Source organism: Leucoraja erinacea, chromosome 9 (assembly GCF_028641065.1).
Source record: "Leucoraja erinacea ecotype New England chromosome 9, Leri_hhj_1, whole genome shotgun sequence".
Taxonomy (NCBI): Eukaryota; Metazoa; Chordata; class Chondrichthyes; order Rajiformes; family Rajidae; genus Leucoraja; species Leucoraja erinaceus.
The window spans coordinates 16,058,427-16,130,515 of record NC_073385.1 but is presented as its reverse complement, the minus strand read 5'-3'; the positions used below and the strand labels follow the sequence as shown (position 1 = coordinate 16,130,515).

Genomic DNA, 72,089 nt, shown 5'->3' with positions numbered 1-72,089 from the left:
AAAACCAGTACCCTGTTCCTGCATTTTCCCTTATATCCCTTGATTCCCTTATAGCCCTGTCCCACAGTACGAGTTCATTCCTAGAGCTCTCCCGAATTTGAAACTTGTGGTAAGCACGGAGAATGAACGTCGCGGGTTCGTCGGAGCTCGGAGACGTCTCTTAGCGCTAACGGCAGGTACTCGGGAAGACTCGCTAACGGCAGGTAAGCACGGGAAGACTCGTGAAGATTTTTCAACATGATGAAAAATGTCCCCGAGAGCCCCGAGTACTGACGAGTGGCCATTACCGTAAATCTCTGAGTTCGAATCAGGGTAAACTCGGGAGAGCTCTTGGAATGAACTCGTACCGTGGGACAGGGGTTTTAGCTGTAAGAGCTAAATCTAACTCTCTTGAAAACATCCAGTGAATTGGCCTCCACTGCCCTCTGTGGCAGGGAATTCCACGATTCACAACTCTCTGGGTGAAAAGGTTTTTCCTCATCTCAGTCTTAAATGGCCTACCCCTTATTCTTAAAATGTGACCCTCCTGGTTCTGGATTCCCCCAACATCGGGAACATTTTTCCTGCATCTAACCTGTTCAATCACCTAAGAATGTTTATATTTTTATGTGTTTCTGTAAGAATCTGTTAAATTCAATGCCATAGACAGCTGTTGTGGCCGTCATGGGATATATTTAAAGCAGAGAATGACAGGTTTTTGATTAGTAAGGGTGTCAAGGGTTTTGGGGAGAAGGCAGGAAAATGGTGTTGACAGGGAAAGATAGATCAGCCATGAATGAATGGCTGACTCAATGGGATGAATGGCCTAATTTACTCCTATGCCTTATGAACCTATGAGATGCGATGACAAGCCTGATGTCTTCCTCCATTCTATTTGTGCAATCTGATCATGCTTCCTAACAAGGAAATATTTGTTGGCGGTTATAGTATGATTTGCAGATTTCTTTTTAACTTCCATATATTTCCTCCAGTTTCTTTTGACTCTCCATAGAGTCATAGAGAGTCATAGAGTGATACAGAGTGGAAACAGGCCCTTCGGCCCAACTTGTTCACACCGGCCAACAATGTCCAAGCTACACTAGTCCCACTTTCCTGCGCTTGCTCCATATCCCTCCAAACCTGTCCTACCTGTCTAACTGTTTCTTAAACAATGGGATAGTCCCAGCCTCAACTACCTCCTCTGGCAGCTTGTTCCATACACCCACCACCCTTTGTGTGAAAAAGTTACCTTTCGGACCTCACCTTGAACTCCTCTGGTCCTCGATTTCCCCTCTGGGCACGAGACTCTGTGCATCTACCCGATCTATTCCTCTCATGATTTTGTACACCTCTATAAGATCACCCCTCATTCTCCTGTGCTCCATGGAATAGAGACCCAGTCTATTCAACTTCTCCCTATACCTCACACCTGGCAACATCCTCGTGAATCTTTTCTGAACCCTTTCAAGCTTGACAACATATTTCCTATAACATAGTGCCCAGATCTGAACACAATATTCTAGATGCGGTCTCACCAACGTCTTATACAACTGCAACTGCAACTCCACTTGATATTTTCACCTGCTTTTTACAATTGAACATTTGCGTGATGGGGATCATTCTGCAAATGGCTGATGCATTGAAGTAGTGGATTGATTCTGCAGATGTTTTTCTTCATATGAATAATCAAACGAGTATACGATTAGATAGACACAAAATGCCGGAGTAACTAAGCGGGTCAGGCAGCAGCTCTGGAGAAAAGGAATAGTTGGCATTTCGGGTCCAGACCATTCCTCAGACCTTACGACCAGTAGGCAAGTAGTCCTATCTTTTTGAATTTAATACAGTGCATACAGTTTACTGGGGTTTTGGGGCGCTGTGTTTTGTTTGATTCCTTGTATTTATACTGATTTATTGAATTTATATTAGCACAGGAACGCTTAGAAAAAGAAACTTGCACCAACTAAAACAAACAGAACCATCTGGCAGGTGGCATTCAACTCATCTCAGGACACAGTTTCACTTGCCGAGCGCTAAATAGCAACGGCTTATTCTCAGATTCACAAAGTAAATGGAAACACATCTTGGCTGTCATTGAAGCTACGTTTCAGAACTTGAGAAGGCTTGGTTTATTTTGACTCTGCTGTTCGGTGCTTGTGGAATTTGGAGTTTAGAAATGTTACCCGACTTCTGGGTATTAGCAAAGTTATTCTGTTAATTTGTCAGAGGTTTGCTTTCGAGGGCGAGTACTGTGGTCCAGGCTTTTCTGGAGCCTGTCTCTAATCAGAACTGACTGCATTAAGCTTGCTTGCGGTCTGCTGCTGACTACCTTGTGACTTCTGGCCACGGCCTCTTGCACGTTCAAGCCTGGCATTTGGCTCCCATTTTATTTTAGAAATATAATGGAAGTGGAAAATTAGGTATCTGTTGAACATTTTAAATCTTCTTGCGTGACCAGATTGCTATGATTTCCAAAGAATTGAATGACTGCAAATTTGTGTTTAGTTTATTGTCACGTGTACTGAGGTACAGTGAAAAGCTTTTGTTGTACAGGGCCCCTAGTGAGACCACACCTGGAGTATTGTGTGCAGTTTTGATCACCTAATTTGAAGAAGGACATTGTTGCTATTGAGGGAGTGCAGCGTAGGTTTACAAGGTTAATTCCCGGGATGGAGGGACTGTCATATGCTGAGAGAATGGAGCAGCTGGGCTTGTACACTCTGGAGTTTAAAAGGATGAGAGGGAATCTCATTGAAACATATAAGATTGTTAAGGGCTTGGACACACTAGAGGCAGGAAACATGTTCCCGATGTTGGGGGCGACCAGAACCAGGGGCCACAGTTTAAGAATAAGGAGTAAGCCATTTAGAATGGAGACGAGGAAACACTTTTTCTCACAGAGAGTGGTGAGTCTGTGGAATTCTCTGCCTCAGGTGGAGGCAGGTTCTCTGGATGCTTTCAAGAGAGAGCTAGATAGGGCTCTTAAAAATAGAGGAGTCGGGGGATATGAGGACAAGGCAGGAACGGGGTACTGATTGGGGATGATCAGCCATGATCACGTTGAATGGCGGTACTGGCTTGAATGGCTTACTCCTGCACCTATTGTCTATTGTGAGCTAACCAGCCAGTGGAAAGACAATACATGAATACCATCGAGACATCCACAGTGTACAGATGCATGATCAAGGTAATTACTTGAATAACATTTAGTACAAGTAAAGTCCAGCAAAGTCTGATCAAAGACAATCCAAGGTACTAGCTTAGGACTGCTCTCTCTCTGGTTGTGGTAGGATGGTTCAGTTGCCTGATAACAGTTGGGAAGAAACAGTCCCTGAATCTGGAGGTGTGCATTTTCACACGTCAAATAGGATTTATAATATAAATCATAACATTTTATATGTCATTGAATCGTTGCGTGTCGGACATTTTATTTACAGCTCTTGAAAATCAGGGGCTATTCGGAAAAGACCATTGAGCTCTGCAAATTTGGTTCAGATTATACATTGTATATTTTTGCCTATCTTCTCTAACAACCAATTCAGTGATTTGCTTATAGCTCTGGCCAACACCAGATAAAATTGTGACTTAAACTTAAACTAGGGGAAAATAAGTGTTCGGCATGGACTTGTAGGGACGAGATGGCCTGTTTCCGTGCTGTAATTGTTATATGGTTATATGGTTAAAGGTAGGGGGAATGATAAAGTCATTTGCAGATAAAGGAAAAAAAATGGTTGTGGTTTATAGCGAAGAAAAAAGGTTTAAACGGTAGAAAACTGTAGATAAAGCAGCAGAAAAGTTGGAATAATAGGGGGTGGCACAACGGTAGAGTTGCTGCCATACAACGCCAGTGGCCCTGGTTTGATACTGAACCTTCGGTGCTGTCTGTACGGTGTTTATACATTCTCCTTTTGACCGCGTGTGTTTTCTACGGGTCCTTCGGTTTCCACCCACGCTCCAATGATGTACAGGTTTGTAGGTTAATTGGCTTTGGTAAAAATTGTAAATTGTTCCCTATGTGTCGAATTGTGCTGGTGTACAGGGTGATCGTTGTTCGGTGCGGACTCGGTGTGCCGAAGGGCCTGTTTCCACACAGTATCTGTAAACTAAACTAAGAATTTATTCCAGAGAAGTAAGCGAGGTGATGCATTTGGACAGATGTGAAAAGATAAAGAAATATGCAATAATTGGGAGATTATTTAGTGCCATTGAAAATCAGAGAGATCTTGGGATACATCTTGAAAGTTGGTAGGACAGCTCCAAACCGTGGTTAAATAGGTGTGTGGAAGGTGTTCCCTTTATCGGATGGTACATAGAATATTAGAACAGTGGGAATAGAATTATATACAGCACTGGTTAGACCCGAGCTTGAGGATCTCGTGGTTAAATGGCTAATTTATTTAAAAAAGTAAAATAAAAGTAGGAACACGATCCTACACACTAGGGACAATTTACAATTTTTAGCGAAGCCAATTAACCTACAAACTATCCTCCTTTGCAGTGTTGGAGGAAACCAGAGCACCAGGAGAAAACCTAAGCAGTCACAGGGAGAGCATACAAACTCCGTACAGGCAGCACCCAGTGAGGCAGCAACTCTACTGCTGCACCACTGTCGCCCGCTGTATGACTCTGCGTTTCATATTTGCGATGTAATTCTTAGTCATTTCTACTTTCTATGCTGTCTTATTTCATGAGTGTGTTGATCATTTTGTAGTCAACGAGTTAAGGGCGAGTAATCCAGGATTTATTTTCTTCAAGTGGAGCTGATGTAGGTTGTGCTCAGGAAGGCAAACTTCTACCGACATTGACAGCTACAGTCATGGCAGAGCAGGGTGCCTGTAGGCTCACCAGTCATACTTACCGTAACAAGGGACAAGTCACTGCAGTAGAATTTCTACAACCACAGCAATAAATTCAGTAGCTGCAGTTGCATCTTTTCCTTGCCAGTTTCATTTAGCAAGCCGCTGATTGAGGAGGAGAGAAATGGAACCAAGACGGAAAGGCCAACTCGACATTTGGTCAGTTGGAAGCTGAAACAGACCGCAGGGAAGATCAGTGAGCATCTTTCTGAGTGTTCTCTGGGATGAAGGTTTGTTGGCCACGTATTTATTCCTGTGATTGGAATTTTGATGAAGGCTTCACATTGAGGTATCACTAAACGAAACTGTAGTCTGGAAGGAAAAGATTCGTGTGGATAATAAAATATTTTATTTTCTTTGGCGGATGTGCTGAATGAACAATAACGAATCTTGGCGTGGCGTGGCGTGCCATTCAATGCCTTTATTTATTTTAAGTATTTAAAAAGTGAAAAGAGACATTGTCCCCTTTTTGGCTTCTGAGAGAGATTCCCATTTCTCTGGCAAGAACTTCAACTACCTACACGTTCGACAAATTCTTAATTAGTGTACATTGGAAAATAATTTGTGGCTTGCCCTTTAAATTGTTGCAATTTGAAACCACAAATCCAATTAGTCAGAAAGACACAAGAGACCGCATGTGCTGGAATCTTATGTGGAACACAAAGTGCAGGAATAACTTATTGGGCCAGGTAGCATCTCTGGAGGACATGGACAGGTGACGGTTCCGGTCGGTTCCCTTCTTCTGACTCAGACTTTGTGTTCAATCCAATCAGTCATTTATTTTCAGATGATTCTGTGTCCTTTTTACTAACTCACTTGTCTGATTTGAGCCACAAAGAGGGTTTCTCGTTAACATTCTGATAGATTTAACAGTCCTGAACACATTTCCATTGCTATCAACAATATTTGGTAGGAAAGGACTGCAGATGCTGGTTTAGAATCGAAGATAGATTCAAAATGCTGGAGTAATTCAGAGGGACAGGCAGCATCTTTGGAGAGAAGGAATGGATGACGTTTCAGGTCGAGACCCTTCTTCAGAATGGACCCAAAATGTCACCTGTCCCGCTGAGTTACTGCAGCATTTTGTGTCTATCTTTGGTGTAAACCAGCATCTGCATTTCTTTCCTCCACCAAATGTCAAGTGGTAGATGGGGGACCAACCAACAAGGCATTGGAGTTATCGAGTCCAGGGAAGAGTTTCAGCCACATATGAATGGAGGTGGGACCTTGCCCTTAAGGCAAGAGATAAATAAAGTTCATTGAAGTTGAAGATAGCATTGAGGAAAGCACATGTTACTGATGCTTGAAGAAAGGAGGTGCGGGTTGAGTTTGTTAAATAGATAAAAAGGCTTACCAAGCAACGTAGGACAAGGATAGGCCGCCAGTTCCTTGAGGCTGATCCATTGATTGATTAATCTTGGTCTCAGCTTCGTGGCAATGTGTTTTAAAAGTTTTGTGTCTTCTGCATTCTGGGGGGGGGGGTGGGATGACGAGATATTGACGAGGGGGTATGTGGTCCTTGATTATATTTTGTTGTTGATGAAATGACAATTATAAGTTCATAAATCATGGCAGCAGAATTAGGTCATTCAGCCGAGCGAGTCTACTCCGCCGTTCAATCATGGCTTTCTCTTCTCAAACCCATTCTCCTGCCATCTCCCATAAAACCCTTCACACCCGTACTAATCAAGAATCTGTCAATCTCTGCCTTTAAAATGGCCATTGACGGCCATCACAGCCATGTATGTCAATGAACTCCACAGATTCACCACCTTCTGTCAAAAGAAAATCTTCCTCATCTCCTTTCTAAAGGTACATCCTTTTATTCTGAGGCAAGGCCTCTTGTCCCAGACTCTCCCACTTGTGGAAACATCCTCTCCACATCCACTCTATCCAGGCTTTTCACTATTCGATAAGTTTCTATTCAATAGACAATAGGTGCAGGAGTAGGCCATTCGGCCCTTCGAGCCAGCACCACCATTCAATGTGATCATGGCTGATCATCCCCAATCAGTACCCCGTTCCTGCCTTCTCCCCATATCCCCTGACTCCACTATCTTTAAGAGCCCTATCCAGCTCTCTCTTGAAAGTATCCAGAGAACCGACCTCCACCGCCCTCTGAGGCAGAGAATTCCACAGACTCGCAACTCTCTGTGAGAAAGAGTGTTTCCTCGTCTCCATATTCATTAAACACTCTTGACTCTCTCGGTATTGTTTTCTTATCATTCACACATGGAAGGGAATGTGAGCAAAAGCAAAACCTTTGAATTTGGAAATGGTCGGAAAAACAAACCAATCTGTGTCACCCCTTTGGACCTGTTCACCTTAACAAATCTTGTTGTATCTTTAGATCCACCGGAGTAAGAATAAGTGGAAGTTTCACCTGAAGGACGGGATCATGAACCTTAACGGGAGAGATTATGTTTTTTCCAAAGCTATCGGAGATGCAGAGTGGTAAGAATTCAGAACTTCTTGAGATGAAAGGACAGGCTTATTGGACTGGACAAATGTGCACTTAAACTGGAGAATGAAGCCTGCAAGTGAACAGAACTACTGGAATCCAAGCTACTGAGTTGTACACTACATTACGTGGGGAAAAGCCTTGCCACTGAAATGGCTAACATTTTACAAAGAGACAAAGAACAGTGTGCTTAACTATCAGTCATACCATAATATAGTCACTGCTTGCTGATTGATGAATGCGTCTACAGAGCTAACGAGTTTACAAGCTCCAAGACTCTTCCAAGGAGAAAGCATTTAGAGGACCTGGTCACTGTGCTTTGTGCTAAGTGCTGTCATTTGAACTGCATAGTATATAAAAAATAAGAACATTCTTCTTTTATAGGGGGAGGTTTATAGCTGGGGAGACAAAAAAATCTTGTAAATTCAAATCCCTTCACTGGTATAGTGATTGAATAACTTTCAGAGCCAGGACCAATGTATCATTAAAGTGTAGCAATGGCTGATATATTTTAAAAAGTAAAACAAAGTTGATAGATGACTTTGAATTGCAAACAGTTTGATAAACCTAGACATGTATTCTGTTTACCTTTTTTATGCTGTGATTTTATTACGGTATGCAATATAGTTGAGACAGACTCTTCTAACCTATCGTTTCCACACCATACCTGTGATAATTTTCAAAGTCAGCCCGATCCCTGAGGCTGAACACACCAAATTGTGCTCTTATATCGTGCTGTTATCAAGTGTTCCTTTTGCAGGCATGTTTCATAGTTTAATTTTCTCCACGTGGCACATTAAACTGTAGATCAGTGCGCAGCCTAATCTTAATTGACGATTTTTATTTTGGACTGCCACAATAAGTTTGAATAGAAATCATCATTCCTTATAATTTTCTTTCCTCTTTGTTTTATTCCCTTCCTCACCCCCTGCCCCCCCCCCCCCCCCCCCCCCCCCCCCCCCCCCCTCTCCCCCCGCCCTTTCCCTCCTATCTGTTTTATATAATAGTTTTCTAATCTTGTGAAAGACTTTGGAATTTATGAGAAAAGTGCGGGGATTTACCTTTTTAAAATGACGAGAGCGACATCACTTTTAGCCGTGTTTTCAACAGAGACAGTATTATGTGATTAGTGGGATGATTGTGTGCGGGGAGGAAGGAAGTGGCAATGTTTGCACATGGAGTGGTGGAGCGTGCGACAAAGGTGAGCGCCTTTTTAAAAGAGAAAGATAATTTGCTTTGAGACAAAAACCAGCCATTTACAAGTTTTTGCTTTTTTCTTTAAAAAAAAGTGATAAAACAAAAAGGCCTGTACACACGGCGGGTTGGGGGGAAAGAGAAGGAACAATTTAAAATAGCTGATCTCTTTTCTAACAGCTTCTTAGTCAACTGGTGTTGTACATAAGTGTAAGAGGGAAATCTATTTATTATGTTTGTATAATTCATCTTGTACCATTTAAATCAAGGTTCTTAATAAAATAAAGTCATCTTTGTTTAAGGCCCTGCTTGTAAGACAGAGAACTTAGTATTTTCTTGTTCTAAGATCTATTTTAAGTTACTTAAAAGTATTTTGCCTTTGCAAAAAAAAAAAATTAATAATTAAAAACGCCCTTAAAGTTTGTGTTTATTCCTTTTAATTTACAATATTTTATGTAATTTCTCTGGGGGAAAAAGAAGTTGCATTATTAAAATGTATCTCTCGTTTCCCTGATCATTGTAGGTTTCAAATCAGATTAATGTTCAGAAGTGGAAGGGAGGTAGATGTATATATGTATATGCTTAACCCCAGCTTCAACATTTTAAACTGAGTGAGAATGAATACTTTGTTATAATTTATATTTTTTATTTCAAATATATTGTGAATCTCTCAAATTGGACAATTCATTGTACAAAAATTAAAATTTCACTATTTGTATTGCTTTGAACAGAGTATTTTAACTTTCATTGAGCCAAGCTGGCCATAAATCTCTGCATTCTCCAATGACTAATGTGATCTATCGACTGTTAACCAGGAACCAATCTCAAGGTAGATCGCAGATTCAAGGTGATCGTAATAATTTTGTTTCAAAATGGAGGAAATTGGCGGTGATCCATTCTAATCACTCCCTGGTGAAGTAGGGAAGTCCTGCTAGACTTCACTTTAGACCAGAGATACTGCGCGGAAACAGGGCCTTTTTGGTTCACCGAGTCCGCACTGTACAATACACTAGCCCTATCCTACGCACTAGGGACAATTTACAATTTTACTGAAACCAATTGACCGACAGACTTGTACGTCTTTGGAGTGTGGGAGGAAACGGGAGCACCTAGAGAAAACCCACGTAGGTCACGGGGAGAACGTACAAACAGCGCCCGTAGTCTGGATCGAACCCGGGTGTCTGGCACTGTGAGGCAGCAACTCCACCACTGTGCCGCCCAAAATGAGTAAATCACAAAGGAAGTCATAATTGTTTTCCATTCCTAGTTCTGACATGTACTTACCTGAATAAGGGAAAGTATGAGTAGTTGTGAAGAATGTTTCGGGACATCAAGGATGAAGGAATGCCCGATATGAACAAGTCATATAATCATACAGCACAGAAAGAAAAGCCCTCTTCACAGGTCTCATGCTGACCGTGATGTCCCATCTACGTTAGTCCGATTTGAATAGATGAACCCGAGTTCCAAAGAATGCCATAGATGCCTTTGAACTTTTTGATTTTAAAATTCTTGGCTCTTACCATGTTGAAGTACTGCCTCTCAATTGTAGATGATGTAAATGAATTGAAAATTCATTTGCCCATTATCAAAAACTAGATACGATTACTTTCCTCTAAATTTCAGTTCTCAGAATTGAGGTAAGTATATAACATGAGTGTTATGAACATTTAAGAAACTGATTGAGTGAATTGTGAAGTTGGCCAGTGATAACATGGAACAGTATAAGCACAAGAACAGGCACTTCATCCCAACATATTTGTGTTGAACAAGTTCTTATCTGTCTGCGCATGATTCGTATCCCTCTCTTCCCTGCATATCCGTGTGCCTATCTAAAAGCCTCTTAAACGCCACTGTCATATTTGCCTCCACCAACACACCTGGCACCCATTCCACCCTCCTGTGTTTAAAAAACTTGACTTAAACTTTTAAACTGTGCCCCTCTCACCTTAAGGTTGGAGAATAAATGTTGACTATGATACCAGGTGAAATTCCCTGCTGGTTCAAATAGTGCGGTGGGACCTGGGAGCTAGTACTCCAGGTCTGCTCTAATAATACGCTTCTATTTGGACGGGTGCATGGAAAGAAAATATTTAGAGGGATATGGGCCAAATGGGTCTAACTTAGATGGGGTGCCTTGGTTGAGTTGGGTTAGAGGGGCTGTTCCCGTGCTGTCTGACTCCATGACTACTAAGTCCATAGGCAACTGGGTGCACCAGTGCGGCCGTTATCGTTCCCCCCTATTGCGGAATAAAGTTCAGTGCTGTGCAGAGGATTCCACTGGAAGTGTTTCCTGAGGAACTCTGGGCGGGAGCTAGGTCTTTCACCTGATTGTTTTGGGTGGGATCTAAATCAGACTTGAACGGAGCGTGCGTTGCGTATTCTCACACGAAGGTAGTTTGTGAGAACTACAAACATTCTCTTTGGGATTCTAATTTACATGCAAATAAAACTGGCAACACTTGCATGCAAATCGCATCCCCCAGTCATGCCTGGCTTTAAGTTTAGCTTAGAGATACAGTGTGGTAACAGGCCTTTTGGCTCATCGAGTCTGCGCTGACCAGCGATCACCCGTATACTTGTTCTATCCTACACACGGGATAATGCGCAGAAGCCAATTAACCCACAAATCAGCACGTCTTTGAGATGTGGGAGGAAGCCACGGCTGCCTCGCCAACAGTCTGTCTTGTCCTTTTCTTCCTTTGTTGTTTTTTAGTATGTGTTAAATGTATGTTTTAGTGTGTTTAGTTTTGTATTATGTTGGGGGTGGGGGGGGGTCGAGTTTTTAAAATCTCTTACCTCGACGGAGATGCGACGTTTTCCGTACGGTATCTCCGTCTGCACTGCGGCCTAACATCGTGGAGCCGGCGGCCTCTTGCTGGGGATCTACTTTGGGAGCTCCAACCACGGGAGCCTGCGGACTTTAACATCGTGGAGCTCGTGGTCCCTGGTTGGGGACCGACTTCAGGAGCTCCAAGCCGAAGGATCTTCGACCACCCCGAATGCAGATGGTTCGACTGCCCCAACCACAGGAGAATAAAGAGGAAGGAAGATTAGACTTTATTGCCTTCCATCACAGTGAGGAATGTGGGGAATCCACTGTGGTGGATGTTTATGTTAGCTTCTATGTAGTTGTGTGTCTTGTTGCTTTTTTTTAGTATGACTGTATGGTAAATCAAATTTCACTGTACCTTAATTGGTACACGTGACAATAAAGTACAGACAGCACGACAGACAGCGCCCATGGTCAGAATTGAACCCGGGTCTCTGGCACTATTAGCCACCGTGCAGCCAGAAGGTCTTCAGACTTGCTGGGTGAATATTGTTAAGGGTCTGTCCCACTGTATGAGCTAATTCAAGAGTTCTCCCGAGTTTCCCCTGATTCGAACTCGGAGAATTACGGTAATAGCCGCTCATGGGTACTCGGGGCTCTCGTGGACATTTTTCAACATGTTGAAAAATCTTAACGAGCTTACCCCGTTTCCCGAGTACCTGCCGTTAGCGTTACGAGACGTCCCGAGCTCCGACGTACCCGCTACGTATATTCTACGTGCTTACCACGAGTTTGATTTTTTTTTATAACTCGGGAGAGCTCTTGGGTAAACTCGTATAGTGGGACAGCCCCATTACAGCGCCACAGACCCAGGTTCGATCCTGACTACGGGTGCTGTCTGTACAGAGTTCTCCCCATGTCCTGCACGGGTTTTCTCCGAGAACTTTTGGTTAAACCACTGCCTCACAGTGCCAGAGACCCCGATTCAATCCTGATTTTGGGTACAGTCTGTGTGGAGTTTGCACGTTCTCCCCATGTGGGTTTCCTCCAGGTGCTCTGGTTTCCTCGCACATCCTAAAGACATGCAGGTTTGTAGGTTAATTGGCCCTAGTGGGTAAGGGATTGAATGTGAACTAGTGTGGATGGGCTATCGATGGTTGGAATGGACTCTGGGCCAATGGCCCTGTTTCCAAGCCGTATCACTGAGAACTCCTTGTCCTTCGAGATAATCCTCTGGGATCTTTTGTATTCACTTTTGTTTTAATGTCCAAATTAGGCATCTCCAGCAATTCAGCCAGCACTCCGTCAGTAGGACAGAACTCGTCGCCAAGGGAACTGAAGACAAGATCTTCAGTTGCCCAGTCATCTTTAAAGTAAAATTAAATTCTCAAATCAGCAAGGATATGGAAAGTAAGTAATTATGTATTAATGGCAGTTGAGTTTGGACTGTAGATGATGGCTGCACCATCATATGATGGGGATATCATATTCCAGAGCTCTGCCCATAAACACACCTCACATCCCATTTACAGGCAGCTTGTAGACCTGCTACTTCACAGTGCCAGAGTCCCGGGTTCAATCCAGACCTTGGGTGCTGCTTGTGTGTGTGAAGTTTGCAAGTTCTCCCCTTGACCGCGTGCTTTTCCTCCGGGTGCTCCGGTTTCCTCACACATCCCAAAGACGTGCGAGTTTGTTGGTTATTTGGCCCCTGTAAAACTTCCCCGGGTTCTGTTTTGAGTTCCAGTGTGGAAACAGGCCTTTCAGACCATTGATCAGCCGCATACTAGTTCCATGTTATCCCACTTTCCCAAACTGTGGGCAATTTACAGAAGACGATTAACAGACAAACCTACACGACTTTGGGATGTGGGAGGAAGCTGGAGCACCCGGAGGAGAATTCATGCGGTCACAGGAAGAACGTGCAAACTCTGTAACAGACAGCACACGTAGCCGGGTCTCTGGCGCTGTGAGACAGCAGCTCCACCGCTGAGCCACTGTGCCACACAGGTGTGCAGGGAGTAGATGCAAAAGTAGGAGAACACAGAGAATTTGTGTGCAAGGCTGATCAATGGTGGGTGTGGGGATAAATGGACTGTTTCCATGCTGTATCTGTAACTAAAACTAAATAAAACATGAATCCGTGGCCCAGCCAATTTGTTCAATTGTATTCTAAAACCTATTTATAAATTTACTGCTGCTTATTCCCTATAGTTGAAATATAGGAGGGTGGTGGGGTGGCGCAGTGGTAGAGTTACTGCCTCACAACGCCAGAGACCCGGGTTCAATCCTGCCTACGGGTGCTGTCTGTACAGAGTTTGTACGTTCTTCCTGTGACCTGCGTGGGTTTTCCCCAGGTGCTCTGGTTTCCTCCCACGCTCCAAAGACGTACAGGTTTGTAGGTTAATTGGCTTTGTATAATTGTAAATTGTCATTAGTGTGTGTAGGATAGTATTAGTGTCCGGGCTTGACCACTGGTTGGCGTGGATTCGGTGAGCTGAAGGGCGCTGTAACGCTAAAAGAAATCCATGGAGCCACCAATCTGGTGTGAGGCCAGTGTGCACTGGATCCGACCCAGTTGCAGAGCAATGCCCAGATTCACTGCTGAATAAATGTCTGATGTTTATTTAATCCTTTATTGTAATAACACAAAACTAAAATACACTTTAAAAACAGAATTACTTCTTGATCATGGATTCAGCACTCAAAAACTGCCGTGCAGAGTGACCAATCTAATGTTTAGAATTAGAAATGTAATCTATGTTTAATAAAGTGAACTAGAAAGTACAGTGAATAACAATTTATTGTACAAGTTGCAGGGAGGACAAATTGTGGGATTGATTCTGATAGTTTGGTCTTGAAATAGAAAGCTATGGAACTATTATTGATGAGTCCCATCCTCACCTCAGGTGCTGTCTGTGAGGAGTTTACCCGTTCTCCCTGTGACTGCGTGGGTTTCTTCCGGATGCTCCGGTTTCCTCCCACATCCCAAAGATGTGCGGGTTTGTAAGTTTCTGTGAAATTGCCCCTGGTGTGTCGGGAATGGATGGGAAAGTGGGATAACAGAATTAATGTGAACAGCATGGGCTCGTTGGCCAAAGTGTTACAGATACAGCACAGAAACAAGCCCTGTCCGTGCTGACCAGTGATCCCCGCATATTCACACTATACCACACATACTAGGGTCAATTTTTATATCTGCGGTTTCCTCCCACACTCCAAAGAATTACAGGTTTGTAAGTTAATTGGCTTGGTGTAAATGTGAAATTGTCCCTCTATGTTTCTATGTGTGTAGGGTTGTGTTAATGTGCGGGGATCGCTGGTCGGTGAGGACTTTGGTGGGCTGAAGGGCCTATTTTCACGCTGTATCTTTAAACTAAACCAAAAAGCAGCATGAGGAGGTTAGATAACACCTTTTCCAATGCTTGTGGTCAAAGGAATAAACCGATACAGGTCAGTTGTGACCTGAACAAATGGTGTACGAGTTGTGTGTAGTTTTTAGTTACGTTTAATTTATTATTGTCACGTGTACCGAGGCACAGTGAAAAGCTTTTGTTGCGTGTTAACCAGTCAGCGGAAAAACTATACATGATTACAATCAAGCCGCCCACAGTGTACAGATACAGGATAAAGAGAACAGCTTTTAGTACAAGGTATTAAAGATAGTCTGACGGTCTCCAATGAGGTAGATGGGAGGTCAGGATCGCACTCTAGCTTGTGCAAAGACGGTTCAGTTGCCTGATAACAGCCGGGAAGAAACTGTCCCTGAATCTGAAGGTATGCATTTTCAAACTTCTGTACCCCTTGCCTGATGGGAGAGGGGACAAGAGGGAGTGGCCAGGGTGAGACTGGTCCTTGATTATTCTGCTGTCTTTGCCAAGGCAGCATGAAGTGTAGATGGAGTCAATGGAAGGGAGGTCGGTTCGCGTGATGCACTGTCAAAAATGTATAAAGGCGGCTGAAAAGGCATCCTGTTCAGATACGGGACACATGCTGGAATCTTGCATGGAACACAAGTTGCTGGAGTAACTCAGTGGGTCAGGCAACATCTCTGGAAAGCATGGATGGACGAGGTTTTGAGTTGGGACCCTTCTTCAGTAGTTGGGTGTCTCCTTTCACCATAGAACATACGACAGTACAGGAGCAGGCTCTTCCTCCCACAATGTCCGTGCCGAACATGTTGCTAAGTTAAACTAACTTCCTCTGCCTGCACGTGATCCACACCCCTCCGTATCGAGTTACAGTAAATAATGGGAAAGCAGACACTGTTCTGACCTATCAGTCCAAAAGCAAGGCTTGCTTGCAGCAGGGTGGATGGTCTGTTTGTTTGCATTGGCAGCCAGTTAGTTCAATGTCAGTTGATGCTCCTCAGGATGCCAATAGCAAGCCGCTCAGCAACCGGCGTGAGGGAGGAGCGTAACAGGGATCCGATTCCACCCTGGAAGCGGAAGTGTGCTTCCGATCAAAATTATTATCTGAATGGTATCAGATTAGGAAAAGGGAAGGTGCAACAAGACCTGGATGTTCTTGAACATCAGTCACTGAAAGTAAGCATGCAGGCACAGCAGGTGGTGGAGAAAGCAATAGACAATAGGTGCAGTAGCAGGCCATTCGGCCCTTCGATTCAATGTGATCATGGCTGAAGAACCCCGTTCCTGCCTTCTCCCTATATCCCCTGACTCCGCTATTTTTAAGAGCCCTATCTAGCTCTCACTTGAAAGCATCCAGAGAACCTGCCTCCACCGCCCCCTGAGGCAGAGAATTCCACAGACTCACCACTCTCTGTGAGAAAAAGTGTTTCCTCGTCTCCGTTCTAAATGGCTTACTCGTTATTCTTAAAATGTGGCCCCTGGTTCTGGACTCCACCAACATCGGGAACATGTTTCCTGCCTCTTGTGTGTCCAAGCCGTAACAATCTTATATGTTTCAATGCGATATCCTCTCATCCTTCTAAACTCCAGAGTGTACAAGCCCAGCTGCTCCATTCTCTCAGCATATGACAGTCCCGCCATCCCGGGAATTAACCTTGTAAACCTACGCTGCACTCCCTCAATAGCAAGAATGTCCTTCCTCAAATTGGGGGACCAAAACTGCACACAATACTCCAGGTGTGGTCTCACTAGGGCTCTGTACAACTGCAGAACAACTTCTTTGCTCCTATATTTAATTCCTCTTGTTCTAAAGGCCAACATGCCATTCGCTTTCTTCACTGCCTGCTGTATCTGCATGCTTACTTTTATAGACTGATGTACAAGGACCCCCAGATCCCGTTGTACTTCCCCTTTTCCCAACTTGACGCCATTTAGATAGTAATCTGCCTTCCTGTTTTTGCTACCAAAGCTAATGGCATGTTGACCTTGATAGCGAGAGGATTTGAGTTTAGGAGCAAGGAAGTCCTACTGCACTTGTACAGGGCCCTGGTGTGACCGCACATGGAGTATTGTGTGCAGTTTTGGTCTCCTAGTTTGAGGAGAACATTCTTGCTATTGAGGGAGTGCAGCGTAGGTTCACCAGGTTAATTCCCAGGATGGCGGGACTGTCATGATGAAAGAATGGAATGACTGTGCTTGTATTCACTGGAATTTAGAAGGATGATTGATTATCTTATAGAACCATATAAAACTGGACAGGCGAGATGCAGGAAAAATGTTCCAGATTTTGGGGGAGTCCAGAACCAGGGTCACACAGTTTAAGAATAAAGGGTAGGCCATTTAGGACTGAGAAGAGTAAAAAAGTTTTCACCTAGAGAGTTGTGAATGCAGTGGAAGCCAATTCACTGGATTATTCAAGAGAGAGTTTGATGGAGCTCTTAGAGTTAACGGAATCAAGAGATATGGGGAGAAGGCAGGAACGGGATACTGATTCTGGATGATCAGCCATGATCATATTGAATGGCGGTGCTGTCTCGAAGGGCCGAATGGCCTATTTTTGCACCTATTTTCTATGTTTCTAATTACCTGCCATTGCTAACTTGTGGGTCAAAGGACCAGTGGTTGTGAGTTGTTTGCTCACTGCAGCCTTTCAAAGGGTGGGTGAGTTTTAGGTTTTTGAGATACAGTGTGGAAACAGGCCCTTCGGCCCACCAAGTCCATGCCGACCAACGATCACGTGTACACTAGTTCTATCCAACACACTAGGGACAATTCACAGAAGCCAATTAACATACAAAGCTGCTCATTTTTGGAGCGTGGGGGAAATCCGGAGCACCCGGAGAAAACCCATGCGGTCACAGGGAGAACGTGCAAACTCCATACAGACAGCACCTGCAGTCAGGATCAAACCTAGGTCTTTGCTGCTGTAAGGCAGCAACTCTACCGCTGCGCCACCGTGTCGCCTGAGTTCTGAGCAGTCTTCATGTTTAGTTTAAATTAGAAATAGGGCATGGAAACAGGCCATTCGGCCCATCGAGTCCACACCGACCATCCATCACCTGTTCACACCAGTTCTATGTTATCCCACTTTCTCATCCACTCCCTACACCCTCGGGCCAATGAACCTACAAACCCGCACGTCTTTGGAACATGGAAGGAAACCGGAGCATCTGGAGAAAACGGTTTGGGTTTATTATTGTCACATGTACTGAGCTACAGTGAAGAGTTTTGTTTCGCTTTGTTATCCAAATAAATCAGATCTAACATATAATCAGTTCAAACTCAATAGGTGGAGCAAAGTGGGAGCAGAATATGGTTCTCGGCATTGTAGCACATTAGTACCAGTGACAAAGTCCAATGTCCACAATGGGGCAGAGGTGAATCAAACAGTTCCCTGGCTTAGGAGCCTGATAACAAGCTGTTCCTGAGACCTATAGTATGTGCTTTCAAACTTCTGTACCTTACACGGAACGGTTCCTGGACTTCCAGGGTGATGACAAGGGAAGAATTAGTCTTAGTTGCCAACATCATTTGATAATTTCCCCAAGAATTAAGAGATGAGAAAGAATGTGTCTGTTTGATGCAAATTACGTTGGAATGGAAGATCTTGTAGATCTTTATGCCGGTACAGCTGGTAGTGCAGCTGCCTTACAGCGCCAGAGTTTGATCCTGACCTCAGGTGCTGTGTGTGGAGTTTGCACGTTCACCCTGTGACCGTGTGGGTTTCCTCCAGTTTCTTCCCACGTCCCAAAGACGTGCGAGTTTGTAGGTTGTGTAAAATTGCCCCTCGTGTGTAGTGGATGCGAAAGTGGGATAACATGGGACTCGTGTGACCGGGTGATGGATGGCCTCTCAACCAAAGTCACTGAAATTAATGATGAAAGCAATAGAACACAGTACAGCACAGGAACAGGCCCTTCGGCCCAAAATGTCTGCGCCAAACACGATGCCAAGACTCGGGTTTAGTCACTGATCTCAGCGAATATGATTGAAAGAATCAGTCTTACCTGCCAATTAAACCAATCTCCTCTACCTGCACAATCTCCATTCCCTGCATATCCATGTACATATCTAAAAGTCTCTTAAACACCACTATTGTATCTGCCTCCACCCTCACCCCTGACAGCACGTTCCAGGCACCCACCACTCTCTGTGTAAAGAACTTGCCCCGCACATCTCCTTTAAACTTTTCCCTCTCACCTTAAAGCTGCACCCTCTAGTCCTTGACATATCCACTCTGGGGCAAAAGGTTCTGACTCTCTACCCTATCTGTGCCTCATCCTAGGTTAAAGAGAATCAGTGTTGTGTTGTGGGGTTGTAAAAACAGTCTGGGATTCCTCGATCTACTCGATGAACACACTTTCCCCTTGGGCCAATGTTGATGACCCAAGTCAATAGGTGAACTGGATCAACTCACAGCTCAACAGGTCAGTTGAACCAATGCCAAGTTAGGACAATTGCCCCCTTTGGTAAAAATAAAAACATTAATACTAAGGTAGACAAAAATGCTGGAGAAACTCAGCGGGTGAGGCAGCGTCTATGGAGCGAAGAAAATAGGCGACGTTTTCGCCTATTTCGGGGGGACCTGATAGAGGTCTTTAAATGATGAGAGGGATAGACAGAGTTGATGTGGACAAGCTTTTCCCTTTGAGAATAGGGAAGATTCAAACAAGAGGACATGACTTCAGAATTAAGGGACAGAAGTTTAGGGGTAATATGAGGGGGAACTTCTTTACTCAGAGAGTGGTGGCGGTGTGGAATGAGCTCCCAGTGGAAGTGGTGGAGGCAGGTTCATTGGTATTATTTAAAAATAAATTGGATAGGCATATGGATGAGAAGGGAATGGAGGGTTATGGTACGAGTGCAGGCAGGTGGGACTAAGGGGAAAAAAATTTGTTCGGCATGGACTTGTAGGGCCGAGATGGCCTGTTTCCGTGCTGTAATTGTTATATGGTTATATGGTTTCCTTCGCTCCATAGATGTTGCCTCACCCGTTGAGTTCCTCCAGCTTTTTTATCCTCCTTCGATTTTCCAGCATCTGCAGTTCCTTCTTGAACATTAATACTAATGTTAATAATTCCACTGCAGTTCGCTCAGTGGCTGGTTAAACGACCAGTTCTGACGATAGGGCCTGAGGTGAAAGTTGTGTAGGAAGCAATTGCAGAGTTAGAAGATAGATACAGAATACTGGAGTCACTCAGCGAGTCAGGCAGCATCTCTGGAGGAAAGGAATAGGTGACATCTCAGGTAGAGACCCTTCTTCAGACCCTCTTTGCAAGAGGCAGGGTGGGAAGGAGACTAGTCCAGATAACTGGGAGTCGGTAGGTTTGCAATAGACATTAGTCAATAGTGCATGTCCTGTGATGGAGACGGTGAGATCAAGGGGAGGGTGGTGACTGAGATAGTCCAGGGGAATTTGAGGGGCAGGGTGGAGGTTCAATGAAGTCCATGAGTTCCACATGGGTGCAGGAAGTAGCCCCGATGCAGTCGTCAATGTAGCTGAGATATAGAGTTGGGGGATGGGGCCAGTGTACAGCTGGAACAGCAACATACTGGTTTCTCCAAGATGTGGTACAGAACGCCACAGGCGACCCTTCCCTGTGGTTATCAAACTGTACAACCCCTCCCCCTTCTGTCGTAGGGTAGACACCCCTCCCCCCATCCCAAATCTTTGCACATCCCCAATCCTTTCCACTCATCACTTTTTCATGTATCTTGTGTTTTCATGACTATGGGCAGATCAATTTCCCTCCTGTGATAACTAAAGTTAGATCGTACTGTATCGTATTGGACCAGGGACCATGAAGGAGGGTCCTGGTTCGTAACATCACCTATTCCTTTTCTCCAGAGATGCTGCCTGACCCGCTGAGTTACTCCGGCACTCTGGGTCTAACCGAGGTCAGAGTTCACTCACTCGCCAGTCTCGGGGCAGGGGGGCTGCTGCTGCCGGCCGGCGGTTGCCACGGAGACAGCGGGGGCCGCAGCCGAGGCCGGCGGTGGTGGCGGTGTCGCCGGTGGAGGAGCTGCTCTTCCTCCCGGTGAGCGTCTGTCCCCGGTACAACTGCGCCTGCCGCCGGCACAGCCCCACCTTGCTCAACAGCACCAGAGCGTCACGGCGGAAGGCGGTGGTGAAGAGCCCGTAGAGGAAGGGGTTGGCGCAGGAGTTGAGGGGATAGAAGAGGACCAGCAGGATCTTGGAGTTGGTGACGGTGATCAGGGGTTTGCTCAGGATGGCCGACAGGGCGTAGAAGGAGATGGGGGCCAGGCAGGCGAAGTCGGTGAAGATCAGGACGGCCATCTTCTTGGCCATCTTGGCGTCCTTGCCCCCGGCCTTGGGGCGGGGGCTCCGGATGGCCGCGTAGATCCGGACGTAGCAGCCGCACACGATGAGGAAGGCGGCGACGTTGAGCAGCAGCACGGTCACCACGTAGGAGCGGGCGGGCAGGCTGTCCGTGTCCATGGGCAGGCAGATGCTGACCTTGACGTAGCTGCTGACCCCCAGGACGGGCAGGAGGGCCAGGGCGAAGCAAGCCAGCCAACCGCCGGCCATGACCAGCGCCGCCTGCCGCCGCCGGATCTTGCGGTCCAGGCGCAGGGCGAAGCGGATGGCGTGCCACCTCTCCGCCGTGATCGCGGTCAGCGTGTACACGGACAGCTCGCTGGCGAAGACGCTGAAGAAGCCGGCCGAGCGGCAACCCGGCCCCGTCTGCCAGTCGATAGCGTGGTTGTAGTACTCGCCGCGGGTGTACAGGTCGACCGAGGCGATCTGCAGGAGGTAGACGCCCATGCACAGGTCTGCAAAGGCCAGGTTGCACATCAGGAACCGGGGCACGGTCAGCTTGTAGCGGCTGGTCAGCAGGATGACCAGGACGGCGATGTTCCCCAGGATGGCCAGCGGGCTGACCAACCAAACCATCACCCGCAATGAGTCGTAGCCCATGATGTCCTCGCAAGGGTTGAACTCGTCCGGTTCTGGCCGGCAAACTATCTCCTCGCTCCCCCCGCACACCACGTAATCATAGTGGCTGTCCAAGGCTTGCACTTGGTCCACCTGAGGGTTCTTCAACTCCTGACCAAAGCCAACGTCTCCGTCCCCTTGCTCTTCGAAGAAGACGTAGTAGTGGGAGTTGCTGAGGACATCCCGGCGCTGCAAGGCTTGGTCGGGGACGCGGTCATCCGCAACGTCCTCCGTGTAGTCTTGGTTGTGCAAAGCGCGGGACCTTCTCCCCCTGAGACCACGGGCCAAGGTCTGGTTGCACATCACTGACTCCAGGAACCTGTAGGGAAAACTGGAGACCAGGGATCATAACGTCATAAGTGATAGGAGTAGAATTAGGCCATTCGGCCCATCACACCTACTCTGCCATTCAACCATGGCTGATCTATCTCTCCATCCCAACCCCATTCTGCCTTCTCCCCATAACCTCTGACACCCGTACTAATCAAGAATCTATCTATCTCCGCCTTAAAAATATCCACTGTCATGGCCTCTATACCCTGTTGTGGCAAAGAATTCCACAGATTCACCACCCTCTGACTAAAGAAATATTTCCTCATCTCCTTCCTAAAAGAATGTCCTTTAATTCTGAGGCTTTGACCTCTAGTCCTAGCCTCTCCCACTAATGGACACATCTCCACATCCACTCAATCCAAGCCTATCATTTTTCTGTATGTTTCAATGAGGGCCCCCCCACCCCTAATTCTTCTAAACTCCAGCGAGTACAGGCCCAGTGCCGACAAACGCTCATCGTATGTTAACCCACTTATTCCCGGGATCATTCTTGTAAACCTCCTCTAGACCCTCTCCAGAGCCAGCACATCCTTCCTCAGATATGGTGCCCAAAATTGCTTACAAGAGATCCTTGTTGGTCTGCGATACCCAACCCCCTGGGCAGTGTTGGAAGCAATCAATTGATGGGGCAATTAAACATAGAACAGTACAGCACAAGAACTGGCCCTTCGGCCCGCATTGACTGTGCTGAACATGATATGAAGGCCAAGTATATCTGTTTAGTTTATTGTCACGTGTACAGAGTTACAGTGAAATGAGTTCAGGACTGCTCTCTGGCTGTGGTTCAGTTGCCTGACAACAGCTGGGAAGAAACTGTCCCTGAATCTGGAGCTGTGCGTTTTCACACTTCTGTACTTCTTGCCTGATGGGAGAGGGGAGAAGAGGGAGTGACCGGGGTGGGACTGGTCCTCGATTATGCTGCTGGCCTTGGCAAGGTACAGTGAAGTGTAGCTGGAGTCAATCCCTCCATTCACTGCATATCCATGTGCCTATCGCCCATAGTTTGGTCACGTGTGTGACGAAAAAAGATGAGAAATTGTGGAATTCATCTCTTAATTCTGAAAGCATCGCAGGTATATTGATTTGTACTACATATGTGATTCATTTTTTTCGGTTCATCAAGTGAAAATTTTCTATGTTATGCTGACAATATTTGTTTAGAGTCAGAGGTCAAACATGACTGGTCACGTGTGTGACATTTTGGGTCCACTTTCCAAAGAATGGGCCCTATCCAAAAGTCAGTTAAATGCCAACATTGTATTTGCCTCCACCACCGTCAGTATGTTCCAGGTACAAACCACTCTCTCCTTTAAACTTTGCCCTTCTCACCTTAAAGCTATGCCTTCTAGTTCAAACCGAGTCTGTCCAAGCTTTCCCTGTGGCTAATACTCACTAACCCAGGGTAAGGGCGTGTGTCTGTGCTACGTAATGCTATATAATGTTCCCTATGTTGGTGGAGTCCAGAACAGTATAAGAATAAGGGGTAAGCCATTTAGAACGGAGACGAGGAAACACTTTTTCCACACAGAAAGAGTTGTGAATCTGTCGAATTCTCTGCCCCAGAGGGCGGTGGAGGCAGGTCCTCTGGATACTTTCAAGAGAGAACTTCAAGATTCGAGAGACATTTATAGTCACATGCACCAATTGGTCCAGTGAAATTTGGGCCCACCGTACAGCCATACGAATAAAAACGAACAAAGCACGATAGTATTTTAACATAAACATCCCCTGCACAGCAGAATCAGAGTTTCCTACTGTGAGGGAACGCCCAAAATTCAGAACTTGATACAGCTCTTAAAGATAGCGGAGTCAGGGGATATGGGGAGAAGGCAGGAACGGGGTACTGATTGTGGATGATCAGCCATGATCACATTGAACGGCGGTGCTGGCTCGAAGGGCCGAATGGCCTACTACTGCACCTATTGTCTATTGTCTATTGTCTATCATTTTGGTAAACCTCTTCTGCACTCTTTCCAAAACTTTCTTCCCGTAATGGGGTGACCATAACAGTCTTTTCCAGAGGAAAATTCCAAGAGGGCAAGGCATAATTCGATTAACTTTTAGATAGCAGGGGAATCGAAAGGTTCAGGGATTGGATGGAAAGATGACCACTGAGGTCAAAGGTCACCCAGGACACGCTATGGAGGTCCCTGAACCTTGCAGACGAGTAGAACATGCCAGTTTGAGTCATAAGATCATAAGACATAGGAGCAGAATTAGGCCATTTGACCCATGGAGACTGCTCATGCTGACCTATCGTGCCCTCTCAACCCCCTTCTCCCCGTGACCTTTGATGCCCTTATTATTCAAGAACTGATCAATTTCCACTTTAAAAATACCCATTGACTTGGCCTCCACAGCCGTCTGTGGCAATGAATTCCACAGATTCGTCACACTCTGGCTAAAGAAATTCCTCCTCATCTTTATCCTTTTATCTTGAGGCTGTGCTCTCTGGTCCTAGAATCTCCCACTAGTGGATACATCCTCTCCACATCCACTCCATCTAGGCCATAGAGCCATATGGCACTCACTGGCCCACCTTGTCCATGCCGACCAAGTCGGTATACTGGGCTGGTTCCATTTGCCTATGTTTGCCCCCTGGCCCTCTAAACCTTTTATATCTATCCAAGGTATTCTATCCATCCATATATCGGTCCCGAAACACTGGTGAGGCCACATTTAGAGTATTGTGCCCAGTATTGGGCACCATGTTATAGGAAAGATGTTGTCAAGCTGGAAAAGGTGCTGAGAAGATTTACGAAGATGTTGCCAGGTCTTGAGGGCTTGAGCTATAGGCAGAGGTTGAGCAGGCTAGGACTCTATTCCTTAGAGCGCAGGAGGATGAGGGGAATAGATCGGGTAGTGTACAGTGTACTACGCACAGTGTAGGAAGAAACACATTGACTCTCACCCCTTGTTCTTCTTCCAGTTCTTAAAGGCGCAGCAATGGCTCGGGTAGGTGAGGTCAGCTCTTGTCAGGTGCAGGAAGGTCTTCAGAGGAGGCAGCTTCTTCAAGGTCCAAGTGTTCTTGGCCATTAGTTCCTTCAAGGGTTCCAGGCCTTTGGTCGGGAGGGAGTGCACGCTGGTCTGGGACACATCTCTGGAGAGAGGCCACGGGGGGAAGCGGCAGGAAGAGGAAGAAATAATATTTATAGTCATAGAAAACCCATACTATAAATGATTAGTGTACTATATTATCAATAAATAAGAAATAATTGTCAGTAATAGTATTAATAGACCGCGTGGGTTTTCTCCGGGTGCTCCGGTTTCCTCCCACATTCCAAAGACGTGCAGGTTTGTAGGTTAATTGATTCCTGTAAATTGTCGTTAGTGTGCAGTATGGGTGGAGTGATGGTCGGCGGTGGGCCAAAGAAGCATGTTTCCACATTGGATTTCCAAAGTGTAAACTAAGTCAGCAAACTTCGTCCAAAACTCCCAAACTTGGTAGTTTGGCCCCGATTCTGGCCGGCTGGTCACGTGCCTTGTGCAGGACCTCACTCAGTCTTAAACCACAATGCCCTATCCCACCTTCTGCCCTTGTGGAGGCAGCGAATGGAGGCTACTTACAGCAGTGTGGGACCGCTCAAGACACCAGCGAAGACATCCTCACTGAAGGACGACAGCAGCTTATTCTTGTGCAGGTATCTGTCAAAGACAACAAAGTTCATGCCAATCATCATTTTGACAAATCTAGATTTAGACTCAATAGACAATAGAAAATAGGTGCAGGAGTAGGCCATTTGGCCCTTCGAGCCAGAACCGTCGTTCAATGTGATCATGACTGATCATCCCCAGTCAGTACCCCATTCCTGCCTTCTCCCCATATCCCCTGACTCCACTATCTTTAAGAGCCCTATCTAGCTCTCTCTTGAAAGTATCCAGAGAACCGGCCTCCACCACCCTCTGAGGCAGAGAATTCCACAGACTCACAACTCTCTGTGTGAAAAAGTGTTTCCTCGTCTCCGTTCTAAATGGCTTACTCCTTATTCTTAAACTGTGGCCCTGGTTCTGGACTCCCCCAACATCGGGAACATTATATAGCGTTACATAGCACAGACACACGTCCTTTGGCCCAACATGTTCATTCCTCTTCAAAACTGGCCATTCATCAAGGGCGCCAATACCATTAATTATGAGAGGCGTAGATAGGGTAGACATTCGGAACCTTTTTCCCAGGATGGAATTATCAAAGACTACGGGGCATATTTTTGTTTAGTTTAGAGATTACAGCGTGGAAATGGGCCCTTCTGCCCACCGATTCTGGGCCGACCAGCGGTCACCCGCACACTAATACTATCCTACACACACTAGGGACAATTTCCAACTTTTACCGAAGCCAATTAACCTACAAACCCATACGTCTTTGGTGTGTGGGAGAAAACTAGAGCGCCCAGAGAAAAACCACGCAGGTCACGGGGAGAACGTGCAAACTCCGTACAGTCAGCGCCGTGTTCAGGATGGAACCCGGGTCTCTGGCGCTGTAAGGCAGCACCACCAACGGTTCTGATATACATCAATAAACTGGAAGCAAGGATGCTGGGGAACTCATTCCGTAATCTGCCGATGACACAGAACTCGGAAATGTAGAAAACGGGAGGAAAAACATTCCCAGACATCGAGAGGAAAAATACAGGCTGCAGAACGTGGGAGATTAAATCAGCGCGGAAAAATGTGAGGAGGTAGACGTCGGGTCAGCCAAACTGGTACCATGTTTAACGGGGGAGACAGGAAGATATTGGAGACATCTAACTAGTCAAAATGGCGACTCTGTATACCGTCGCAGTGCGTAGGATAGTGTAAGTGTGCGGGGATCGGTGGTCGGCGTGGACCCGGTGGGCCGAAGGGCCTGTTTCCACACTGTATCTCTAAAGTAAACTAAATTAGCTTCCTTCCCTGATGGACAATCCTGATCCAGATGGGCTTCTACAACCCAAAGGTATGAACATTGAATTCTATAATTGTAGATAACCACATAACCCTTCCCTTCTTCCTCCACATAACTCCCTCTCACTTCTTCCCCCCTTTCCCCTGTGCCCCACCGAATCTCGTACCTATTTCTCCTTTCCCCCTCCATCTCCGTCAACATTCCTTCCTCTAGGTTCACAATTCACAGCTCTTCAATCGTGTTGCCTCATAGAAACATAGAAAATAGATGCAGGAGAAGGCCATTCGGCCCTTCGAGCCAGCACCGCCATTCATTGTGATCATGGCTGATCGTCCCCTATCAATAACCCATGCCTGCCTTCTCCCCATATCCCTTGACTAGAGATCTATCTAACTCTCTCTTAAATCCATCCAGTGACTTGGCCTCCACTGCCCTCTGTGGCAGGGAATTCCATAAATTCACAACTCTCTGGGTGAAAACGTTTTTCCTCACCTCAGTCTTAAATGACCTCCCCTTTATTCTAGGACTGGTTCTGGACTCGCCCAACATTGGGAACATTTTTCCTGCATCTAGCTTGTGCAGTCCTTTTATAATTTTATATGTTTCTATAAGATACCCCCTCATCCTTCTAAACTTCAGTGAATACAATGCCCAGTCTTTTCAATCTTTCCTCATATGACAGTCCCGCCATCCCAGGGATCAATCTCGTGAACCTACGCTGCACTGCCTCAATCACAAGGATGTCCTTCCTCAAATTAGGAGACCAAAACTGTACACAATACTCCAGATGTGGTCTCACCAGAGCCCTATACAACTGCAGAAGAACCTCTTTACTCCTATACTGAAATCCTCTTGTTATGAAGGCCAACATACCTTCAGTCTTTCCATCTCTGGCCTTTGCCCATCAAACCCCTCCTTCCCACTCAACTGTATCCACCCACACCAGGCGTTGTCCTTCCTCACCTCTCTTCCAGCTTTCTTTCCATCACCTACAATCAGTCCAAAGATGGGTCCAGACCTGAATCGTCAACTGTCCATGTTCCCCAGAGATGCTGCCTGACCCGCCGAGTTACCGCAACACTAGTATCAACCTATTACCTACCAGGCTTTGCCTGCCTCTCCTTTCTTTCAGCTTTCTCTTTCCCCCCCTTTACAATTAGACTGAAGTAGCGGTCTCGACCCGAAGCAGCTGTCTGTTCATGTTCTCCACATCAAAGTTGGCATAGTTCTAAAGGGCCTGCCCCACTGTACGAGGTAATTCAAGAGCTCTCCCGAGTTTTTCCCTGATTTGAACTCGGAGAATGTCCGTAGTGGGTCCGTAGGAGTTTGTGGATGTCTCGTAGTAAAAAGTAACCATTTTTTTCATCACGGGTATTTTTTTGCTCGTGGACATTTTTCACAGTGTTGAAAAAACGTCACGAGTTTACCGGATTTCCCGAGTAGCTACCGTTAGTATTACCAGCCGCTACGGGACATCCACGAACTCCTACGGACCCGCTACGGATATTCTCTGAGTTCGAATCAGGGGAAAACACGGGAGAACTCTTGCATTACCTCGTACAGTGGGACAGGCCCTTTAGTAGGCACTCTGAAGAAGGGTGGAGACCCGAAACGTTACCTATTCATGTTCTCCAGAGTTGCTGCCTGACCCACTGAGTTACTCCAGCACTTTAGAAAAAAAACAGTTCAGTGATTTAAGGATACCCTTTGCTGACAATAAGCTTCAGAGCTCAGCGGAGTTATTTAATTAATGGCATTCCCAGCTGTCGTACTGGGAATCCAACTCATGCCTTGGGATCATCTGTCCGAGGCTCTGGAAACACACCACTCTATTACATTAACCATTCACTGGCAAAACTAAGCTCTGCCTATTGTTTACAGTTCACTTGCTCTAGGAGTGGTATTAGACCATTCGGCCCATCGAATCCACTCCGCCATTCAATCATGGCTGAACTATCTCTCCCTCCCAACCCCATTCTCCTGCCTTCTCCCCATAACCCCTGACACCCGTACTAATCAAGAATCTATCAATCTCCGTTTAAAAAATACCCAGTGACTTGCCCTCCACAGATTCACCACGCTCTGAATAAAGAAATTCCTCTTCTCCTTTCTAAAAATACATCCTTTAATTCTGAGGCTATGGCCTCTGGTCCTAGACCAGGGCTGGGGAACCTGCGGCCTTCTAGGTCATTAAGTACGGCCTTTTGAATGAATCCAAATTTTGTAGAACAAATCCTTTTATTTTTATTAATATGTTTTTGTTCGTTTTATTATTTTTATTTTAATCTTAAAATGAAAGTATTTAAAATATCAAATGGTAAATGAAGATTCAACAAAATCCGCATTTTTTAGCATTCAAATTAGCATTTCAACCTCACCTAGTTGCTGTTTCCTGCAAGGCTCCTAAAGAACTACAGATGGAATTGATTGAGCTCTCAGAAGTCCTTATTTGACGCTAAGAAAGATCCAATTGAAATGTGGAAAAATGCAATAGAATACCCATGTCTTCAGCAACATGCACACAAAATGCTTTCTTGCTTTTCAACCACTTATTGCTGCGAATCGACGCTCTCCTACCTAACCCAAATCAAGACGCCCTTAAGGTCACAAATGACGGATACCCATCTAGAAGATCAGCTGAAACTGGGTACCTCCATGTTGCAACCAAATATTCAAATACTTTCCCACAAAAAGCCATCACAACAAAGTCATTAAAAGGTTAGTTAACTTTAGAATTAACACTTTTTTTTCAATTTCTTGAAGTTAGTACATAGTAGTTAGATTTTTACAAAATAATGTACATTTTGAAGTATATCTAATTGAAGTTTCTTGGATGCGGCCTTATTAGATTACAGCTAACTTAATGCGGCATTCCAACATGAAAAGGTTCCCCACCCCTGTCCTAGACTCTCAGACCAGAGGAAACATCCTCTACACATCCACTCTATTCAGACTTTTTACTATTCAGTAAATATCCCCCTCATCCTAAACTGCAGCGAGTAGAAAACATAGAAAAATAGGTGCAGGAATAGGCCATTCGGCCCTTTGAGCCAGCACCGCCATTCAATATGATGATGGCTGATTATCTAAAATCAGTACCTCATTCCTGCTTTTTCCCAATATCCCTTGATTCCTTAGCTAAATCTAACTCTCTTGAAAATATCCACTGAATTGGCCTTCACTGCCTTCTGTGGCACAGAATTCCACAAATTCACAACTCTCTGGTTGAAAAAGTTTTTCCTCATCGCAGTCCCAAATGGCCTACCACTTATTCTTAAATTGTGACCCCTTGCTCTGGACTTCCCCACCATCAGGAACATTTTTCCTGCATCTAGCCTGTCCAATCCTTTAAGAATTTTATGTTTCTATAAGATCCCCTGTATCCAGTGAATACAAGCCCAGTCAACCCATTCTTTCATCATATGACAGTCCCGCCATCCTGGGAATTAACCTGGTAAACCTACGCTGCACTCCCTCAAAAGCAAGAATGTCCTTCCTCAAATTAGGAGACCAAAATTGCACACAATACTCCAGGTGTGGTCTTACCAGGGCCCTGTTCAACTACAGTAGGACATCCTTGCTCCTAAACTCGAATCCTCTCGCAATGAAGGCCAACATGCCATTAGCTTTCTTCACTGCCTGCTGTACCTGCTTGCTTACTTTTAGTGACAGATGTACACGCTCACCCAGGTCTCGTTGCACCTCCCCTTTTCCTAACACCATGTTATTACCTGACACCATTCAGATAATAATCTGCCTTCCTGTTTGTGCCACCAAAGTGGATAACCTCACATTTATCCACATTATGCCAAGCATCTGCCCACTCACCCAACCTGTCCATGTCACGCTGCAGCCTTATAGCATCCTTCTCACAGCTCACGCTGCCACCCAGCTTTGTGTCATCCACAAACTTGGAGATGTCACATTTAATTCCCTCGTCTAAATCATTAATATATAGTGCAGGCCCAGTGCTGTCAAATGCTCATCATACGTTAACCCACTCATTCCTGGGATCATTCTCAGAAACATCCTCTGGACCATCTCCAAATCCAGCACATCCTTCCTCAGATATGGGGCCCAAAACTGCTGACAGTGGGAAAGCTGATTTACAACTGCTGACCTATGAGGGAAACAATAGCTATGATTAGTATGTTTAAGAAGGAACTGCAGATGCTGGATAATCGAAGGTTGACAAAAGTGCTGGAGAAACTCAGTATCTATGGAGCGAAGGAAATAGGCAACATTTCGGGCCGAAACCCTTCTTCAGGCTATGATTATTATACTCTCCGGTACGGAATCTCCCCTTCCCGCTCCTCCCCATTGTTGTTCCTGAATACTGTGCAAACATCTATTCAACGCAGCCAGGGTTTAAAATACTTTAGACTTTAGAGATACAGCAGGCCCTTGGGCCCACCGAGTCCTTGCCAACAATTAACAATGTGCCAACTCTTGGGCTCATTCTTTGGGCTGTGATCAAGCATTTTCTTGTCAAACTATGAGCCTAAGTTCAATAAATGTGATACCTACAGAGCATCCAGTTTGGTTCCATTAAAGGCGTAAGCTTGGACCTTAGTGAACCCATTGTTGTAGAGCTTTCTGTGAGGAAACACAAGAGACGCCATTAACCTGACGGCTGACAGTAAAACATCCACGTTTGCAAGTCTGAAAGACAATTACATTAAATTAAATTGAACTCCAAAGACGTGCAGGTTTGAAGGTTAATTGGCTTGAGAAAATGTAAAAATTGTCCCCAGTGGGTGTGTAGGATAGTGTTAATGTGCGGGGATTGCTGGTCGGCACGGACATGGTGGGCCGAAGGGCCTGTACCCGTGCTGTATCTCTAAAACTAAAACTAAATTACATGCTGTACAGTAAATCCGCGTTATTGCAGGGCCCGCTGAGCTACTCCAGTGCTTTGTGTCTATCTTTGGAATAAACCAGCCTCTGCTGTTCTTTGTTTCTACTCTTTATAATGGATTTTGGTTGCAGCGGAACAGGCCTGCTGGCCTTCACGTCTATCAACTCACCCAGATATAGGAGCAAAGAGGTCCTTCTGCAGTTGTACAGAGCCCTAGTGAGACCACACCTGGAGTATTGTGTGCAGTTTTGGTCTCCTAATTTGAGGAAGGACATTCTTGCTATTGAGGGAGTGCAGCGTAGGTTTACAAGGTTAATTCCCGGGATGGCGGGACTGTTATATGCTGAGAGAATGGAGCAGCTGGGCTTACATTGACGGTGCTGGCTCGAAGGGCCAAATGGCCTACTCCTGCACCTATTGTCTATTCCAGGCCCAGTTCCCGAACGAGAGTCTGAAGAAAGGTCCAGACCCGGAATGTCACCCATCCATGTTCTCCAGAGATGCTGCCTGACCCGCTGAGTTACTCCAGCGCTCTGGGTCCTTTTGTGCACTGACCAGCATCTGCAGTTCTTTGTTCTACAATGATACTCGGTAATGGTAAACACTCACTCTGTTATAACGGACATTCGGCAATTACGGACATCATTTCCCCTCCTATGGTCCGTTATGCCGAGGTTTTACTGTACTTTGCAAATTTCTCAGATTAATTCACAGCTGGTGTTGGTACGTGTTTCCTGAAGTGGGCATGAGGTTAGACCTTCAACGTCCACGAGACAAGAATCCTCTACCGACCGGCCGCTTCTGTTCAACACTGTCCTCCAACAATGCAGTTCCTTGCTGTAACCCTGGAACACACGCACCACTTGTTGTATATTGGGAGAGTGGGGAAGGGAGATGTCGGTGTGATATTTGCCGCCACCACAATCAAAGCATCATAGAGGGCGGCAACCATTAAATAGGAACACGAGAGTTAACATTTTTCACACCAAGGGTGGTGGGCGAGTGGAACCAGCTGCCAGAGGAGGTCGTTGAGGCAAGTACTGTCACAATTCAAGAAACATTTGGACGGGTACATGAATAGAGGTATATGGACCACACACAGGCAGGAGGGACTAGTGTGGTTGGTGTGGACAAGTTGACCACAGGGCTGTTTCCACGATGTATGACTCTATATGGCTGTGGAGGTCAAGACATTGAGTATTTTTAAAGCGGAGATTGATAGGCTTGTGATTAGTAAGGGTGTCCAAGGTTATGGGGAGAAGGCAGGAAAAGGGTGTTGAGAATGAAAGATAGATCAGCCATGATTGAATGGTGAAGCAGACTCGATGGGCCGAATGGCCTCATTCTGCTCCTCTGTCGTGATGATCTTACCGTCCATTGCACCAAGGGGTTTAGTTTCGTTTAGAGATACAGCACGGAAACAGGCCCTGAGTCCACGCCGACCAGCGATCCCCGCATACTACCGCTATCCTAAACCCTATGGGCACTTTACATTTACACCAAGCCAATTAACCTACAATCCTGTACGTGTGTGTAGAGAGAGAGGAAACCGGAGCACTCGGAGAGCAGGTCACGGGGAGAACGTACAGACTCCATACAGATAAGCGCCTGTAGTCAGGATTGAAGCTGGGTCTCTGGCGCTGTAAGGCAGCAACTCTACCGCTGCGCCATCGTGCAGGGTTATTGGGGATGAACTGTCCACTGTGAGCTGGTTTCCCCATAGGACCTCCCTTCCACCACACAAGGCCCAGGAAGTGGCCATACTTACAGAGTGAGTGTAGTAGTAGTGGTAGTAGTGGCTATACTTACAGAGTGAGTGATTCATTGCCCAGTCCGCCAAAGGCGTTGGCAGGGATGGTGGAAATGAGAGGGTTGTCGGCGATTTCACTGTAAAAGAGAACAACGTCATCAAAGGTGGCACAAAGTTGCCTCAAACTATTCCAAAGCCAGCAAGTTTAAGAAAGAACTGCAGATGCTGGAAAAAACAAAGGTAGACAAAAATGCTGGAGAAACTCAGCGGGTGAGGCAGCATCTATGGAACGAAGGAATAGGCGACTTTTCAGGTCGAGACCCTTCTTCAGAATGATGTGGGCTGCCTCTTCCTTACTTCTTCCCGCCCCCCACACCCCCACCAGGAGGGAAATTGGTCTGCCAACAGTCATAAAACACAACAAGATACATGAAACATGAAATTTAAAGTGACGAGTGGAAGTTCCAGGATTGTGGATGTGCAAAGATTGGGGAGGGGGTGAGGGGAGTCAGTCTACCCCACGACAGAAGGGGGAAGAGTTGTACAGTTTGATAGCCACAGGGAAGAAGGATCTCCTGTGGCGTTCTGTGCTGCATCTTGGTGGAACCAGTCTGTTGCTGAAGGTGCTCCTCCGGTTGATCAGTGTGTCATGGAGGGGGTGAGCTGTATTGTCCGGGATGCTCCGCAGTTTGCATCTTTTGCCCGATGGGAGAAGGGAGAAGAGGGATTGAGCGTGGTGTTAGTGGTCCTTGATTATGTAGGCTGTGTTTCCCGAGGTATTGTGAAGTGTAGATGGAATTATAGTGTAGATGGAATTGACTGGGAGGAGGCTGGTTTGTGTGAAGAATTGGACTGTGTTCACAGCTCTTTGCAGTTTTTGTGGTCTTGGGCAGAGCCCTTGCCTAAAGCACCCGGCCACACATCCAACCGCAGCAGTGGTGGAATTTCACATCAATTAATGAGCTGGAATTTAAATATAAACACTTCGAGTCTGGGGAAGGTGACCACAAAACTACTGGATTGACATAAAATCCCAACTGGGCTACTAATGCTTGCTGTCCTTACTGAAGTTGGTTTGGATTTCATTTTCGATATGACTATAGAGGGCGGCACGGTGGCACAGCGGTAGAGCTGCTACCTCACACTGCCAGAGACCCGGGGTCGATCCTGACTACAGGTGCTGTCTCTACGGAGTTTGTACGTTTTCCCTGTGACCGCGTGGGTCTTCTCCAGGGGGCTCCGGTTTCTTCCCACACTCCAAATACGTGCAGGTTTGTAGGTTAATTGTGTTCGGTAAAATTGTAAATGGCCCCCATCTTCTCACCATTAGACAATAGATGCAGGAGTAGGCCATTCGGCCCTTCGAGCCAGCACCGCCATTCAATGTGATCATGGCTGATCATCCACAATCAGTACCCCATTCCTGCCTTCTCCCCATATCCCCTGACTCCGCTTTCTTTAAGAGCCCTTTCTAGCTCTCTCTTGAAAGTATCCAGAGAACCGGCCTCCACCGCCCTCTGAGGCAGAGAATTCCCCACTCACAACTCTCTGTTGAAAAAGTGTTTCCTCACCTCCGTTCTAAATGGCCTACCCCTTACTGAAGAAGTTTAGAGGGATAGAAGAGATTTAGAGGGATGTGGGTCAAACGCAGGCAGGTGGGACTAGTGTAGATGGGGCAGGTTGGTTGGTGTGGGAATGTTGGGCCAAAGGGCCTGTTTCCACACTGTATTATCACTCTATGATGCTGAGAACGAAGCAACTTACATCAGGAAGTTCACATCGGTGGAATGGATTTTTGTCAAGTCGGGAAACCTGGCCAGGCCGGTGTTGAAAATCCCACTGTAAATGGAAGCAAGAAGACTCGAGGTCAGTGGACGGGTTAATTCTCCTGACACATGGAGAAGGAAAGAAGACCTTGCACCTTTCACTCCTAACCAGAATGTCCCAAAGCAACATGGTCCTTTGGAAGCACAACATAGCAAAACGCCCAACAACCAGCGAAGTGATAAGGACCAGATAACCAACTAAATTCCTGAACAGTGCAGAAGATAGACACAACATGCTGGAGTAACTCAGCGTCTCTGGAGAAAAGGAATAGGTGACATTATGGGTCGGAACCCGACTTCAGTCGGAGATGCTGCCTGAAAAACACTGCAAAAAGTTGTAAATACAGCCCAGTCCATCACCGTCTTTGACCCCTCCACACCATCGAAGGGATCTATCGAAGTCACTGCCTCAAAAATCCAGCCAACATCATCAAAGACCCACACCATCCTGGCCACACACTCATCTCACCACTGCCATCGGGAAGAAGGTACAGGAGCCTGAAAACTGTAACGTCCAGGTTCAGGAACAGCTTCTTCCCTACAACCACCAGGCTATTAAACACTACAACCTCATAGTCATAAGCTATAAACTATAGTAGACTTGGGGTGGGAAATTGCAACCTTCACGTGGTCCGCCCAGTTTCAACGAATGCAATCAACCTGGCGTGCACAATCAAGTAAGATCAAATAGAACAAGTTGGCCTACAACTTTAGGCTGTGCACGCCCCATGCAAGAAGAAGAAGAAGAACTACAATAGACTATTATTATTATTATTATTGCACTGTTATTGTTTTTTTCTTTTATTTTCTGAGGTTTTTTTGTTGTTATCTATTATGTTTACATATTCTGTTGGGCTGCAGCAAGTAAGAATTTCATTATTCTATCTGGGACATACGACAATTAAATACTCTTGACCCGCAGAGTTACTCCAGCATTTTGTGTCTATTTTTGGCATAAACCAGCACCTGCAGTTCCTTCCTACACATAGAACAGTACAGCACAGGAATTGGGGCCCTTCAGCCCACAATGTCTGTGCCAAACATGATGCCAAGACCGACTGGATCTCCCTCCCTCACACGATCCATGTTTCCTTGGTGGAAGGGCAGGAGGATGGGGAGAAATAGCTGTTAGTCCAGGTGGGGCACTGAGGAGCTTAGAGGGAGTTATATGGGGCTACTTGCCATTACTGTTTACTAATAGAAATCAGGTTCAGGAGTAGGCCATTCGGCCCATCGAGCCAGCATCGCCATTCAATATGATCATAGCTGATCATCAAGAATCAATACTCTGTTCGTACTTTCTCTCCATATCCCTTGATTCCGTTAGCCCTAAGAGCTGTATCTAACAATAATAACAAGAATAGAAACATAGACATAGAAACATAGAAATTAGGTGCAGGAGTAGGCCATTCGGCCCTTCGAGTCAACTCCGCCAATCAATATGATAATCCTAAATCAGTACCCTGTTCTTGCTTTTTCCCCATAACCCTTGAATACATCCAGTGAATTGGCCTCCACTGCCTTCTGTGGCCGAGAATTCCACAGATTCACAACTCTCTGGGTGAAAATGTTTTTCCTCGTCTCAGTAGTAATACTGCAGGAGTCCGTACTTTAGAAGCTATCCTAAGAAATCATATGTATAAATCCATTTGCAGGATAAATGACTCTAAAAATGTAATTATCGTGGCCTTGTTAAACATGAGATTTAGCACTACACGCTCCGAATCCCAGTTGTGGAGACACTGGTATAACTGTCTCGTTGTAGGACACTGATCTTTCTTTTTTATTCTGGATTTTAAACCATGTATTGTGTTTTTTGTATATAGTTTATGATGCTTTTATAAGTGATATACTAAGATCTTATATGTATTTTATGGTGTTTTTATATGCAATGTATTTTATATAATGTTGTCCCTTGTCTGGACCTTGAGTCGGAAATAAAGTTTAATAATAATACTAATAATAATAATAATAATAATAATACTATACTGGAATAGTCTGTCGTCAAAGCCCAGATAGAGATTACCAAAGAAATAGTTCCAGAGAGAGCAGCCATTACGTAGTGACATCAGGTGCAATAACATCAGGCCAACATGCTGGAGGGTGATAATTCAACCAGAACCAGTCTTTGTGGTACTCACAGGTATTTTAGAATAGGGAGATCCTTGAAAGCGTCTGGGTCGATGTGACTTAAGCTCTTTGCATTCCGTATCTCTCTGTTAATCAATAAACATGATTAGTTTAGTTGAGAGACAAAGCAGGGAAACAGGAGGTAGACACAAAATGCTGGAGTAACTCAGCGGGTGAGGCTGCATCACTGGAGAGAAGGAATGGGCGACTCGTTACCTATTCCTTCTCTCCAGAGATGCTGCCTCGCCCGCTGAGTTACTCCAGCATTTTGTGTCTACCTTTGATTTAGACCAGCATCTGCAGTTCCTTCTTACACTGCAGTGAATCAGGTTCTTTGGCCTACCGAGTCCACGCCGATCACCCGCTCACACCAGTTGTATAATATCCCATTTTCTCATCCACTCCCCACTGCCCACTCCCCATACTTTATAGTGGCCAATTAACCCATAAACCTGCATGTCTGAATGGTTTGAAACAAACAGCATGGAAACAGGTCCTTCAGCCCAACGTGTGCATGTGGACCATCCATCACCCGTTCCCACTAGTTCTACGTTATCCCAATATCTCATCTACTCCCTACACACTGGGGAGGGGGAGGACAATTAACCAATAACCCCCCCCCCCCCCACGTCTTTGGGATGTAGGAGGAAACCGGAGCGCCCGGAGGAAACCCCAGGAAGACGGTGCAAACTCCACACAGACAGCACCCAAGGTCAGGATCGAACCTGGGTCCCTGAGGCAGCTGCTCTACCAGCTGCGCCATTGTACCACCGCTATTTTACATCTTTTTGTGCCTTCTCACCTCTTTGTTTTCAATTTGGTTTATTTCTGTGGCGACAGGGCAGAGGGGACAGTAAATCAACCTTTGCAAAGTCTCAGCACGATTTATTCATCGCATGGACTTCAGCCTTGGAGCAACTGACTCACAACTACTTTCGCAAGGGCACTGAAGGATGGGAATTAAATGCTGGGGGTGGCAGCAACATCCGCTCCTCAGTTTAGTTCAGTTTAGGTTAGAGATAGGGCGTGGAAACAGGCCCTTCGGCCCACCGAGTCTGCACTGACCAGCGATCCCCACACACCGGTTCAATCCTACACCAGGGACAATTTATAGAAACCAATTAACCTACATAGACAATAGACTAATCTGATCCGATTTATTCTGATGTTTCAGTCTCTGGAATTTAGGGAATACAGCCTTTGTCAAAGTTACTCTTTTAGACTTTAGAGATACAGCATGAAAATACAGCCCACTGAGTCCGCTAACATTACACAAACGATTTATAGAAGCCAATTAACCTACAAATCTGATCGTCTTTGGCGTGCGGGAGGAAACCGGAGCACCCCGAGAAAACCCACGAGGTCACAGAGAGAATGTACAAACTCAGTACAGACAGCATCCGCAGTCAGGATCAAACCTGGGTCTCTGGCGCTGTGAGGCAGCAACTCTACCGCTGCGCCGCCCATACTCACATGTGCGTGAGTTTGTCCAGGCTGAAGAATGCTCTCGCTTCCACTCTCTGAAGAGTTGCGTCAATGGAAATGTATCTGGGAGAGAAATATGAAACATCTCAGATCACCACTGGGGGATTAGGCATCGGTAGTATCATCTCAATTCCCATTTTGTCACTATTGGACACGTATTACTGGACAAGATGAGTACAGGGCTTGTCCCACAGGCTATTTTTAGGTGACTGCCGGCGACTGTCATAGTCGTAGCAGGTCGCCAAAAAAACGGAGACTGGACCCACTTTAGACATAAAATTTGAAATAGAATCATTACTTTTACAAAAAAAACCTACGTTAACCTGGCGACAACTACGGTAACTTGGCGAACTTGGCGACAACTACGGTAACTTGGCGACAAGTACGACAGCGCCTACGTTAGGAGGTCAAGCCACGCTCATTGGCGTCAAACCCACTGTCGACGACTGTCTCCGAAAATTGTTCAATATGTTGAAAATCCTGCGGCGATAAGAAAGACGCTACGACTCTTTGGGCGACTAAGGAGACTACTCACGATCATACAGGCGACACCCCGATGACCTAGTCGGCTGTAGTTGTCTAAACAATCTCCTAAGTGGGACAGGCCCTTAAAACAGTATACTCCTTTCTTGACATCATCCCACCCAGTGACAAAGAGAAGAAACTCTGACATGAATGCCATTGGTCATTGCGTTGTACAGCTCGGATATAAGCCCATCTTCCCAACTAGTCTAGGCAATTTGGACTAGCTTAGATGGAGTATCTCAGAACACGATGTCCCATCTAAGTCAGCCCCATTTGACCGCGATAGAATCACAAGAAAAACTGAGGGTCATTGAGCCGTAGAGAAGGATGTGGTCGAGATGCAGGAAACCGCAGGTGCTGGAATCTTGAGTAAAGCACAATGTGCAGGAGTAACTCAGCAGGTCAGGCTGAGGAGGACATGGATAGGCAACGATTCAGGTCAGGACCGTTCCTCACACTGATTGTAGTGGGGGGGGAGAGAAAGCTGGAAAAAGAGGTTGGGAGGCTTTTTCCACCCATCTGCCAATCTAACACCCCCCCCACCCCTCGCATGTACCCATCTATCACTTGCCAAGCTTTGTCACCATCTCTTTTACATCCTGTCCCACTGAGTTACTCCAGCTATTTGTGTCTATCGTCGGTTTAAACCAGCATCTGCAGTTCCATCCTACACCCTATTCCAGCTTTCTCTCCCCCTACTACAATCAGTCTGAAGAAGGTTCCCAACCTGGAGATGTGTTGGAGAGGGTCCAGAGGAGGTTTACGAGAATTATCTCAGGGTATGATTGGGTTAAGGTATGATGAGCGTTTGACAGCACTGGGCCTGTACTCACTTGAGTTTAGAAGGATGAGGGGGACCTCATTGAAACTTACAGAATAGTGAAAGGCTTGGATAGAGTAGATGTGGAGAAGATGTTTCCGCTCGTGGGAGAGTCTAAGACCAGAGGGCACAGTCTCAATTAAAAGGACGTACCTTTCGAAAGGAGATGAGGAGGAATTTCTTTAGTCTGAGGGTGGTGATTCTGTGGAATTCATTGCTGCAGATGGTGGTGGAGGGCAAGTCATTGAGTATTTTTAAAGTGCAAATTGACAGGTTCTTGATTAGTAAGTGTGTCAAAGATTACGTGGGGGAAGGCAGGAGAATGGGGTTGAGAGGGAAAGATAGATCAGCCATGATTTAATGGCGGAGTAGACACAATGGGCTGAATGGCTAATTCTGCTCCAATGACTTATGAACTTATGACTTGAAGCATCATCTAGCCATTACCTCCAGAGATGCTGCCTGACCCGCTGAGGTCATCCAGCACTTTGTGTCAATGGGCAAATGCTTGGCCATAGGGTCCATTCACTAAACAAGAGATTCCCTCAATGATCTTCATCTTCTTGCGTATGGCGTGCACAGCCTAAAGTTGTAGGACAACTTGCTCTATTTGATCTTACTTGATTGAAAACAGGCCTCACTCCCCACCAACATCCTCAGGACTTTCTACAGGGGCACGGTGGAGTCTGTACTCAAGTACTGCATAAATACGTGGTACTCCACCTGCAACTGCTCGGACAGGAAGGCTCTGCAGAGGGTAGTGAGGGGAGCAGAGAGGATTATTGGCGTCTCCCTACCCTCGGTACAAGAACTGTTCCAGAGCCGCTGTCTGAAGAAAGCGCAGAGAATTGCCAAGGACAAACTGCACCCCCTCCACGCACACCTGGATCTCCTGCCATCAGGCAAGAGATATCGTAGCATCAAAGCCCGGACTACGAGGCTGCTAAACAGCTTCCTACCACAGGCTGTGAGGCTGCTAAACAGTCACTCTGCACCCACAGTCACTTGACTTGACTCTGCGGCTGGCACGGACACTTTAATACTGGCACTGGCCACTCAAATCAGCGGCCCCGGACATTTTTATGATTGGTTTATTGAATTTTAACATTGGGTTTCTTTTACCTGCTTTTAACTATTTATACTGTTCCATCAGGGACTGGATTGTTTTTAGTGTTATTATGTGTGAAGTGTTTAAATTTCATGTGCGATGCTCCGCTATTCACTGGGAAACGTCTTTTCATTTTGCACTGTAACAACTGTTGCTTGCAAGATGACAATAAAGGTTGATTGATTGATTGATTGATTGATTGTGCACTCCGGGTTGATTGCATTCGTCGAAACAGGGCGGACCACGTGAAGGTTGCAATCTCCCACCCCAACCCTCAATGATAAAGTAGGTGGACTATTGTGAATCATTCATACTTACATCCTTGTGATGTTTGGGAGCTTTGCGAAGCCTTCTGTTGGGATCGACTTCAGTTGAGTCTCCATGAATCGACTGACAAAAAGAATAAAGAATAAAGCTCACTTGTAATATTGTGCATGGCTGAAAGTGAATCAATAATAATCAGACTGGAAGTTACTGTCTAATCATATTACTTTCTCACTTCTGGTTCTTGCTAGCTGGCTGGAGTCTATCAACACCAAGACCACAAACCCAGCCGAGACCTGAAGGAGCCATACAGCCCCTAGGGTCTTCCTGGGCTAATTGGCTCAGTCCCACATGGCTTGTTGATGTTCCAAGTAAGCCAACAGCATTAACCTGCATCTGGGCACCATTTACATGTGGTACAGTAGAGTTCAGGAGCATTACCACACCAGGTCTGAAGCTTAACACGAGGTTGCTTACGAAAATGCCAGACACAGGCTAACAAAAGCCTGATAGAAACATGGAAAATAGCTGCAGGAGTAGGCCATTCGGCCCTTCGAGCCAGCACCACCATTCAATATGATCATTGCTAATCATCCTAAATCAGTACCCCGTTCCTGCTTTCTCCCCATATCCCTTGATTCCGTTAGTCCTAAGAGCTATATCTAACTCCCTCTTGAAAACATCCAGTGAGTCGGCCTCCATTGCCTTCTGTGGCAGAGAATTCCACAGATTCACGACTCTCTGGGTGAAAAAGTTTTCCCTCATCGCAGTCCTAAATGGCCTACTCCTTATTCTTAAACTGTGACCCACTAGTTCTGGACTCCCCTAACATCGGGAACATTTTTCCTGCATCTAGCCTGTCCAATCCCTTAAGAAATGTATATGTTTCTATCAGATACCCTCTCATCCTTCTAAATGAAATAAGTGTCTCAAAGGATGGGAGCCAGAGAGGGGGAGTCCAGGAAGTGAAACAACTAGTGGACTGGGAGTCCAGAGACTGTTATCTGAGAGCCGCTGTCTGAGAATAGCTAAGGACAAACTGCACCCCCTCCACACACACCTGGATCTCCTGCCATCAGGCAAGAGATACCGTAGCATCAAAGCCCGGACTACAAGACTGCTAAACAGCTTCCTGCCACAGGCTGTGAGGCTGCTAAACAGTCACTCCACCTGATTCTGTGGCTTTGCACTGACATTTTAATAACTCTGGCACTGGCCACTCAAATCAGCTGCCCTGGCCATTTTAGTGATTGTTTTTACTGTATTTGAATGTTGCTGTTTTACATGCTTTTAACTATTTATACTGTTTCATCAGCGACTGGATTGTTTTTACTGTTATTATGGGTGAAATGTTTTAAGTTTCATGTTTGATGCCCTGGGAATTCCTACATTTCATTTTGTACTGTACAACTGATGCTTTGCAAGATGACAATAAAGGTTGATTGATTGATTGATTGAGAGCAGAGGGGGAAGATTGTTGGAGGGACATCCAAAGGTGCAGGTGATGGAGTCAGCAGTGGAAGAAGGGTGATCAAGGAACCAGAATGGGAGGATTCTTGATCTCTCCAACAACCTCCTGCCAATGTGTCGGCCATTAGTTGAGAGACTTTAGACTTTAAAGGTACAGTGCGGAAACAGGCCCTTTGGCCCACTGAGCCTGCGCTGACCACGATTACCCCGTACACTAACACTGCCCTACACACAAGGGATAATTTACAATTAACAGATGCTAATTGATCTACAAACCTGAACGTCTTTGGGATGTGGGAGGAAATTGCAGCACCTGCAGAAGATTCACTTGGTCACAGGGAGAATGTAGAAATTCCATGCAGACAGCACCCGTAGTCAGGATCGAACCTGGGACTCTACCGCTGCGCCACCCCAAGATGAATTGAGTGTCTTGGGCCCCATGATCCCCTCTGTACATCAATGCTATTAAAAGTCATGCCATGAATGTATACTTTCCCCTTATCTTTGTTATCGGGTGGCACCGTCCTATTTTTTAGTATGTCTAAATGTATGTTTTAGTGTGGGGGTGATGGTGGGGGGGGGGGGGTGGTGGAATAGGGGGGAATCGTTTTCAGTCACTTACCTCGACGGAGATGCAACTATTCTCTTTTTCGCATCTCCCCCCCGCAGCCGAACAACTGGATTGGTGCGACCTTTGTCGGAGACCGGCCCAAAGCTTCAGCGGCAGGTACGGCGCGGACTTTACCATCGTGGAGCGGGGCGATCCCTTGTCGGGGATCGCCAGACGAAGTGCTCCGACCGCCGGCCTGCGGCCTACAACATTGTGAAGCCGCGGTCTCCGGTAAGAAAGTGGCCAATTTGGGAATTCAAAGCCACGGAGTGTGTGTTCCGATCCATCCCGACGTCGGAGTTTCGATCGTCCAGACGAGAGGGCTTGTACATCGGGCCGTCTGTAGCGGCGACTACGGAGGGTTCATGGCCCCGACCACGGTGAACAAATGAGGAAGATTGACTGAATGTTATTGCCTTCCATCATAGTGAAGAATTTTGATTGCACTGGGGTGGATGTTCATGTTAAATTCTATTGTGTGGTTGTGTTCTTTTTGATTGTATGGCTGCATGGTAACTCAAATTTCACTGCCCCTTAATTGGTGCATGTGACAAATAAATGTGAACTTGAACTTGAATGTTTGATCTCCCAAAGTGCGACACCTCACACTTGCTCGGATTAAACTCCATCTGTTATTTCTCTGCCCATCAGATCCCAAGAATCCTAATAATTCCTTTCTCCCTACTCTAATGAAGTGGGCAGTAAAGGCATTTATTGTTCATCTCTGCTTGCATTCTGCTTAAGGAGAGGTGCCACATCTTAGAGCCACTATGAGGATTGGTGTCACGTTTTAGGGTGAACGGTGGCACAGCGGGTAAAGCTGCTGCCTCACAGCGCCAGAGACCTGGGTTTGATTCTGCTCTCAGGTGCTGTCTGGTGTGTGGAGTTTGCACGTTCTCCCCATGACCGCATGGGTTTCTTCTGGGTGCTCCGGATTCCTCCCAAAGGCGTGCGGGTTTGTAGGTTAATCGGCCTCTGTAAATTGCCCCTAGCGTATAGGGAATGGGTGAGTATGTGGGATAACGTAGAACTGGCGTGGACGGTGAACGGAGCTTGGCGTGGACTCGGTCGGCCTGATTCCATGCCGTATCTTTCAATGAATCCAATTAAGTTAAATGGCTTTGGTAAAATTGTAAATTGTCCCTGGTGTGTAGGATAGAACTAGTGTACTACTTCTGATACTAGATAGTGTGGAATTCTCTGCCTCAGAGGGCGGTGGAGGCAGGTTCTCTGGATGCATTCAAGAGAGAGCTAGATAGGGCTCTTAAAAATAGCGGAAAGTCAGGGGATATGGGGACAAGGCAGGAACAGGGCACTGATTGGGGATGATCAGCCATGATCACATTGAATGGCGGTGCTGGCTCGAAGGGCTGAATGGCCTACTCCTGCACCTATTGTCCATTGTACGGTGTGATCGCTGTTCGTTGCAGACTCGGTGAGCCAAAGGGCTGTATCTCTAAAGTCTAAGTCAATCAGAACTTCCACTGGCAAGAGGCCTGGGATGTGAAATGAAGAGAAATCACCAGTGGCTCATTAACTTGAGCCATTACAGGTACAGCAGCCAGAGAAACAAACTAAAAATCAAAGTGCTATAACCATGCAATTTCCTTACAACAAGCCCTCTCTCTCTCTCTCTCTCTCTGCTTCTTCCCCATAGCCCTATAATGTCTCATGTCAAATCCATATCAAATTCCCAGTCTCTACTGAAGCCGCTTCCATCAGCCTTCCCCGTTGTGCATTCCACATCGGAGCAATTTGCTGTATAAAATATCATCGTTCATCATCCCAGCAGTTGTGTTGGTAAATGCTCTACACTATATGCCCTCCAGCCACCAATTCCCCCCCCCCCCCCCGCAGCCCCCCACCCCCCCCCCCGCCAGTGAAAATAGCTTTTTTTTTTGACGTGCTATTCTAAGAATGTTATTGTTGAAACATTCCTGGCTCCGTCGGTAAGTCCGTGCAGCAATTCCAACGGAAAGCACTGGCCAGGCGAAATGCTGAGCGCCTTGTGAGTAACAGCCAGCATCCGTCCCTTCATAAGGCTTGCAGACCCCCCCCCCCCCCCCCCCACATCCCCCCCCCCCCCCCCCCCCCCCCCCCCCCCCCCCCCCCCCCCCCCCCCCCCCCCCGTGTGTGGAGATAGAGGTCCCAGTCTCTGGCTTCTCAGCTAAGGCAAAAAGCCCCCATGTGCTTCAGGCTTGGTCATAAGAGATAATAGAAGTAGAAAAAGGCCATTCGGCCCTTCAAGTCTACTCTGCCATTCAATCGTGGCTGATCTATCACTTCCTCCTAACCCTGTTCCCCTGCCTTCTCCCCATAACCTCTGACAACTGTACCAAATCAAGAATCTATCTATCTCGGCCTTAAATATATCCACTGACTTGGCCTCCACAGCCTTCTGTGGCAATGAATTCCAAAGATTTACCACCCTCTGACTAAAGAAATTCCTCCACATCTCCTTCCTAAAAGAACGGCCTGAGGCTATAACCTCTGGTCCTAGACTCTGCTACTAGTGGAAACATACTTACCACATCCACTCTATCTAAGCCTTTCACTATTCTGAATGTTTCAATTAGGTCCCCTGTCATTCTTCAAAACTCCAGCGAGTACAGGCACAGTGCCGACAAACGCTCATCATAGGTTAACCTACTCATTCCTGGGTCAGAGTGTATAGACATCTTCACATTCACACAAAGGGGAATTATCCTGCTAAAAACGAATGTGTGGGAAGGAACTGCAGATGCTGGCTTACCCTGAAGATAGACACAAAATGTGGAGTAACTCAGCGGGTCAGGCAGCATCACTGGAGAGAAGGAGGAATGGGTGAGGTTATGGGTCAAGCCCCTTCTTCAGAGTCTGAAGAAGGATCTCAATCTAAAACGTCACCTATAAATTAATGTGTAGGAAGGAAGTGCAGATGATGGTTTACACCAAAGCTTTGTATATGTCTATCTAAAGCCTAATTGCAGATTTCAGGGATATTCAGCAATATTCAAAGCTCTTAGTAGGTTTGACAGCCAGCTTAGTCAATTTGGCTTGGCTGAGTGTAAAATCATTTTCTTTTGTCAGTGGAGTTCTGTTCAAGAGGTATAGAAGTGTGAAAACTCACACCTCCAGATTCAGGGACAGTTTTTTCCCAGCTGCTATCAGGCAACTGAACCATCCTATCACAAACTAGAGAGCGGTCCTGAGCTACTATCTATCTCGTAGGAGACTATCTTTAATCTGACTTTACTGGATCTTATCTTGTACTAAACGTCATTCCCTTTATCATGTATCTGTATGCCATGGTCACATTTAGTCCTCCCGCTGACTGGTTAGCTCGCAACAAAAGCTATTCACTGTGCCTCGGTACCCGGGACAATAAACCAAACTAAACTAAACAAAGACATGGGCAGCATAGTGGAGCAGCTGTTCAATACTGACTTTGGGTGTTGGCTGCGTGGAGTTTACATGTTCCCACACTGTGACAGCACAGGTTTGCTCCGGGCGTTCCTGTCCCCCCCCCCACATTCCCAAAGACGGGCAGGTTTGTAGATTAATGGGACTCTTGCGTGCCGGAAGTGGATTCGAAAGTGGAATAACTTAGAACTAGTGTGAACGGGTGATCGACGGACATCGCGGCCCAAAGGGCTTCATAGTCATACAGCATAGAAACAGGCCCTTCGGACCAACTTCCCAAATGCCGCCATCTACATTAGTCCCACCTGCCCACTTTCTCCCATATATCGCTTAGCCTCTCCTATCCATGTACCTGTCAAAATGTGTTTTCATGTTGTATCTCTAATCTAAACTACAATGTATAGAGCTTAGATGGAGCTCTAGGGGCTAGTGGAATCAAGGGATATGGGGAGAAGGCAGGAACGGGGTACTGATTGTGGATGATCAGCCATGATCACAATGAATGGCGGTGCAGGCTCGAGGGGCCGAATGGCCTACTCCTGCACCTATTGTCTATGTTTCTATACTAAATTACAATAAAGTAAACTAAACTACACAAAACTAAACTACACTAAACTAAACCAACGCCTCATTGCATTATTACGCTCTTTGATACATATTCCTACAGCTGTTAATGTGAATACAAGTTCTAACTACGGGACATGGATTAGACAAATGCATTCTTTCTCTACAGATCACCCGTAATTATGACGCTTTGGATGTTGACCAGAGATCTAGGCTGCACTAAATTTTCCACTTTACCTCACTTTTTAGTTATCTCATGACACTCAAGTTTTGTATTATTTCTTGCAGCATAAAAATCAAATAGACATTTGGACCTAAACCAACAAAGTTGAAATTGCAGAGAAAATACTTAAGCAGAAGGAGGCAGAGGAGAAGTTGGAGCTGTGAATGCAGAATGAACAAGACAAAAGGGCGGCACAGTAGCGCAGTGGTGGAGCTGCAACCTCACAGCGCCAGAGACCCGGGTTCGATCCTGATTGCGGGTGCAGCCTGTACAGTGTTTGTACGTTCTCTGCTTGACATGTGTTGGGTTTTCTCCGGCAGCTCCGGTTTCCTCCCACACTGCAAAGACGTACAGGATTGTAGGTTAATTGGCTTTGGTAAAATTGTAAATTGGTGTGTAGGAAAGCGCTAGTGCACGGGGTGATTGCAGGTTGGTGTGGACTTGGTGGGCTGAAGGGCATGGTTACACGCTGTATTTCTAAAGTCTAAAACAAAGGGCTACAACCACTTGCATTTTCAGGATACCACTGTAGTTCCAGTAATGCCCCCGTCCCACTTAGGCGATTTTTCAGGCGACTACAGGCGGCTAGGCTATCGCCACATGGTCGCTGGGGTATCGCCTGTATGATCGTAAGTAGTCTCCTCAGTCGCCCAAATAATCGTAGCTTTTTTAAGGTCGCTGCTGGATTTTGAAAAGTTCAAAACTTTTTGGGGACAGTGGGTTTGACGCCAATGAGCGCAGCTTGACTTCTCCTGACGTGGGTGCTGTCGTAGGTTGTCACCAGGATGAGGTAGGTTGTCGCCGGCTGACTTCGGTGAATTCCATTGGTGAACACCTACGTCAACCAGTGACAGGTACCGGCGACTGAATTGTCTTACCTTGTCGTGTACGGCTTGTCGCGGGTGGACGTCGGTTGTTGTAGGTGGACGTCCTAATGGGTCAGTGGTTGTTGGTAGCTTGCTGAAGCTTGACGTCGACTAGGTGGTAGGTTGTTGTAGACATCGTCATAGACATTGTCATAGGGGGGGTCTAGTCGCCGGTTTTCGGCGACCTGCTACGACTATGACAGTCGCTGGCAGTCACCGAAAAAATCGCCTCAGTGGGACAGGCCCTTAACTTACAGGGAAATGCACGAGTGAAGGGGTGAAGCTCAGGCCAGTGATTTAAAGGGGTGTCACAGTATCCAGTCAGAGGGCTCTATAGATGAGGGCTCTATAGACAGGCAACGTTTTGGGTCGGGACCCTATTCTTCAGCGTTGAGTTGTATAGATGTGTGTCTTGGAGGATACAAAGTATGAACGGCACTGCAACAGCATATATGGCCCAGTAGATTCACACCCATGTCAACACACAACCACTGCACAATGCTCTCCCATCCATCTGCAAGTCTCTTCCGTTCCTGCACTTGTGGCCAAAGATACTAGAGCAAGATAGAAACATAGACAATAGGTGCAGGAGTAGGCCATTCGGCCCTTCGAGCCTGCACCGCCATTCAATATGATCATGGCTGATCATCCAACTCAGTATCCTGTACCTGCCTTCTCTCCATACCTCCTGATCCCTTTAGCCACAAGGGCCACATCTAACTCCCTCTTAAATATAGCCAATGAACTGGCCTCAACTACCTTCTGTAGCAGAGAATTCCACAGGTTCACCACTCTCTGTGTGAAAAATGTTTTTCTCATCTCCGCCCTAAAAGACTTCCCCCTTATCCTTAAACTGTGACCCCTTGTTCTGGACTTCCCCAACATCGGGAACAATCTTCCTGCATCTATCCTGTCAAACCCCTTAAGAATTTTGTAAGTTTCTATAAGATCCCCCCCTCAATCTTCTAAATTCTAGCGAGTACAAGCCGAGTCTATCCAGTCTTTCTTCATATGAAAGTCCTGCCATCCCAGGAATCAGTCTGGTGAACCTTCTCTGTACTCCCTCTATGGCAAGAATGTCTTTCCTCAGATTAGGAGACCAAAACTGTATGCAATACTCCAGGTGTGGTCTCACCAAGACCCTGTACAACTGCAGTAGAACCTCCCTGCTCCTATACTCAAATCCTTTTGCTATGAATGCTAACATACCATTCGCCTTCTTCACTGCCTGCTGCACCTGCATGCCTACTTTTAATGACTGGTGTACCATGACACCCAGGTCTCGTTGCATCTCCCCCTTTCCTAATCGGCCACCATTCAGATAATAATCTACTTTCCTGTTTTTGCCACCAAAGTGGATAACCTCACATTTATCCACATTATACTGCATCTGCCATGCATTTGCCCACTCACCCAACCTATCCAAGTCACCTTGCAGCCTCCTAGCATCCTCCTCACAGCTAACACTGCCCCCCGGCTTCGTGTCATCCGCAAACTTGGAGTTGTTGCATTCAATCCCCTCGTCCAAATCATTAATATATATTGTAAATCGCTGGGGTCCCAGCACTGAGCCTTGTGGTACCCCACTAGTCACTGCCTGCCATTGTGAAAAGGACCCGTTCACTACTCTTTACCTAGACCTAGTCCTACCTAGACCTCTCCTGCAAAATCCAATGGACTTATGAGTAGTACGCAACGGAGCGTAACTTCCGCCATTTCAGTAAACCCAACCCGACTTCAGTTATGCCCCCCGCAGTGTAATCAGCGTTGCGGGGAAACATTTTTAAATGTATTTATTTATTTTATTTTTAAATGCAGTAAACCCTCATCAATTTCCCCCATCACGATCAGCACTGCCTGAAGTAAGTGTGTGTGTGTGTGTGTGGAAACCTGCGTGATTGTTACTCTGACTGGAAGCCAAATCTGACTGGACACACGCTAATACACACAAAATCAGCACATACCTTGTACAGGGAGGAACTGCAGATGCTGGTTTAAACCCAAGATCATAGAGTGGTCTATAAACCGAAGACAGACACAAAAGGCTGGAGCAAATCAGCGGATCAGGCAGCATCTCTGGAGAAAAGGAATTGGTGATATTTCGGGTCGACTGGTCTCCTTCAGACGGACAGTCAAGGGAAAGGGAAACGGGAGATATAGGCATATCTTCCATTACTCCGCTATAGCATCTTTGCTTGTGGCTCCCCATCTTCAGTCCTTCTAGGTCTTAACCAGAGGCTCCTCCCATCCTTCCACCAGGCCTTTCCAAGATCTTCATGAAGTTCCACCAGTTCCATCAAATGTATAGGAAGGAACTGCAGATGCTGGTTTACACTGAAGAGAGACACTAAATGCTGGAGTAACTCAGCGGGTCAGGCAGCATCTCTTAGGCTGTGGGCCGAGCATCAAAAATGGGTCTAGAAAACAACTTTCGTGACCCATGTCTCGGAACTACATGAAATTTTGCACAGATTTAGATAAAATATAATTGAGAAGGAAATCATAACTCGTCAGTTTGCCAAAGATTGCACTAATTAGAAAATGAGATCGAAAAAGTAAGCGCCATCTAGTGTCCAATGCCCATATTACACCATGGGGAGACTTTTTCCGTATTGCTGCCTCTTTAAACCATATATTATTATAATATATATTATTATAATAATATATGGTTTAAAGAGGCAGCAATACGGAAAAAGTTATAATAATATATATTATAATAATATATGGTTTAAAGAGGCAGCAATACGGAAAAAGTATATATATATATATATATCTGACTTGTGAATATGACTGTAATCATATATAATTAAATTATATAAAAATAATATAATGAATATAATTGTGAGGTTTTTTTTGAATGAGACTGCTGCCTAGGTCCTCTTGAACCAACCTAATTAATGGGTGAGGGCAGTTCCTATGGGTTCCCCCGTTTACTGAACCCCACGGACTGCCAGTGTGCAAAGTGGGGGTTCATAGAGGGACGGGGGCAGTGCCAGGCTGGGGGAAGACTAAGGCAGGAAAATGCCTGACCCTAACTCGTCCCGCTTTCAGAGCTGCACACGCCTGGAGCTGGAGCCGCTTTGGGACCGGCTGCGGGCTCCGTACGTGTGGCCCCGCAGCGCATCCACCTCGGCCAGCATGCCTTTCAGGATCATCGTGGTGATGATGGTGGGGATCAGCACTGCCCTGCATGCCGCCCGGGCCGCCTTCAGCACCCACCAGCGATCCACGCACATTAACACCATCCTACACACACACGGGACAATTTACACATATCGATCCAATTAACCTACAAACCTGCACGTCTTTGGAGGGTGGGAGGAAACGTAAGCACCCGGTCGCAGGGATAACGCACATACTCCGTGCAGACAGCGCCCGTGGTCAGGATCGAACCCGGGTCGCTGGCGCAGCAACTCTACCGCTGCATCACCGTTCTCTTCAGACTGAGAGTCAGGGGAGAGAGAAACGAGAGAGCCCCATAGAACAAATGAATGAAAAGAACAAATCAAAGACAACAACAGTGATCAAGGAAAGTTAGAGCCCACAATAGTCCATTGTTGGCTGTGGAGAAGGTGATAACGAGTGATACAAGCAGTGAAATTCAGCAGAACGACAATGAAACTGACCTCCATAACATTTACTCCCACCTCTCCACACTCAACCTCTCTCACACTAGAGAAAACAACCCCAGCCTCTGCAATCGCTGCTCATAACTCAACCTCTCAAGCCCCGGCAACAGAAAAGTCTGAGGAAGGTTGCCGACCCGAAACGTCACCTATTCCTCTTTTTCCATAGATGCTGCCTGACCCGCTGAGTTACTCCACCATTTTGTGTCTAAGTCCCGGCAAAGTCCATGTGTATCTTTCCTGCACTGTCTCTGGCTTAATCACACCCTTCCTGTACCGAGGCTATCAGAAAGATCGAAAGATTATCTCACATCCATAGGCGCTGTTTCGAGGTTTCCCCACAGACTGAAACATCGCTTGTCATAATCTTTCCGTCAGTCCTGATTTTTCTGGCCAAGTGTCCCAGAAAAACATTCAATTTTCCCTAATTTGCAATCTCCCTGTCCTGGCATCATGCTTATGAATCTTTATTTACTACTTTTCCAATGTCTCTTTGCATAATATACGGACCAACTTTGTGCAAAGTTCCCACAGATGAATTCAGTTCCAAAGATAGACACAAACTGCTGGAGTAACTCAGCAGGACGGGCTGAATCCCGACCTGGGTCGAGACCCTTCTTTATACTCTACCCGAAACATTTCTTCTATACAGAGATGTTGCCTGACCCGCTGAGTTACTCCAGCATTTTGTGTCTATCTTTGGTAAAACCTGCATCTGCGGCTCCTTCCTACACATTAATTTAGTTCCGTTCAGTTCAGTTTTCAGTTTAGTTTATTGACACGTGTACTGAGGTACAGTGAAAAGCATTTGTTGCATGCTGACCAGTAAGCGGAGAGACAATACATGATTACAATCGAGCCATTCATAGTGTAGATACATGATAAGGGAATAATGTTTAGTGTAAGGTAGAGCCAGTAAAGTCAAATCAAACATAGCCGAGGTCTCCAATGAGGTAGATATATCAGGACTGCTGTCTGGTTCCGACCGCAGGGCCTGTGGACTTTAACACCGTGAAGCCGTGGTCTCCGGGAAGAAACGGCCGACTTGGGAGCTCCATGCATTCCGGAGTGTCCCGATCTGTCCCGACGCCGGAGTTTCGACCATCCCGACGAGAGGGCTTCAACAGTGGACCGTCGGCACCCGTTCAAAGGTCCTGACTACCACGGGTGAACAAAGGAGGAAAATGACTGAACTTTGTTGCCTTCCATCACAGTGAGGAATGTTTAAGAAGGAACTGCAGATGCTGGAAAATCGAAGGTCGACAAAAGTGCTGGAGAAACTCAGCGGGTGCAGCAGCATTTATGGAGCGAAGGAAATAGGCAACGTTTCGAGCCGAAACCCTTCTTCAGTCTGAAACGTTGCCTATTTCCTTCGTTCCATAGATGCTGCTGCACCCGCTGAGCTTCTCCAGCACTTTTGTCTACAGTGAGGAATGTTGATTCCACTGTGGTGGATGTTTATGTTAAACTTTATTTTATGTGCTGTGTGCATTTTTGCTTTTTACTTAGTATGGCTGTATGGTAACTCAAATTTCACCGAACCTTAATTGGTACATATGACAATTAAATTGAATCTTCGATCTTCATTTTCTTCTGGAGTCCACATCACAAGATTAGATATTGTTCAGCCAGAGCTGAGCGCACTTCTCGGCATCTTCATTGTAGGCGGCGAGATCGTCTGCTGTGCATTGGTTTCCCAGTCGAGGGCATTTCAGCAGCTGTTTGGGGTGGGAGATTGCAACCTTCACGTGGTCTGCTCTTTTTCAACGAATGCAATCAACCAGGCGTGCACAATCAAATAAGATCAATAATAGAACAACTTGTCCTACAACTTTAGGCTGTGCATGCTATGAGCAAGAAGAGGAAGAAGCAGCTGTTCCATTGTTTGTGCTTCAGTACCACATTCGCAGGTGACATCGCTGGAGTGATATCCCCACTTGTTTAGAGACACCCTGGCTCTGCCAACACCAGTTCTCAATCGATTGAGGCATTTCCAACTTGCGTCTGCATCAGGAGGGAGTTGCTCACTTGCCGTTTGCCCCATGGTAGTTGAAGGAGGTAGAGTGGATATTCATTCTTCCCATATGGAGACTTGTGCTTCACTTGTTGTAATGCCAGCCTCAATAGGAGTCACACAGTTAAGAAAACTTTTCCTCGACTTTAGGCGGCTCAGAATATTGGATGCGGTTCATGTGTTATCTGCCACTGGCGCTCCTTCATGCTGGCTCCTGCTCTTCTGATGTCTTGCGGGGCTGTGCCTGTTAGGAGGTAGGGGCTGTCAGTACCTGTTGGATTGAGACAACCTGTGACAAGTCTTCAGGAAGCATTGAGGGCTGGGTCCAGCTTCTTGGCATGGGTGGATCTTTCCCGTACTGGGCATGCATAGAAAATAGGTGCAGGAGAAGGCCATTCGGCCCTTCACACCATCATCATCATTGATAACATTAGCGACGCAGTGGCGCTGGTTTCCAACGGGAACGGTGATGGACGCACCACACATATCTGTCCTCCAGTTCCTGCGGACGTCCGCTGCTGGAAGTATAGAATTTTGGTGTGTGTGCTTTATCATCATTCCTTGCAGTGATATGTACGACAGTGATCGCAACGTCTACTGAAGTGTGGATGGCCGTTGGCTCGCTAGAAGCTCATCCATCCTTTGTCAGGTCTTGTTTTTGGTCCTGCTGGGGGTCCACAGCCCCCTCTTCACCTGACAAACCAGGTGGGGGAGAAGGTTTAGTCGCCGACTATACAACCATGGAGCAGGTGGCACGGGATTACATGGTACCCGTGGAGGGGGGAACTCCACATTCACTGTGATCATGGCTGATCATCCACAATCAGTACCCTGTTCCTGCCTTCTCCCCATATCCCTTGATTCCGCTCTATCTAACTCTTTTTTGAATGCATCCAGTGAATTGGCCTCCACTGCCTTTTGAGGCAGAGAATTCCACAAATTCACAACTCTCTGCGTGAAAAAGTGTCTCCTCATCTCAGTTCTCATCTTAAACTGTGGCCCCTGGTTCTTGACTCCCCCAACATCGGGAACATGTTTCCTGCCTCTAGCGGGTCCAATCCCTTAATAATTTATGTGCTATAAGATGCCATCTCATCCTTCTAAATTCCCGTGAATACAAGCCCAGTCATTCCATTCTTTCATCATGTGACAGTCCCGCCATCCTGGGAAATAACCTCCTGAACCTACGCTGCACTCCCTCAATAGCAAGAATGGCCTTCCTCAAATTAGGAGGCTAGCAGTAGAATAGCAGAGGGCTAAGGCAGTGGAACGTAGGGTCTGTGGGCTAGCACCCCATCTTGTGTTAGTGAGCTTACTGACAACATTGTTGCGTGCGCTCACTTTCGCCTTTGTCTTCTCAATACGGGTCTTGAAGGTAAGACATCGGTCAAGGGTTACACCAAGGTAAACCGGATGCTCACAGTACTCCAATGTTGTTCCAGGCCAGTTCACCTGAAGTTGTCTCTTGGCTTCTCGGTTTCTCAAGAGGAAGGCACACACCTGTGTGTTAGCTGGGTTTGCACTGAAGTGGTTCTCCTCATAATGTGATTTTAGTTGATTGAGAGCATTGGTCAGCCTTTCCTCTGCGACTGAAAAATCGGTATCTTGGGCAGCAATATCCAGGTCATCAGCATACGCAAAGTGCCGAGTTCCATCACTCTTGGTTGGTCATTGGTGTAGATGTTGAAGAGTAAGTAAGTAAGTAAGTAAGTTTCACAAAAATGCTGGAGAAAGTCAGCGGGTGGAGCAGCATCTATGGAGCGAAGGAAATAGGCAACGTTTCGGCCCGTTGCCTATTTCCTTCGCTCCACAGATGCTGCTGCACCCGCTGAGTTTCTCCAGCATTTTTGTTTACCTTCGATTTTCCAGCATCTGCAGTTCCTTCTTAAACACAAGTAAGTAAGTTTATTGGCCAAGTATTCACATACAAGGAATTTGCCTTGGTGCTCCACCCACAAGTAACAACATGACATACAGTGACAGTTACGAATGACTCAGAAAACACTAAACATTAATAATAATAATAATACATTAATGATAAAACACCATTGATCAAGCATGTGAACCAACAAAATACCAGATCAAAGGGAGGCTACAATTTTTTGGCTGTTGAGTAGAGCAACTACTCGTGGATAAAAACTGTTTTTATGTCTGGCTGTGGCAGCTTTGACAGTCTGGAGTCACCTTCCAGAGGGAAGTGATTCAAAGAGTTTGTGGCCAGGGTGAGAGGGGTCAGAGATAATCTTGCCCGGTCGCTTCTTGGCCCTTGCAGTGTACAGCTGATAACCTTCTCTGCTGATCGGACGATTCGCTGCAGCCTCCGGATGTCGTGCTTGGTGGCTGAGCCAAACCAGACCATGATGGAGAAGGTGAGGACAGACTTTACGATTGCTGTGTAGAATTGGACCATCATTGCCTGTGGCAGATTGTGCTTCCTCAGCTGCCGCAGGAAGTACATCCTCTGTTGGGCCTTTTTGACTGTGGAGTCGATGGTAACCCCCCCCACTTAAGGTCCTTGGTGATGATGGTTCCCAGGAACTTAAAAGACTCCACAGATGTGACTGGTGTTGTTGATGGTGAGTGGGGTGAGGGGAGGAGAGCTCTCCTAAAGTCTACAATAAATTCCACTGTCTAAAGAGCATTGAGCTCTAGGTTGTTGCAATGGCACCAGGATGCCAGCTGGGACACTTCCTGTCTGTAGGCAGATTCCTCCCCATCCTGGATCAGTCCAATCAGGGTTGTGTCATCTGCAAACTTGAGAAGCTTGACAGAGGTGTCTGTGGAGGTGCAGTCGTTGGTGTAGAGGGGAGAGTACGCAGCCTTGTGGTGCTCCTATGCTGAGCGTTTGCTCTTCTGAGATGTGCTTTCCCCTCCTCACATGCTGCTTACTGTCAGTCAGGAAGCTGGTGATCCACCGACAGAGGGGTTCAGGCACAGTCAACTCGGAAAGTTTGGAGTGTAGTAGCTCTGGCACAATGGTGTTGAATGCAGAGCTAAAATCAACAAACAGGATCCTCGCATTGGTCCCCTGGTGGTCCAGGTGCTGTAGGATGAAGTGCAGGCCCAGGTTGACTGCATCATCCACAGATCTATTGGCCCGATCTGCAAACTGCAGGGGGTCCAGCAGGGAGTTTGTGATATTTTTCAGCTTGGCCAGCACAAGCCTTTCGAGTGTCTTCATGACTAGAGAGGTCAGTGCGACAGGTCTGGTAATCCTTGCCTTTTTGGGTACAGGGACAAAAGTGGAGACTTTGAAGCAGGCAGGGACAGTACATGTTGGCAGGGACTGGTTAAAAATGTCTGTATATACCCAGTTGTTTGGCACAGAGCTTAAGATTAGAGGGGGAAACATTGTCAGGTCCGGGAGATTTCCGGTTCTTTTGTCCTCTGAAAAGCCTCTCCACCTCCTCTATTTTTATTGTTGATGATGAAGAAGTGATGTGCAAGCACGCTCCCTTGAGGGAGACCATTCTTCAGCCTGCGCTATCTGCTGTGTTTGCCACCCAACTCCACAAAGAACATCCTGTTCCTCGGCAAATTTTCAATCAGCTTTGAGAGCTGAATGTCCTTCGTCAAATCCAAGATCTTGCTGAGCAGACATCTGTGGTTGACTGTGTCGCATGCTGCAGATAGGTCAACACAGACTACGCCTGTCACCATCCCTTCCTCAAATCCATCTTCGATGTGTTGTGTGGTTGCATCGTTGCTTGGTACGGCAACTTGAGCATCCAGGAGCGGAAAAGGCTGCAAAAAGTTGTAATCACTGCCCAGTCCATCATCGGCTCTGACCTCGAGGGGATCTATTGCAGTCGCTGCCTCAAAAAGGCTGCCAACATCATCAAGGACCCACATCATCCTGGCCACACACTCATCTCTCAGCTGCCATCAGGTAGATGGTACAGGAGCCTGAAATCTGCAACATGCAGGTTCAGGAGCAGCTTCTTCCCCACAGCCATCAGACTATTAAACACAACTTGAAACAAACTCTGAACTATAACAGCCTATTGCATTTTATCAGTTTATTTATGTGTATATATATATATATATATATTCTATGGTATATGGACACACTGATCTGTTCTGTATTTATGCCTATAATATTCTGTTGTGCTGCAGCAAGCAAGAATTTCATTGTCCTATCTGGGACACATGACAATAAACTCTCTTGACTTGACTTGAGGTTGAGAACTTGGCTTGTTGTTGGGGCGGAAGCCTGCTTGCTCGGGGATGAGGCGTTCATCTGCTGTTGGAGCTATTCTGTTTAGTATCAGGTGTACAAACAGCTTGTAGGTGTGACTAAGAAGTGTGATCAGCCTGTAGCTCTAGCTCTTTGGGGTTGATGGATCTTTCCCTGGTTTTAACAGTGCTATCACGTGCTTTCTTCCAGATCTTGGGCAGCTTTTTGGTTACTAGGCAGTGATTGTATAGTTGTATTAACCACTTCCTTGCATCAAGTCCGAAGTATTTGATCGGCTCAGTTGCGATGATATCCAAGCCACTGGCCTTTTCTGGTTTAAGTGGGAGGAGATATAATTGTTAGTTGTCATCGAGCCACCAGGAAATTAAATCCCCCCCCATGGTTTAAAAGCAATTTCCACCCATGAGCCCATTAAAGATTCACCATTCAACCATTGAGAAAAGGTTCATAAGGTTTAGAGGGATATGGGGCAAACGCAGGCAGGAGGGCCTAGCGTAGATGGGGAATCTTGGACAGCATTGACGGGTTGGGCTGAAGGGTCTGTTTCCATGCTGTATGACACTCTGATTAATTTAGTGTTGATCAGAACCATGTTCCACAGAGTTATAGAGAGAGACAGCATGGAAACAGGCCCTTCGGCCTAACTGGCAGGGTGTCGCAACAGTAGAGTTGCTGCCTCACAGTGCTAGAGACCCGGGTTCGATCCTGACTACGGGTACTGTCTGTAAGGAGTTTGTACATTCACCCCGTGGCCTGCGTGTGTTTTCTCCGGGAGCTCTGGTTTCCTCCCAGACTCCAAAGACGTACAGGTTTGCAGGCTAAATGGTTTGGTGTAATTGCAAATTGTCCCCAGTGTGTGTGTAGGATAGTGTTAGTGTGCGGGGATCGCAGGTCGGCGCAGACTCGGTGTGCCTGTTTCTGCGCTGTGTCTCTAATTAAATTAAACTGAACTAAAGTTCATGCGGGCCTTCAACCACCCATTTATACCATTCCCATTTCACTCTCCACACATTCTCATCGGCTCCAGCCCAGTTTCTACCACACGCCTACACAATGGGAAACAATTTACAGAGGTCAATTACAGAGGCTTGAAGGGCCTGGTTCCATACTGTATGACTCTGTACCCTCGAATAACTCTGTGATCTTTCTCTTTGGTTTCGGTATGGTCTATGCAGAGTAACACTTTCTACACAGTGGTACACTGCACTTACCCATGTTCATAAGATCCTCATAAGATTATAATTGATATGAGCAGAATTAGGCCATTCGGTCCATCGTCTACTCTGCCATTCAATCATTATTCTCCCCATAACCTCTGGCACCCATACTAATCAAAAATATATCTATCCCTGCCATAAATATATCCACTGACTTGGCCTCCAGAGCCTTCTGTGGCAAAGAATTCAACAGATTCACCACCCTCTGACTAAAGAGATTCCTCCTCATCTCCTTCCTAAAAGAACGTCCTTAAATTCTGAGGCTATGACCTCCAGTCCTAGACTCCCCCACTAGTGGAAGCATCCTCTCCACAACCACTCTATCCAAGCCTTTCACTATTCTGTACGTTTCAATGAGGCCCCCCCCCCCCCCCCCATTCTTCTACACTCCAGCGAGTACAGGCCCAATGCCGTCGTATATTAACCTACTCATTCCCGGGATCATTCTTGTAAACCTCCTCTGGACTCTCTTCACAGCCAGCACATCCTTCCTTCAGATATGGTGCCCAAAATTGCTCACAATATTCCAAATGCAGCTTGACCAACGCCTTTTTGAGCCTCAGCATTACATCCCTGTTTTTGTACTGTGTACAAGCCCTCTCGAAATAAATGTTAGCATTGCGTTTGCTTTCTTTACCACCGATTCGACTCGCAGATGTTTGGAAATCTTAGGAACAAGCTGGGGAAGCTGAGGCTTACTTGCTCCCAAGGGCACAGTGAACAATGCTGGAAGTTAAAGCTGATCTTACTAGAGCTGCTTATACAGCCATAAGCTTGCAGTTAAGAGGATAATAATTATTTCATCCTTTTTAATAACAGATTTGAAAGCTAGAGGTAGTAATATATCTTACAATTAACTTAACTTATAACTGTTCCAAAACATTAATCTGAAAACTGCGCATGGATTAGTTTCTGCTAAAAAGGCCTGTGTGAAGAAATCTTCAGGGAGTGAGAGCAATCCTCGTTCACGTCATTTGAGCTAAAATTTAATCCTATCCGCTAATCAGATTTACACTCCACGCTTGCATTGTGCAGTTCTTGCCACGGTAATTTTTTTTCTTTGAAAGTTACGGTAAGGAAACAGGCCCTTCAGCACATCAAGCCCACACCGACCATCGATCACCTATTCACACTCGTTCTACTGTACGTAATCCACTCCCTGCAGGCTACGGGCAATTTATAGAGACCGATGACCAAATTCTGCTCCGAATGTCTTGTGGTCTAATACCAGAGGTGTTCCCTCCTAATTTTTCCGGTTTGTTTGGAGATACAGCGCGGAAACAGGCCCTACTGCCAGCGATCCTCCCCGTGCACTAGTCCTATCCTACACAGTGGGGACAATTTACAATTTTAACCAAAGCTAAATTGCCTACAAAACTGCAGATCTTTGGAGTGTGGGAGGAAACCGGAGCACCCGGGGAAAACCCACGCAGGTCACGGGGAGAACTTACAAACTCCGTACAGACAGCACCCGTAGTCAAGATCGAACCTGGATCTCTGGCACTGTAAGGCAGCAACTCTACTGCTGCGCCACCCTTAGAAACAAAGAAACATAGAAAATAGGTACAGGAGTAGGCCATTCGGCCCTTCGAGCCTGCACCGCCATTCAATATGATCATGGCTGATCATGGCCTTAATGACCCTATTCTTTTTTTTAAAATTTTTGTGCCTGTAAAATATTTTACATTTTCAGTTTATGTTCCTTTTCTGCCTTTCTAATTTTCACTCACATTACTCCCAATTCCCTTATATTCTTTCTAATGTCCCCACAGCCTAGGTTGCCTTTTTCCTTGCCCTGGAAAATCCTCTTATGTTTTCACTCATACGTGGAGTCTCACAAGGGTTTCGTTTATTCTTTCCTGTGAGTGGATTATATTTTGATTGCCATTAAAAACTCGGTTACACTTCATTCGACACAGCATAACATTTTCAGTGCTTGATTTACAGAAAGAAGAGCTTACAAGTGGTTTGTTGATTCCATCTGATTTCTCTGGAGAGGCTTCTTAGGAAGGCAAACATACTCACTGATATCAACTTGTGAATTTCATTCAATTCGTAAGTTCTAGGAGCAGAATTTGGACATTTGGCCCCATCTATTCCGCCATTCAAACATGGCTGATCTATCTTTCCCTCTCAACCCCATTCTCCTACCTTCTCCCCGTAACCCCCGACACCCTTAATAATCATGAATCTTTCAATCTCCGCCTTAAAGAAATCCATTGACCTGGCCTCCCTAACCGTATGTGGCAATGACTTCCAGATTCACCACCCTCTGACTAAAGAAATTGCTCCTCATCTCCTTCCTAAAGGAACGTCCTTTAATTCTGAGGCTTTGGCATCTGGTCGTCGACTCTCCCACTAGACTGTAGGCAACATAATTTTGTTCAGACCAAAAGGTCTGAATGACAATAAAGGATCTGTCTGTCTGTCTGTCTATCTATCTGTCTGTCTATCTATCTGTCTGTCAATCTATCTATCTATATCTATCTATCTATCTATCCATCTATCCATCCATCCATCCATCCATCCATCCATCCATCCATCCATCATCTATCTATCTATCTATCTATCTATCTATCTATCTATCTATCTATCTATCTATCTATCTATCTATCTATCTATCTATCTATCTGTGTGTGTGTGGTTTACGGGTGTCAGATTTGGCCTTTGATTCCTTGGTCCGCCAAAACCACATGTAAAAACTCTGAGATTTTTTCCATTTCGCTAGACATTTCACTTTTACATTCGCAAATCCAATCCTCATTAAATTTTGTTGTTTTAATCTACACATTTTTAATAAAATCCTCCCCCCCCCACTCACTCATCTTGTCCGCCTCCTGCTGGCCAGTCACCATAACGGCTGCTGCCGCCTGGCTCTCCTACAAACACGCCAACATTTTTCTTATTTCGCTGGCGATTTTCGCTGCTGCCGCCTAGCTCTCCTCCACTTCCCCCCCTCCCCCCCCCCCCCCCCCCCCCCCCCGGCTCTCTCTCACGCTGGCTCAAGCCAAAGATCGGCTGTTCCCCCGCTGCTTTTCGCCGTCCTCGAGGAAAAAGCAGCCGGGGAACAGCCGATCTTTGGCTTGAGCCAGTGTTACAGAGCCAGTACATCAACGGCCTGTCAGCCCGCAGGCGCATTGAGGGTGTACGCAGCATCTCGATGGGCGTACGCAGCGTCTCGGCGGCGTATGCAGCATCTCGACGGCGTACGCAGCGTCTTGACGCCGTACGCCTGGCCCGCAGGCTCACTCACCATCACGCCCGCCTGCCCAGTCCACCCTCCCCCCCAACCCCCCCCCCCCCCTCCCCTCGCCGTACTCAGGGTCTGAAGCACGTTCGGGGACCAGACCCAACGAGTCTGCACTTGGCCTAGTATCTTTTAAATATTGTGATCGTACCTGCCTAAACTATCTCCTCTGGCAACTTGTCCCTTACACCCACCATCCTTTGTTCAAAAATGATGCCCCTCAGAATCCTATTAAATCTTTCTCCCCCTCACCTCAAACCAATGTCCTCTGGTTCTTGATTCCTCTACTCTGGGTAAAAGACTCTGTGCCTTTACCCTATCTATGGCCTTATACTTCTCTAAGATCACTCCTCATCCTCCTACGCCCCAAGGAATAAACTCCTAGCCTGCTCAACCTCTCCCTATAGCTCAAGCCCTTGAGTCCTAGAACCATCCTCGTAAGTCTTCCCAGTATCCTTTCCAGCTAAAAGCCCTGTCCCACGGTACGAGTTCATTCCAAGAGCTCTCCTGAATTTTAAAAAAATCGAACTCGTGGTAAGCACGGAGAATGAACGTAGTGGGTACGTCAGAGCTCGGGGACGTCTCTTAGTGCTAACGGCAGGTACTCGGGAAGACTCGCTAACGGCAGGTAAGCACGGGAAGACTTGTGAAGATTTTTCAACATGTTGAAAAATCTCCATGAGAACCCCGAGTACCGACGAGTGGCCATTACCGTAAATCTCCGAGTTCGAATTAGGCCAAACTCGGGAGAACTCTTGGAATGAACTCGTACCGTGGGACAGGGCTTTTAACACCATCTTTCCTATAACAGAGTGACCAAAATACGGCATTTGTATGGTATGGTTTGACTGGATAATACAATATCAAGTATTTTCATTGTATCTTTGTACGTGACATTAATATACCAATGTACTTCCATGTCTGCATGCACGTACAGGTACATACCAAACTTCACGTTTTAGAACATGCAAAAACAAAACCACTGATGTGTACAAATATACATATTCATAGTCAAAAACACACATATAGATACAGACATATGGATACATATGATTGGATATGTATGAGAATATACACACACAGATACAGACACCAACATACATCAATGTTTAGTTTAGTTTAGAGATATAGCGGGGAAACAGGACTTTCGGCCCACCGAGTCCTCGGCGACCAGTGACCCCTGCACACTGACGTTATCTTACACAGACTAGGGACAATTTTACATTAACCTGCAAACTTGTACGTCTTTGGGGTGTGGGAGGAAATCAAAGATCTTGGAGAAAAGCCATGCAGTCACAGGGAGAACATTCAAACTCTGTGCAGACAGCACCTGTAGTCGAGATCGAACCCGGGTCTCTGATGCTGTAAGGCAGCAACTCTACCACTGTGCTACCGTGCCCCCTCCCCCCCTCCCCCCCACTGCCCCTCCCCAATCTTTGCACATCCCCAATCCTTTCCACTCGTCGCTTTGATTTCATGTTTTGTGTATTTTGTGTATCTAGGATTTCCTAAATGTGCAGCAATAATTCATCAAGACCACCACCAACAGCACCTCCAAAACCTGGGGTGACCTCTATCACTAAGTGAGATGACCGAGAGCAGGGGCACGGGAACACCACCACATGCAGATTCCCCTCCAGGCAGCACATCCTGACTTGGAAAGATATTGCTGTGCCTTCCTCCTCTTGGACTCCCCCAGATGGCCTTCTACCCTCTTTAGACCTTTTCATTTCTAACTGCCGGCGTGACATCAACCGCCTTAACTTTTTGTAAAAGGAAGGGTCTCAACCCCAAAACAACACCTGTCCCTTTTCTCTGGAGTTGCTGCCTGACCCGCTGAGTTACTCTAGCATTTTGTGTGTCTTTCTTTGCTGCTCTTTTGTTGTAGCCAGGTCCACGAATTCTGTAATTCCCTATCCAACAACACTGTAGGAGCACCATTCGGATTGTAGCCCTTGCCATCCCAATCCCCCCTCCCCATTCCCATCCCTTCCCTAGGGCTGTTATGGACGGGCTGTAAATCTTTATCCAGAGATGGCAAATCAAAAGCAGACATGCACATTCAGAGCACCACAAAGACAGTGACCCACTGCAGTCAACGTGATGAACTGTTATGAATAAACCTCAATTTTGCCTGCCATCTACCAAATTGGAGACCCTCGGACTTTCATTAATCGGACTTTATCTTGCACTGAACATTATTTCCTTTATAGACGCAAAATGCTGGAGTAACTTAGCCGGTCAGGCAGCATCTCTGGAGAAAAGGAATAGATAACGTTTCGGGTCGATGCCCTTCTTCAGACCTGAAACGTCATCCATTCCTTTTCTCCAGAGATGCTGCCTGACGCGCTGAGTTACTCCAGCATTTTGTGTTAATCTTCGGTGTAGACCAGCATATGCAGTTCCTTCCTACACATTTATCCTGTATCTGTACACTGTGGATGGTTTGATTGTAATCATTTAGTTTAGTTTAGTTTAAAGATACAGCGCGAAAACAGGCCGTTCGGCCCACCGAGTCCGCGCCGACCAGCGATCCCCGCACATTAACACTATCCTACACACACTAGGGACAATTTACACTTATACCAAGCCAATTAACCTACAAACCTGTAGGTCTTTGGAGTAAGGGAGGAAACCAAAGATCTTGGAGAAAACCCACACGGTCACGAGGAGAACGTATAAACCGTAGTCGGGATTGAACCGGCTGTTCAAGCGCTGCAAGGCAGCAACTCTACCGCTGCGCCACCGTACCGCCCATGTATAGTCTTTCCGCTGACTGGATAGCACGCAACAAAAAAGCTTTTCACTGTACCTTGTTACACATGACAATAAGCTAAACTAATTCATAAGGAGCCCAGGGTATAGTACCAGCCCATTATAAGGGAGCTGTGCTCGCTGGCGTTAAAATAGGCATTTACAAAACATTCAAGTGTCCCAACAGACCCCCGACAGATCCTAGCCATTATGTGTCTGGCTATTGTAGACCAGAAATACACACAAAGTTCTCATACACATCAGTCTGAAGAAGGGTCTCGTCCCGGAAACATCACCTATTCCTTCGCTCCATAGATGCTGCCTCACCCGCTGAGTTTCTCCAGCATTTTTGTCTGCCCACAAAATACTGGAGTACCTCAGCGGGTCAGGCAGCATCTCCGGAGAAAAAAGGATGGGTGACCTTTCGGGTCGGGACCCGCGATCAGAAGTTTTGTGGGGATCTAATAATATTATTGCATTGCAACATTTTAGCAATACAAAACCCATTGCACACAGGCTGAGAGATGGGGTTGCACTTTGCTTATATTTATTCATACAATCCACTAGTCACAAACACAATTGAAGTTAAACAACTGCAGCTCTGACTTGTGAATGGAGCTTTCTTTTGATTATTAAAGTTGGTAGATTATTAAAGGACATCCTCTTGAGTTACAACCATTCCGAAGATAGACACAAAATGCTGGAGTAACTCAGTGGGACAGGCAGTATCTCTGGAGAGAAGGAATGGGGGATGTTTCGGGTCGAGACCCTTCTTCAGACTGAGTCAGGGGAGAGGAAAACCCAGAGACATGGAAGGGTGAGGTGTGACATGAGACATCAAAGTGGACGAAGTTCAAGTCAAGAGAGTTTATTGTCATGTGTCCCAGATAGGACAATGAAATTCTTGCTTTGCTTCAGCACAACAGAATATAGTAGGCATGAATACAGGTTGCAAGATGCAATTTGTACCCAATCCGATTAATTTACAAATTTGAAGTCTGAAGAAGGGTCTCGAGTCAGGGGAGAGGATGAGGAAAGGGAAGGTGTCAAAACGAGACATCAAAAGAAAAGGGGATCAAGGAAAATGTAGAATAGGACATATGGAAATATAGAACCACGCCATGCTGGTTTTAATGGGAAGTGAATCATGTTGACCCCCCCACCACAAGCCCCCGGTGGGGAGAGTGCACTAAGGGGTTGAGCTACTCACATGTTTTCCGTGCTTGGGGGAAAGGTCGGGATGCGATCGATGGCTTTGCAGGTGATCTGAAGTAAGTTCCACTCTGAGCACTCGCAGGCGCTGGGGCACTGACCCGCTCCAGCCCGGCTCAATCCCAGGGCGAGCCTTGTCAGACTCAACGCTTGCAAGGTGAGCAGAAGCATCCTGCGACTTAATCATTCAAGGGACCTTGCAATTGTTTTTCTTGGGGATCTGTTTTCGAGCTGCAGCCGCCAGGAGCCCTGGCGCAAAAGGTTTGCAAAAGCCCTTCATTGCCAACGCCGGGCTGTTTTGCAGGCTGATTGGCAAATAGCCTCCACCTCTGCCGAAGGAAGGAACTGCAGATGCTGGTTTACACCGAAGACATGAACGCAAAGTTGCTGGAGCAGCTCAGCGGGACAGGCAGCATCTCTGGTGAGAAGGAATGTGTGACGTTTCGGGTGGAGACCCTACTTCAGATTCCACCTTGTCCATTCACATTGTTGCAACTAGGATCCATACATCCCTCTCACGCTGCTGATCACACGCCAATTTAAAAAAATGCAATAAAAAAAATCTTTCCATCCTTTAATATCTTTCCATCCACCCTCCCGTGGAACTGTAGAGCCGTATCTGCAATACTGCCAAGCTAGGCTGCAGGCTGAGCTACTATCTACCACATCGGGGACCCTTTGATCAGACTATTTTTGATCGGACTTTACTGGCTTTATCTTTGCACTGAACGTTATTCCCTTATCACGCAGCTGTACAGTGTGTATGGCTCGATTGTAATCATGTATTTTGGCTGCTTAGCAGGCAACACAAGCTTTTCACTGTACCCCGGCACACGTGACAATAAATTAAACTAAAAACTAAACCATTTCCACGTTGACCGTCAATTACCATCATAGAGCTGGCTGGGAACAGGCCCTTCGGCCCAACTTGCCAACGCCGACCAACATGCACCATCTACACTAGTCCCACTTAGTCTGAAGAAGGGTCTTGACCCAAGACATCACCCATACCTTCTCTTCAGAGATGCTGCCTGTCCCGCTGAGTTATTCCAGCATTTTGTGTCTGTCTTTATAGTGGTTGTACCCATTCTCCTGCTCTCTACCAAAGATCGTAGAGGGACAAGATAGACCACTCCTCGAAAAACGCGTAGTATGACGTGTGTGACCGTCGACGCCATATTGTTAAGCATTTATTGGGCTGTAATGGCGTCCTCAGCTAAATCTACATCTCACTGCTCCGCTATCAAGTATTCTAATCGTAAATCTAAACGACCCAACCTGTCATTCTTTAGGTTCCCCAATAAAAAAGAAAGGTGAGAAAATATTTTTATTATTTTCAGTCGATATTCTGTCGTGAAAATGTTATTTTCTGTTCTCCCATCAACGGCCATTGGGAAACATTAGTCGGTACATTGTCGGTACATTAGAAAGTTCTTAGACTTATTTTTAATAGTTCTTTACTCACCACAATAATAAAGACAATTTTAACACTTCTGTACGTTTTTGGTTTTGTTTTGTAAGGGATTAGTCTGCACAATATGGCCCGCGGACACATCAGGTCCAGTGACCAGGAGATTTTTCGAGTCCGAGAATGGGCGGCTGTTACCCATTATATTCCTCGAACATAGGGACATAGCAAACAACACTCACATACATACAAGACATCACAAGCCCGCCGTGAAGAAGGGTGCAATCAAATATTATATAACTCTGCTCTATCATCTTTGGGTGCAATGGTGGGTCGGGGGGTTCGGTGGCGGCGGCCGCAATCAAAGATACTAGTGGAGCTCTGCTCTATAATCTTTGGTCGGAATGGGACGGCTGCGCGTTATAATGTGCTATCGTTCCACTCTCCCTCTCCCCCTTCTCCCTCTCCCCCTTGTCCCTGTCCCCTTCTCCCTCCCCCCTTCTCCCTGTCCCCCCCTTTCCCCTTCTCCCTCTTCTCCCTCTCCCCCTTCTCCCTCTCCCCCTTGTCCCTGTCCCCTTCTCCCTCCCCCCTTCTCCCTGTCCCCCCCCCCTTCCCCTTCTCCCTCTCTTCCTCTCTCCTCTCTCTTTCGCTCTCTCTCTCCCCTCCTCTCGATCTCTCGCTCCCCTCTCTTCTCTCTATCTCTCTCTCTCTCTCTCTCTCTCTCTCCCCCTCTCTTCGCGATCTCCTTCCCTTCCCTCTCTCCCTCCCTTCCATCTCTCCCTCCCTTACCTCTTCGTGAGAGTTGGCAGCTCTGCTATGCTTTGGGTCCAAAAGAGGATAGATAGAAAATACTTAATTGTCTTTGTAAGAAGATTTTAATAAGCTCTTCTACATTTAAGGTAAATTGACATATTAGAGGCAAAACACATTTTCAATATACAGGTCTCTCTCCACACACTGAAAACAATTGCATTTAAGTGATATATCATCCATTGTTCAGGCAAGTAGCACTAGGTTACAATAAACTTCCTGCATATTCCAGGAATTCATCTCATAAAAATGGGAGAGGCTTAAATGCATTGTAAAATCATAAATCCATGTTGACTTGGACTAATGCTTTTACTGCTATCCAAATGCCCCATTATTACATCTTTAATAATTGACTCCAGCATCTTTCACACCACCAAAGTCAGGCTAACTGGTCTGTAATTCCCCATTTTCTCTCTCGCTCCTTTCTTGAAAAGTGGGATAGCATTAGCTATCCTCCAATCCACAGGAACTGATCGTAAATCTATTGATCGTTGGAAAATAATAGAAACATAGAAATTAGGTGCAGGAGTAGGCCATTCGTCCCTTCGAGCCTGCACCGCCATTCAATATGATCATGGCTGACCATCCAACTCAGTATCCCATCCCTGCCTTCTCTCCATACCCTCTGATCCCCTTAGCCACAAGGGCCACATCTAACTCCCTCTTAAATATAGCCAATGAACTGGCCTCGACTACCCTCTGCGGCAGAGAGTTCCAGAGATTCACCACTCTCTGTGTGAAAAAGGTTCTTCTCATCTCGGTTTTAAAGGATTTCCCCCTTATCCTTAAGCTGTGACCCCTTGTCCTGGACTTCCCCAACATCGGGAGCAATCTTCCTGCATCTAGTCTGTCCAACCCCTTAAGAATTTTGTAAGTTTCTATAAGATCCCCTCTCAATCTCCTAAATTCTAGAGAGTATAAACCAAGTGTATCCAGTCTTTCTTCATAAGACAGTCCTGACATCCCAGGAATCAGTCTGGTGAACCTTCTCTGCACTCCCTCTATGGCAATAATGTCCTTCCTCAGATTTGGAGACCAAAACTGTACGCAATACTCCAGGTGTGGTCTCACCAAGACCCTGTACAACTGCAGTAGAAACTCCCTGCTCCTATACTCAAATCCTTTCGCTATGAAAGCTAACATACCATTCGCTTTCTTCACTGCCTGCTGCACCTGCATGCCTACTTTCAATGACTGGTGTACCATGACACCCAGGTCTCGCTGCATCTCCCCTTTTCCTAGTCGGCCGCCGCCATTTAGATAATAGTCTGCTTTCCTGTTTTTGCCACCAAAATGGATAACCTCACATTTATCCACATTATACTGCATCTGCCAAACATTTGCCCACTCACCCAGCCTATCCAAGTCACCTTGCAGTCTCCTAGCATCCTCCTCACAGCTAACACTGTCCCCCAGCTTAGTGTCATCCGCAAACTTGGAGATATTGCCTTCAATTCCCTCATCCAGATCATTAATATATATTGTAAATAGGTGGGGTCCCAGCACTGAGCCTTGCGGTACCCCACTAGTCACTGCCTGCCTAATGAAGAACTCAACCATATTATGGTCACTCTTGCCCAAGGGGGCAGTACAACAAGATTGCTAACTAACCCTTCCTCATTACTCAATACCCAGTCTAAAATAGCCTGCTCTCTCGTTGGTTCCTCTACATGTTAATCATATGTATAAATATATATGTATGTGTATATATATGCATGTATATGTATATGTGTGTATATATGTATGTATATATATGTTTATATGTGTGTATGTATGCATATAAATGTATCCATATGTATGTGTGTATTTGTATGTGTGGATATGTATGTGTATATGTATGTATGTATGTGTATATATGTGTGTGTATATATGTATGTGTATATATATGTGTGTGTAAATATATATATGCATATATATATTATTACTATATAATTATATATATAATTGCCTTTATGGTTTATGTATATCATCTTACAAGACAAATAAATTAATAGCGATTATTTAAATCAAAGTAGCTTCTGATACATGAGAATAAACTATTATCTCTAACTTGCCTCTCACACACAGACACACATTCATATAAATATATTAAATATATATACGTTAAATTTAATTTTTTGCAGTGTGTGTTAAAGCAATACAATGCAAGGGAAACTACACAAAGGAGGGGTCTGTTCCCGCTACAAGATACTTGAGGATCTTTGCTTTGGATCAAAGATTATAGCGGAGCTCTATAATCTTTGCTTTGAATCACAGCGGGTGGAATACCGGAAGTCGAGTGTCGCTGTAACAAATGGCGGCCGTGACGTTCCGTTGCGTACTACACGTCAGCCCATTGAATTTCGAAGGAGTGGTCTATCTTGTCCCTCTACGATCTTTGCTCTCTACCCATAACCTCGGACACCCATACTAATCAAGAACCTACAGTATCTATCTCTGCCTAAAAAATATCCATTGACCTGGCCTCCACAGCCTTCTGACCACGAGGGGCGGCTTATTATGGCAGCCTCTGCCTACAGTCTGTCTGTTTTTTCATCTTTTTTTTATTGTTAGTCTGTTTAAAAAGTATGTTTTGGAGGTTTCTTAGTCTTTTTATGTGGGGGAGGTGGGGAGGGTAAAGGAGCTGTCCCACTGCGGCGACCTAATCCGCGAGTTCAGAAGAGTTTAGGAGAGTTTGAAAAAGTGTCACGTTGAAGACCTCCGACTATGTAGAAGACCTCCTTCGATCTCCTTCGACTATGTTGAAGACTAGCTTCGACTAGCTACGACTAACTTCGGGAAAATTGGACACCGAATAGTGGAGAGTGAAGACGACCTCCTTCGACTATGTTGAAGACTATCTACGACTACCCTCGATTACCTACGAATAACATGCTGACCTACTTCGATTAAACC

General features: G+C 46.1%; 2 protein-coding genes across 2 annotated transcripts in view; one reads left to right on the top strand and one right to left on the bottom strand.

Moving 5' to 3' along the window:
- gtf2a1 (general transcription factor IIA, 1) overlaps nucleotides 1–9,208 on the top strand; it is a 50,371-nt gene extending 41,163 nt beyond the window's left edge. Inside the window, exon 11 of the mRNA XM_055640215.1 lies at nucleotides 7,186–9,208. Within this exon, the coding sequence (XP_055496190.1) occupies nucleotides 7,186–7,293 (108 nt within the window). The 3' untranslated portion in view covers nucleotides 7,294–9,208. The remainder of the gene's footprint in view (nucleotides 1–7,185) is intronic.
- Nucleotides 9,209–20,378: 11,170 nt separating this feature from the next.
- On the bottom strand, nucleotides 20,379–68,073 carry tshr (thyroid stimulating hormone receptor). The gene is made up of 10 exons (XM_055641204.1): nucleotides 66,975–68,073; nucleotides 41,628–41,699; nucleotides 38,845–38,919; nucleotides 37,383–37,457; nucleotides 35,180–35,254; nucleotides 33,475–33,552; nucleotides 31,335–31,403; nucleotides 25,490–25,567; nucleotides 24,834–25,022; nucleotides 20,379–21,932 (listed from the first exon to the last, which is right to left on the bottom strand). Exons 1-10 carry the CDS (start codon nucleotides 67,145–67,147, stop codon nucleotides 20,531–20,533), a joined length of 2,286 nt encoding a protein of 761 aa, XP_055497179.1. The 5' UTR covers nucleotides 67,148–68,073; the 3' UTR covers nucleotides 20,379–20,530.
- Nucleotides 68,074–72,089: the final 4,016 nt, after the last annotated feature.

Bases quoted from the DNA above. Each gene is read 5' to 3' on its own strand.
- tshr (XM_055641204.1), bottom strand. From the start codon at position 67,147: ATGCTTCTGCTCACCTTGCAAGCGTTGAGTCTGACAAGGCTCGCCCTG. The intron at 25,568-31,334 runs GTAGGTATCACA...TGTCTTTGACAG, and splicing joins GGAACCAAACTGGATGCTCT to ATACCTGCACAAGAATAAGC. The intron at 21,933-24,833 runs GTGAGAGTCAAT...GACGTTATGATC, and splicing joins AACTGGAAGAAGAACAAGGG to CCTGGTCTCCAGTTTTCCCT.